The sequence below is a fragment of the Rhododendron vialii genome, chromosome 12a (assembly GCF_030253575.1).
Source record: "Rhododendron vialii isolate Sample 1 chromosome 12a, ASM3025357v1".
Classification (NCBI taxonomy): Eukaryota; Viridiplantae; Streptophyta; class Magnoliopsida; order Ericales; family Ericaceae; genus Rhododendron; species Rhododendron vialii.
Genome location: NC_080568.1, coordinates 24,389,729 through 24,460,842, shown reverse-complemented (window position 1 = coordinate 24,460,842; position 71,114 = coordinate 24,389,729). Strand labels below are relative to the sequence as shown.

Sequence of the window (71,114 nt, the reverse complement as noted above, 5' to 3'; positions counted from 1 at the left end):
GTGTTGTTCCTCTCTCTTTCTCATTCCTCCGAAAAAATGAAAGAGACGAGGGTTTGTAAAGCATGATAGATGGAAAAAAATCCACCAAACTCACAGATGCACCCATATCTTTGTTTTAAGGGGTCATTTGACAAAAAAAGCTAAATGACTTATTTTTTTTGTCCTTATTCAAATTTTTTTCGCATTTATTAGTTTTTTTGTCAATTTTTTGAGAATTATTGCTTCTTCATGACAAGAGAAATCTAAAAAATAAAAAATTACGATCAAAATCCTTTTTTTTTAACAAAGACAAAAAAAATTGGCTTATTTTAGTCTTTATTCAAAAAATTGGGTTTTAATCGTAAAATTTTACTTTTTAGATTCGTCTCGTCATGAAAAAGTAATAATCGACAAAAAAAATAACAAATGCAAAATTTTTTTTGAGCAAGGATTAAAAAAAAAGAAGCATTTGACTTATTTTGCCAAATGACCCCTAAACTTGACAATTCACTTTGGAGAGTCGTCTCTATGCACTTTTTCCCCCTCTATTTTGGACCTGTGAGGCTGTGGCCTTAAGTTTTTTTTTTATCCGGACACGATTCATATCATTTCAAAGAAGCCATACGGCATCTACAGATATCCATCCGAAAACAATGACAAAGGAAACACCAAAACCATCCAACTAAGAATGAAACAAGGAAGATAAATGTCTAAGACCAGGAACGACTTCACACCACCAATAAAGGTTGGGACACGTGGAGTATGAAATCCAGACATTCAATCTCCTAAGGATTGGCGAAAACCCGAGTCACATCTAGCAACACAACTCCGAAGGATATCAAAACAGCAGAGAAAGATCAATTGCCTTGGGTTACAGCCCAAAAAGCACGCCTGCCGACTTTGGGTGAGGATACGAGACGCCGTCTATCGAGGTCGCAAACGAGTTCTCACACCGAAGCAATGGAGGGAATCTCCGAGGCAAACCTACGCTATCACGACAGGCTCCGATCGAGAGGAAATCGAGAGCCAGAAATCCTTGTTGCCTAGTGGATCAGTTCTTCAATCACGGCGGCCGACAACTGACCTTACCCTGCTGCTAGAAAGGGAACCACCACACACCCAGGCTCCAAGGCCAATCGGCCATGTAACGCCCCGATTTTCGGAAATAAAATCGGAGGCATTAAATATTGATTTCTAAAAATTTATTAAATTAAAATTTAAAATCCAAAACGGATAATTCACCCTAAAGTTTCGTCTATTACAAATTATTGTAGAAATACTGAAAATAGTCTGTGTGATAATAAACTAAACAAAATAACAGAGCCATCTTCTAAGTTTGATACGGATCCCAAGCGTATTCTGGCTCGGCTACCACCTCTGGATTCTCTTCCGCATAAAACTGTTCGCCTTCGGGATTTTGTATCTCTTCTTGATTTTCTGCAAAATCTGGCACGGAAGCCAGGTAATCCGTACCTGAGTGAAAGAGTTCACCCCGTAGTATAATCCAACCCAACTACCCCTCTTACTTTACAGTTAGCAAGCAGCAGGATAATAGTAGTGCGAAAAAGTAAGACAGAGTTTGTTCCACATAAACCAGTTTATTACTATCCATTAACTTGACGTGTAATCTAAGATCTCCTCTGCGGGATTTTTCCTCCCCAACCGCTAGCTATGCCCTGTCCCATGAGCTCACTTTCTTTTGCTGTCGCGGATTGCACCTAAGTTATGTACCCAGTGTGTATCCCTCTCATTACAACAAAAAGAAGCTTATCATGCCCAAATCATAACTAGGGTTCGCCTATCTTATGCACCACTTCACAATCATCATAATCATCACTGGGCTTACTTAGCCAGTCTTAATTCATCATTGGACACCCACCAGTTTCAATTCATCAATCAACATTGGGCTTACTTTGCCAGTTTCAAATCATCACATCTCAAAATCCCGCCTGCAGGCAATCTAAAAATAAAACTTTCCAATTTATCCATTATCTAGCATCGTCTAGATGAGTTCTATTTCGCAAGACCACCCCATGTCTCTATGGTCCAATCTAGCATTCAAATCAAGTATCGGTGCAATATACAACAAATCAATAATAATTAAAACAATTAATAAACGATGTAATCACGCAATTTATTATGAACGGGCCGTTGCCCTTAGTCTTGTATGGTCACAATGTCAATAATAAAGTAAGAGTTTTAAAAGAAATTAAAAGAAAAATTTTATGGGCTCTTATTAATTAATTCTAAGATAATAAATTAATTAAAAATTAATTAAATACATTAATTAGATAAAAATAGCGGGATTATTTTAAATAAAGACGTTGAATAAGTGGCCAAAACTGAGGTAAATAGATAATAAATAATCTAATAAATAAAATATGTTGAGATTAGAAATTTTCATCTTTGGAATGTAAGAAGTCTAAATAAAATTACTCGGGCATTAATAATATGGTTTATAAGGTCGTAAAGTAATTTTGATTGGAAACACTATAGAAAATACAATAAATAATAAATTAATTAATTTAACAAGATATCATCTTTGAGATGCAGAGAGTCTATGAAAAATTAGTTTGGGTGTTAAAACGTTGTTTGGATTATCGTAAAGATTTTTCGTTTGTAAACTTTGATAGATAACTAATAAATAATTTAATAAATAGATAATTAAATAAAAAAATATGATCTTAACGAGTTATGATCTTTGAGGTGTGAAAAGTCTAAGAAAAATAGTCCGAGCATCAAAAATGGTGTTCGGAATGTCAAAAAGTCGATTCGAACTAAAACTGTACCCACCGCAAGGTCTGACCGGGTTGACCTTGCGGCCCGCAAGGTCAGAGACCTGGTTCTTGCGTCTGGAGCAACCCAAAGGTTGCGACCGCAAACTCCATGTCAGATTTCATTTTTTTGATTGTTTTGGCTCAGTTTCGATGCATGGGATCGTTCGGGGCATAGGGTCAAGCATATAAACACTTAATATACTTAGAGAAGTGGTTGGAAGGGATTATAATACCTTGGTTCGGGCCGAATTGATTTTAAAACGAAACTTGGAATTTCGAGGAAGACGACTTCGGTTTCTTCGATCGGGGAACTTTGGGATCAAATTGGCCGACGTTTGATGATGCTAGGAGTTGTAGGAAGGGATTGGAATGGTCGGATTGAGTTTCAATTGATTTTGGAATGCAAACCCACTTTTCTCTCTCTTTCTTTCTCTCTCTAGAACTCCATGGATTGGAGCTTCGTTCTCTCCGATTTTTCTCTCCTTTCTGGACTGGTGGGGCGTGGAAAATATTGTGGTATGACCTAGGGTCGGATTAATGAGGTATATATAGGAGAATTTTAAAAAAGTTGATAAAATTAAGTTTAATAAGGACTCTAACTCTTGGGCTTTGATATGGACGAAAATAAGGGTGAAGATATGATCAGGGAGAGGAAGTAGAAACTGAGTAGGAGAGGAAGAGATAGGAGGAGTTCATATGCATGCATGCTTGTAATTAAAAAGAAATTAAAACATGATAATTAGAATAGGATAATTATGCTTGTATATATATCCTATTAAGGAAAAGAATTAATTTTATTATTAATAACACTAATTAAATATTATTATTATTAATAAAATTTTCAGGTTGTTACAACCTATCTCCCTTAACAAAATTTCGTCCTCGAAATTAGAGTGTACCTTTAGGAGGAAACAGGTTTGGATAGTTGGCGCGCATAGTATCCGTTCGTTCCCAGGTTGATTCCTCAATTCCTCGATGTAGCCAAAGGATTCGGACGAGTTGAATGGTTTTGCCTCGAATGCACTTCTCACTATAGTCTTGGATCTCCACTGGCTGTTCCTCGAGAGTGACGTCCTCGTTGAGTTCGATGTTTTTCCAATTGATGATGTGGAAAGGATGTGTTATGTACTTTCGGAGCATTGACACGTGGAATACGTTGTGAACTCGGTCTAGTTGTGGTGGTAGTGACAGGCGGTACGCCACTTCTCCAATTTTCTCGAGGATTTCAAAAGGGCCAATGTATCGTGGTGACAGCTTTCCTTTCTTTCCAAATCGGATAACTCATTTTCGTGGTCTGATCTTTAAGAACACATGTTCTCCAACTTGGAAGGTCAATGGTCTGGTCCTCTTGTCAGCGTAGCTCTTTTGTCGACTCTACGCGGTTAGGAGCCGTTAGCGAATGGTTTGGATCTTTTCTGTCGTCTCTCGGACTAACTCTGGTCCTAGTAAGCTTGCTTCTCCCAATTCAACCCAACAAACTGGCAACCGACAAGGTCACCCATACAGAGCTTCGTATGGTGCCATGTCTATGCTGGATTGATAGCTGTTATTATAAGCGAACTCAACTAGGGGAAGGTGTCGTTCCCAACTTCCTTTAAAGTCCAAAACACAGGCGCGGAGCATGTCTTCTAAGATTTGGATTGTTCTTTCGGATTGTCCGTCCGTCTGTGGGTGAAATGCGGTGCTGAGACGAAGGTCGGTTCCTAAAGCTTTTTGCAAGCTACCCCAAAAGGTCGACGTGAATCGTGAATCTCGATCACTCACGATGGATACAGGTACACCATGTAATCGCACGATTTCTCGGATGTAGAGCGTGCTGAGGGAGTCCATCGAATCCGTCATCTTCATGGGTAAAAAGTGGGCGGATTTGGTTAAATGGTCAACTATCACCCAAATGGCAGTGTTTGATTGTGGAGACCTTGGCAATCCTCTTACAAAATCTATGGCAATATGTTCCCACTTCCATCCAGGTATAGGTAATGGTTGTAGGGTCCCACCGGGTTTTTGATGCTCCGTTTTTACTTGTTGGCAGGTGAGGCATGTTGAAACACACTTGGCCACGTCCTTCTTGATTTCAGCCCACCAGTACTGTCAGCGAAGGTCTTGGTACATCTTGGTGCTCCCTGGGTGGACGGCGAAATTGGAATGGTGAAATTCCTTAAATACTGCTTCCCGAAGGGTACTGATATCAGGTACAAAGATTCTTCCTTGGAAGTGAAGGCTTTTGACAGTGTGAATTTCCCACCCAGCTGCTGCCTTTTCAATTGAGAGTTGGTATCTGATGAAATCACATTCTTGTTCAAAGGTTTGGGCTAAGAGGATTTCTCGGTGTAAGGCTGGTGTGGCGACCATGGCGAAAAGACAAGCGGCGGTGCCTTTTGCGGTTGGCTGCAGCTTGAACCCGTTAAGGTCTTCCATCATCTTCCATTCTCTCATAGCTAAACTAGCCACGTGTCCTCGGTTCTTGCGACTCAGCGCATCAGCGACTACGTTTGCTTTTCCAAGATGGTAGGACATCGTGAAATTGAAATCCTCCAAATATTCCACCCATCTCTTTTGCCTCATGTTTAGCTCTTTTTGAGTAAACAAGTATTTCAAACTTTTGTGGTCCGTGAATACCTCGAACTGCTCTCCGTATAGATAATGTCGCCAAGACTTTAGGGGCGAATACCACTGCTGCCAGTTCCAAATCGTGAGTCGGATAATTCCTTTCATGCGGTCTCAACCGTCGGGATCCGTAAGCAACGACTTTTCCGTTGTGCATGAGTACAGCTCCCAATCCATCTTTGGATGCGTCGCAGTACACAGTATACCCCGCGTCTCGTTCGGGTACGATCAATATAGGAGCGTTAGTCAACCTCTTCTTAAGTTCTTGGAAGGATCTCTCAAATGCTTCGTTCCATTCAAACTTAACCCCTTTTTGGGTCAGTCGTGTCAATGGTTTTCCCAAGATGGAGAAATCCTGTATGAATCTTCTGTTGTAGCCGGCTAATCCCAAGAAACTTCTAATCTCGAACACCGTAGAAGGTCTTTTCCAGTCCATGACTGCTTCTACTTTGCTGTCGTCGACTAAGATTCTTTTCTCTGACACCACGTGTCCTAGGAATTTGACTTCTTTCATCCAGAATTCGCACTTGCTAGCCTTCGCATACAAATGGTTATCTCGAAGTACTTGGAGGACAATTCTCAAGTGGTCTTCGTGTTCTTTCTCCGTTGGAGAGTGTACAAAGATGTCATCGATGAACACTACCACAAATTTGTCCAGGTACGGCGTGAAAATTTGGTTCATCAGGCACATGAAAACAGCAGGAGCATTGGTTAGACCGAACGACATGACTATGAACTCGTAGTGTCCGTAACGCGTGCGGAATGCCGTCTTAAGTATGTCACAATCCCGAATTCGCAATTGGTGATATCCAGATCTTAGATCAATCTTCGAGAAACAAGTTGATCCTCTCAGTTGGTCGAACAAGTCGTCTATTCTCAGTAGAGGATATCTATTCTTGATGGTGACCTTGTTGAGTTGGCGGTAGTCGATACAAAGTCGGAGTGTTCCTTCTTTCTTTTTGACAAATAGCGCTGGATCTCCCCATGGTGAGGTACTAGGTCGGATAAAACCCTTTTCTAGGAGTTCCTGTAGCTGTGTCTTCAACTCTCGTAGCTCTGCTGGAGCCATTCGATACGGGGCCATCGAAATTGGAGCCGTGCCGGGTTGCAGCTCGATGGTGAAATCCAATTCCCTTGGTGGCGGTAATCCTGGTAATTCCTCTGGAAATATGTCCTCGTACTCGCAGACGCCGTGAGGGAGGCCCAACTCCATTCGATCCGTTTCCTCCAATTTGAGACTCGCTAACCATCCAGTGAGCTTCCTATGCCACTTTGTTTCGTGCGCGTGGGGTGCAGATGGGTCTTGTCTATCCCCTTTAAACTTGAAACACGTTCCATCTGGCGAATAAGCTGTCACCATCTTTTGATGGCAGTCTATGACAGCTCGGTGTGCAGTCAACCAGTCCATCCCGAGTATGACGTCAAAGTCCGTCATTTCGATTACTCGTAAGTCGCATGTTAACCGCAGGTTCGATACTTCTAGTTCGCACCCTTTACAGGTTAGTACTACCGAAATCCTACCCCCTAGTGGTGAGGTCACATGCATAATTGTCTTTAGAGGTTCAGTTTCTAATCCAAGTGTAGATACACATGTGTCAAATATGAATGAGTGCGAAGCTCCAGAATCAAATAGTGCTTGAACGCATGTAGTAAAAAGAGTGAGGGTACCTTGGATTACTGCAGGGTCCATCTCCTCTTCCGTCCCTTGCAGCGCAAACACCCTTCCAACATTGGGCTGGATTGGCCCGTTCGATCCTCTGTTCTGAGTTGGCGGTTGGTTCCACCCACCGCGAGGCTGGTTCTGTCCTCCGGGTTGGTTACTATTCCAAGCCGGTCTAGCTTGATTCTGATTCCCAATTCCTGCAGTCCTGACTTGATTTTGCGACGGCTGTCCCCCCTAGCTTCCAACTCCGATCAACTTGGGACAGTTGATCTGGATATGTCCTTCTTCATGGCAGAAATAACAGCGGCGGACTGGGTATTGGTTCTGGGGGAAAGAGGTTGCGGTTTGGTCCAGGATTAAGGTTTAGACCCCGGTTTAGTACTTGGATCTGGTTTGGATTAGGGTTAGGGTTTCGATTGAACCCTGGGTTGGGGTTCCTCCAAGCTAGGTTGGATTGTGATGGTTATGGGCGAGGGTAGTTTTGGTGGTAGAGTTAGGAGGTTGGGGCACTCCTGTTGTTAGGGCTGGTGCGGATAGGTCCTCCAACTGCAGGTATTGTCTTTTTCTGCTCACGTCTTGTCTTGAAATCCAAGTTTTCTCTTTCCATCTTAAGTGCGCATTGCACCACTTGTGAGTAGGTGGGAAGCGTCTGCGCCACTACCGCTCGGCGTGTCTCATTGAGTCCCCACTCAAATTTTCTCGCCTTGTCGTCATCAGTAGGTATGATTTTTGTGCCATAGCGAGACAGTTTTTCAAACCGTGCTGCGTACTGGGTCACAATCATTATGCCCTGCTCGAGGTTCATGAATTCCGAGGTCAGTGCTTGTTTGACAGGAGCTGGAAAGTACTTGTCAAGAAAAAAAATTTCGAACCCGTCCCAAGTCATTGCTGCCACATCATGGGTGTTCTTCATCAGGTCCCACCAATGCTGAGCTTCACTCTGCATCTGATAGGTAGCTAGGGAAATTCGATTGCTGGCCTCTTGAATGTCTAGGGTTTCAAGAATTTTCTTGATTTCTGCTAGCCAAGCCTCCGCAGCTGTAGGGTTAGGTTCTCCTTGAAAGTAGGGTGGGCGACGCTTGCAAAATTCATTCAATGCCTGACTCCTGGTCATTGGCCCTCGAGGTGCGTGCAGGGCTCCACGCGGGGTCTAATTATTTGCAGTCGCAACAGCAATGAATGCTTGCATGAGTTGGACTAGCTCAGTAGCTCTAATTTGGCCATTGGGTTGAGGGGCTCCATTTTGTCCATTGTTTTGCTCGTTATTCTGGTTGTTTCTTGTTTCCTCCATCTAGATACCGTTATGTTATAATTTAGTAAGGGGGGTTTTATTATAAGAACATATATATTTGTATAATTATTAAATACGTGGAAGCAAAACATCATAAGAAACTTTTCTTTTATTACCAAAACAAATCAAACACATCATTCATGTCAAAACACACTACTTAGATGTGTAGCTACCAAAAGTCGAGATAAATCCTACTACCACGATTGTTTTCCTAAAAAAAAAATGTCCAGAAAATTCCTACTACCACAATTGTTTTCCTAAAAAGAAGAAAAGGAAATGTACTGTGCGTGAAATAATTAGGAAATGCTAAAGAAAACGATCAATCGAAAAATACAGGAAAATATTCTGCCAAAAGACTCTGCTTTTCGACGGTGTCCTCTGTGAGCCCGTAGCAACGCTATGTTACTCGCCATAGTGGTTCCTGCTGTCTTTCGTTGGGGTTTGGGTTGTTATAAGGCTCCAGACGGATGGGTATCTCTGTATAGGTGACGTGATCGGTGAAGTCAGCATTCTCTGTAATGATACGATGTTCCTGCTCGGGACGGCGCCTTGCGACTCGTGAATAATGGATGCAGTCGGTGTAATGCTCCTGGAATCTTGGGGGTACGGCGATGAGATAGTATCCATTATAGCATGGGGTTAGGATCTTTATTGGCCTTAGGTAAGCGGACTGGGATCGGATCTTGAATGGGTAAGGGTATAGTGGCTCTAGCTGTATATAGACCCAAGTGTTTGGATCATAGTCGGAATGGTGTCCTACCAATGGAATCCCTGCACGTCGAGTCATCTTAGGACGAGGTGGAGGGTCGGCGTCTATGACTTCACACTCACTGTCGGATTCTTCTATTGGTTCGGGGGCTAGAGAAGGTAGAGGTTCCTTCATTTAAAGTCGTTGGCTTGTTAGCCACCACTGCAGTTCAGCATCCATGTCTCTTGGTGCGTCTATGGGTAAGAGCCAGCCATAGTCATCCATCTCTGGTTCTGCCAAAAATCCATCTTCACTTTCAGTGCTATTTCCTGCGTCTTCTTCCAATTCTGGCTCAGCATTGTCCATCTCTCTGTCCTGGTTTTGTTCTACCTCTGGTACTATTGGCTCCTCCTGCTCTGGTTGCCAGGGGCCCAAACGGTAATTGTGGTCTGATCCTAGAAATAGAGGCTCTTCTGGGTCTTCTTCCTCCTCAGGGGGTTCCTCGGGATCCTCTTCTTGCTCAGGGGGTTCCTCGGGATTCTCTCGCGGTCCCACTTGTACTCCGAGGATGTAGGTTAGTATGCCTCATATCTCGTGGTCTTCAATGGTGAAGCGGGAGACGGCGTCGGCGAGGGCTGAAATCCTTTGGTGAGCCTGTCTCATCTGATAGAGGGTAGGAAACATTCCTGCCAAGTAGTCATCTCCCATCAGAAAATCCAGGGTGGCTGTCATGAATGCCCTTAGGTTTTCTACTTCCGTAGCTAGCTGGGCCGCCTCATCCTCTTCCTGAGTATTAGGAGGGCTATGGCTCTGGTCTGGGGTCGGAATCGGGGGCTGGTTGTCCATATCTCTATAATATGAGTAATTGGGGTCGCTCTTGATGTCAAAGCCTGGTATGCTTTCTAGAATGTCACGAATTTCCCTCTCGAGATTAGCCCTTCTCCATGGGCTTGGATACTGAGCCGTGTATACCTCCCTCTGGTTTGGCGAATTCGCCCTCAGCTGCTGATACTGGCCGTACATAATTGGGAACTCGATAGGTACGTAAGGGTCTCGGAAAGAGAAGTCGAATCCTATGGTGTTTTCCAAGAAGTCCTGCAATCTGCTCCATTCATCGGCTAGTTGGTCTACAAACGTGGGGACCATCTATAAAAACAAGGAAAAATATATTTATCGTTAGGTTTCGGTACATTTAAAATAGTGTCATTTTAGACTTGTAGTGAAATACTCAATCTGATGTGATCTACCCAAACTACCCAAGGCCGAGGGTTTGAACCTAAGGCTCCGATACCAAGTTGTAACGCTCCGATTTTTGAAAATAAAATCGGAGGTATTAAATATTGATTTCTAAAAATTTATTAAACTGAAATTTAAAATCCAAAACGGATAATTCACCCTAAAGTTTCGTCTATTACAAATTATTGTAGAAATACTGAAAATAGTCTGTGTGACAATAAACTAAACAAAATAACAGAGTCATCTTCTAAGTTTGATACGGATCCCAAGAGTATTCTGGCTCGGCTCCCACCTCTGGGTTCTTTTCCGCATAAAACTGTTCGCCTTCGGAATTTTGTGTTTCTTCTTGATTTTCTGCAAAATCTGGCACGGAAGCCAGGCAATTCGTACCTGAGTGAAAGAGTTCACCCCATAGTATAATCCAACCCAACTACCCCTCTTACTTTACAGTTAGCAAGCAGCAGGATAATAGTAGTGCGAAAAAGTAAGACAGAGTTTGTTCCACATAAACCAGTTTATTACTATCCATTAACTTGACGTGTAATCTAAGATCTCCTCCGCGGGATCTTTCCTCCCCAACCGCTATCTATGCCATGTCCCATGAGCTCACTTTCTTTTGCTGTCGCGGATTGCACCTAAGTTATGTACCCAGTGTGTATCCCTCTCATTACAACAAAAAGAAGCTTATCATGCCCGAATCATAACTAGGGTTCGCCTATCTTATGCCCCACTTCACACTCATCACAATCATCATAATCATCACTGGGCTTACTTAGCCAGTCTCAATTCATAACTGGACACCCGCCAGTTTTAATTCATCAATCAACACTGGGCTTACTTTGCCAGTTTCAAATCATCACATCTCAAAATCCCGCCTGCAAACAATCTAAAAATAAAACTTTCTAATTTATCCATTATCTAGCATCGTCTAGATGAGTTCTATTTCGCAATACCACCCCATGTCTCTATGGTCCAATCTAGCATTCAAATCAAGTATCGGTGCAATATACAACAAATCAATAATAATTAAAATAATTAATAAATAATGTAATCACGCAACTTATTATGAACGGGCCGTAGCCCTTAATCTTGTATGGTCACAATGTCAATAATAAAGTATGAGTTTTAAAAGAAATTAAAAGAAAAATTTTCTGGGCTCTTATTAATTAATTCTAAGGTAATAGATTAATTAAAAACTAATTAAATACATTAATTAGATAAAAATATTAGAATATTTATCATGACCTTAATAAGAGTCCTAAAGGTCCTATGCAACCAGTTGAGTGTCAAAAATTGGGTTCGGAGGGCAGCGGAATTATTTTAATAAAGATGTTGAATAAGTGGCCAAAACTGAAGTAAATAGATAATAAATAATCTAATAAATAAAATATGTTGAGATTAACAAATTTTCATCTTTGGAATGTAAGTAGCCTAAATAAAATTACTCAGGCATTAATAATATAGGTTATAAGGTCATAAAGTAATTTTGATTGGAAACAATATGGAAAATACAATAAATAATAAATTAATTAATTTAACAAGATATCATCTTTGAGATACAGAGAGTCTAGAAAAAATTAGTTTGGGTGTTAAAACGTTGTTTGGATTGTCGTAAAGATTTTTTGTTTATAAACTTTGATAGATAATTAATAAATAATTTAATAAATAGATAATTAAATAAAAAATATGATTTTCACCAGTTATGATCTTTGAGGTGTGAAAAGTCTAAGAAAAATAGTTCGGGCATAAAAAATGGTGTTCGGGATGTCGAAAAGTCGATTCGAACAAAACTGTACCCACCGCAGGGTCTGACCGGGTTGACCTTGCGGCCTGCAAGGTCAGAGACCTGGTTCTTGCGTCTGGAGCAACCCGAAGGTTGCGGCCGCAAACTCGATGTCAGATTTCATTTTTTTGATTGTTTTGGCTCGCTTTCGATGCATGGGATCGTTCGAGGCATAGGATCAAGCATATAAACACTTAATATACTTAGAGAAGTGGTTAGAAGGGATTATAATACCTTGGTTCGGGCCGAATTGATTTTAAAACGAAACTTGAAATTTCGAGGAAGACGACTTCGGTTTCTTCGATCGGGGAACTTTGGGATCAAATTGGCCGACGTTTGGTGATGCTAGGAGTTGTAGGAAGGGATTGGAATGGTCAGATTGAGTTTGAATTGATTTTGGAACGCAAACCCACTTTTCTCTCTCTTTCTTTCTCTCTCTAGAACTCCATGGATTGGAGCTTCGTTCTTTCCGATTTTTCTCTCCTTTCTGGACTGGTGGGGCGTGGGAAATATTGTGGTATGACCTAGGGTCGGATTAATGAGGTATATCTAGGAGAATTTTTAAAATGTTGATAAAATTGAGTTTAATAAGGACTCTAACTCTTGGGCTTTGAGATGGACGAAAATAAGGGTGAAAATATGATCAGGGAGAGGAAGTAGAGACTGAGTAGGAGAGAGAGATGAGAGGAGTTTGTATGCATGCATGCTTGTAATTAAAAAGAAATTAAAACATGATAATTAGAATAGGATAATTATGCTTATATATATATATCCTATGAGTTAGGTTCCGGTGAGAGATCCCTCATTTTGACTCCCCTTCCCGGTTGAATTTTGATGATCCGAGCCGCTCAAAGTGATCAGAACGTGATTTTAAGGGTCCCCGTGAGAAATCAGCAAAAAAAATGACCGGGAAGGGCTTCATCCGAGCAGTTTTCATTGAACGGTTCAAAAAAAACTGCTCGGATGACGCCTTCCTGGTCATTTTTTTTGCTGATTTCTCGCGAGGACCCTTAAAATTACGTTCTGCACACATTGAACGGTTCGGATTTTCAAAATTTTATCGGGAAATGAAAGTCCCTCATTTTGTTAAAATGAGGGATCCCTCACTTGAAAATTCCTCTATATCCTATTAAGGAAAAGAATTAATTTTATTATTAATAACATTAATTAAATGATATTATCATTAATTAAATTTTCGGGTTGTTACAGGCCAACAAGGCGCCGCCACCACCGGAGGCCTGAAGCCGCAGTCAGCCCCTAACCATCTACCATCTACCCGAAGAGCCAAAACAACCGGAGTTATTTGCCCACCTCCACTGCCCTCCAGATCCGGGGAAACTCAGACTGGAAACTCTACCGAACTGGGGAAACTAGTCGGGGAAACTCAGGATAAGCCTAAAAATCGATAGAAAACAAAGAGAAAATGAAACCCCCTCCTAACCATCCTACTTCTTATTAGAGCTGTTGCCGAATACTACACACCACCAGATCCAAGCAGAGGAGGAGGATTTGGGTCGAAACAACGAAGCCTGTGGCCTTAAGTTTAAAATGACTTTTGGGAAAATGACAGTTCAGGATGTATTTTGATAATTAATACCCGCCAATGATATTTTCAGCATTAACAAATGTTCTCAGCATGTCCTTGGCGGGTATTAATTATCAAAACACGTCTTTGGCCGTCATTTTCTCATGACTTTTCGGGTTTAAATTGGGCCCCTAAGTATTGTTATGCAAAATAATGGTGGACTTAGGCTCCGTTTCGGAAACCTTCTTAAAAAATAAGTACTTATTTTGGAAATTCTTATTAAAAAATAAAAAGGGTCATTCCACAAAACCCAAATAAAAAATTCCTTTCACATTTTCAAACTCAAAAATAATGTAAATGAAAATAAATATTCAAATTTTTTTGCACCGTATTAAAGATCTCAATGAAATCTATCAAATAAGATCCATAGTGATAAGAAAATTATTTGCGTAAACACATAATTTTTTAGCTTGAAGTTGCCTTATACAAAAAATAAGACTGTTGCTATGAGAATGGGCGCCGGCGGAGGGAAATCGTACCGACGGCCGATCCTAGCCGTCCAAAAATTCTAAAAAAAAAATCCGAAAGGGCCTACGCGGGAATTAACGGCATCCGAGGTGTGTAGGGTGCTCGGATCGAGCACCCTACACACCTCGGATGCCGTTAATTCCCGCGAAGTCTCCCTCGGTTTTTTTTTTTATAGAATTTTTAGACGGCTTGGATCGGTCATCCGGTGGTCGGAGACGGCCCGGCGCGGCCGTCGGTACGATTTCCATCCCCGGCCGGTCGGTACCTATATAAATTCTTCCAAAATAAGTACCAACCTTCTTATTTTCCGAAACAAGGCTTCTTATTAGACAAAAAATAAGTTCTTATTTCGGTTCTGGAACGGGCCCTTATATATTGGGTAAAAATAATAATTAGGGTCCCTAAGTTTTACATATCTTTTGGGACCTAAAGCGACGGTCTCTTGGGCCTTAACTCAGGCAGCAGGATCTAATGACTAGTGATAACCCATTTTGTCTCTAAAATTACTAAATGTGTCATCTCAATGTCACCATTGTAATCCTCACATGCATCTCATGCATCAAAAGAAAACAAAAGATACTCTCCAGAATTCAAAAAGATATTTGTTGAGGTTTCCCGCAAATAAAAAGCAAACAGGAATCATCTCAGTGCAATAAATGACAAATATTTGTCACAACTAGAAATTTGACAAACTGAATCAAAATGTCAACAGTTGGATTTCCTAATATAGATGCGATAATTATGTGAATTTTATATTTATCTCCTACTGTGAATAATAAGGGGAGGTTATGGCTTGCCAATTTTCAATTTCGGACAATTTTGCCCCTTGATTTTGGGCAATTTACAGCTTTGCCGGGAGGCAATTTGGGACACATTAGCCCCCAATTGAAACTCCCCCTGTTGAACAGTGGGCTTGAGGGTATTCCTTGCCGTTGGTTGCGTTTCTGCTTGCCGCCTTGAGGTAACTGTTGCGATTAGGGTTTTTTCTTCCCGTTTTCTTTTTACCTGCTCTCCTTTGTAGTCCGTTTATTTGGGCTGGCTTCTTTATTACGCTGTTGGTGGGTACTGTGGGCTGACGGTGGGTTTTGCTGGATTGCTTCTGGTGTCTTCTCTTCTTTTCTGCGTGTTTCGTCGTCGTCTCGTCGGAGGTGAGTACTCGCCATCGTTTTACGTTTTCTATCCAGCCAAAACCCGCCATCGTTTCTAAACCTTTTTCCAAAGTTAGGGCTTGTTTTGGTTCTTCTATATTTAGTCCAGGAAACAAAAGTTAGGTTTTGTAATTTCATACAGAAACAGAATGGGGTTTGTCAACCAAAGCTTCAAGTCTTGTTACGAAAATCATTTTGTAAGCATATTCTGAAAAAATACAACCTTTTCATTGACTGGGTTCTTGTTAGAATTTGCATATGGGTTGAACAGATGTGTTCTCTGCTTCTACGATTTTCACAAGTGAGGTTAGAAAATTTCATTGCAAGAGGTAATGGCACTTCCTCAGTGAGATTGAGGTGGATCCCTCTAAAGGGAGGGTTTTTTTTTTTATGTGATGTTGGGTGGAAACAAGAACTATGGAACAACAATGGTGAAATTTCAAAAAAAGAAAAGAAAAAATGAACAACAATGGTGAAACGGAGGTGCAGTTGGTGTAATTAACGGTGTTGGCTTCGTTAGGGATACTATTCTCTAAACAGTGTCGTTTCATTTTGAGGGATGGATGTCTTTGTTATTAACCCTTGGATCTCTGGTTTATGTCTTTGTTGCTTTGCTTCGCGTCGTCGACTACGGTGTGGTTCTTTGGGAATGTTTGTGGTCTTGTGCGCTGGGTGCATTTGGGTTGTTGTTTGTGGTTGGGTTGTGTGCCTTACCGTTGGTTGGGTGCGTTTTAGTTGTGGTTTCTGGTTGTGCTGCTTGTTTTACCGTCTTGTAGTTGCTAGTATATATAAAGGCATGTTAGGGTTTGTGTGGTGAGTTCTGAGTTCCAAGTTCAGCCCGCAGTTTTGGGGTGTTTCCTTTTTTGTTTGCTATTTGGCTACTTTTACCAGTGTGCAGAGCGTTTTTTTGCCTTGTCTCTTTCTTTTTCCCGCTGATAGTAATTGGAAAATGATATTGGCACTCCAAAAATTGATGCTGGCACTCGAAAATTAGTGTAATTCCAAAGCACTTTCCTTAGTTTTTTGGAGTGCCTGCATCAATTTTTGGAGTGCCAATATCATTTTCCTAGTAATTTTACCTGTGCTCTCTTATGTTGTTTGTTTGTTTTCCAGGGTTTGGTTTTGCTGTGCGCGTCACAGTGACAAGTGACTGTTCCAGTTACTTTTTTTTTGCTCCCCGTGGTCTATGCTTTATGTTTAGCGCATATGTGGTGGGTGTCCTTTTGGGTCCTTCGTTTTGGGGTCTGATAAATTCGTGTTCGTTTTTGCTGTTCTTGTATTATGTTGTTTGTGCATTGTGTGTTTGTTGCTCGCTGAAACTTGAATTTATGCATGTTCGTGTAGTCTCCTTGTTTTGTTGGTTTTTTATTTTCGTCTATTGTTTTTATGTGCTGGTCTTCACAATCCTGTTGTATGTTTACGTACGTTTCTCGATTACTGAAACCCTAACTGATCCACTCAAATAAATTGGGGCTTCTCATGTTTTGGGTTTCTTATTTGCGAAGGTGTTGTATTAATTACACTGTTTGTGGTTTTTAGTAGCTTTTGCATGTCTTCACTTGATTTCTCTTTTTTATACGTGTTTATGATGTTTGAGTTTTCTTTATGGCATTTTATGTTCTAGTATTAGGTTAAACTGGTCTTCCATCTACAAAAAGGTGCGATTTCAATCAGAACATTGAAAATTAGAGTTAGGTTTCTCAATTCTCATTAGTTTACTACTTTTGTTTTAGGGATTCCATATTTACGAAGTCTATATTCACTGGTGGTTCATTTTTATGACTGGCTATTCAAGTACAAAGAGGGTGGTGCTTCTTAGATCAAGTATGAAAAACGTTATTTTCGATCTCGATGTTTTTTTTTTACATGAATGAAGAGTGTGAGTTATAATTTTCATGCTTCTGGTGCGAGTTATAATTTTCAAGGCAGAAACAGAAACAAGGAGCAACACCAAGAAAACTGACTGTCTAAGCAACTCTGATGCTAGATGAGTAGATTTAGCATGCTGCTATTCTACTTTCTTTGGTCAATGCTTTTTGAAAATTTGCTGGTCTATGTTCTATACCACAAATCATTTTTCTAAGAAACTTTTCAGTTTAATGTGGCCTAGCAAAACACAGTTTCAGTTTCAACTTTGTTCAATCTATGCTCTCATGCTTTATGTACTACATTAATGTAAATTATGTAAATTTTTCCATATCCATCCAGCAATGGGCATGTCTGAAACGTGCATAGCACGTAGCCTATGAATGGCTAAATTTTGGACTAATGTTTCGTCACAACTAATTTGGGTTCTTTGGATGACACTGCATTATGCATGCTTGTTACTTGTGTGGCTTTTCAGTGGTAGCCGGTGCTTAAATTGGGATAGTTTACTGGTTTTAGTGGAACATTATTAGCATATATGTTGAGCTACTAAAGTCATGGTTAGAAGTTTATAAGGCTTAAGTTTTGATTGGTAAGTATTGCACAAATGATCTCTTGACTAAGGACGTGGCAATAAATGAAAGAAGAAGTGGAGGATAGAGTTCTATTAAGCAGCTTGGGTGTCACATCTGCAAACCCGGAAAATATTGAACTCCATATATTAGCAAAGGTTGCTACTGTATACCATACTCATTTTTAAATTTCCCACTAATCACTTTTCGCCTTTTCATTGGGTAAGGTCTTGATTGCATTTCCTGCTGATGACAGTAGCCTTATTTCTTGTTGTTCAGTATGATTACATAGCCTTTAGATTGTGTTCAAGGCATTATCAGGATACCTTTATTTTAGTAGGTTACGGCAGATGGTCATAACTTAGATTTGACTAAATCTGCATTAAAACTAGGAAGTGTGTATGGTGTCAGCTAGCTTAGATGGCAAAGCTTCTTGGTGTGATTTGGATTCATTCTTGTTGTTTAGTCTATCACTATTGCCCCCAAAAATCCATAAACAGACAGGCTCACTCAGTTTTGTCAGAATTCGCTATCACAATAGGTTTATGTGATGGCAGAAGTCTTTGAGCAAGCCGTGTGTGTGTGTGTGTGTGTGTGTGTGTGTGAGAGAGAGAGAGAGAGAGAGAGAGAGAGAGAGAGAGAGATAGAGTACCTATAGCTATTTTCCAGAGGTGAGCTATTATTGATCGAAATCAAGACTAATATTAGGTCACCTAACATCTACAGACTAAAATATTTTATCAAATTTTGGAGGTAATGTGTGTATATGGTGATGTCTATTTAGACAAGGTTGATCCATTGCAACCTGAATTTTCGAAGAGAATGTATTCCCAAATGGATCCAAAATACTTTTCGGAGCATTTATCTGTTTTTGACTTGTGAAAGTTGTGTAGTTTCCTGATAGAAACTAAATTGTTTGGAGGTATCTATGTGGCACTGCACACACCAAAATGGTGCAATTTCTGAATGAACAAAGGAAAAAAAAAGATTTAAGAAAGTACATAAAGGAGAGAGCCTTTTTATGTATGAATAGGATTGGTCCAGTAATTTTGTAGAAAAGTGAGTAGTATTTTATTTACAGCTTTGATGGGAATTTCTCTTATATAACAATGTTGTTTTGATATTTTATTTTATCCTTCATGCAGAAGTTTCAGGGTTTTCTCCATGCTGCTGCAATGACATGTGAGACTTTGAACCTTGGTACTCTCTTCTTGATCCTTACTCATTTTGCTCTTGCATCCTCTGCCTCCCTTCTCTCTGTGTTTGTTGTGTATAACATTCTTTGCAAAAGCTTATTTTTCAGTCACCATACAATAGTTTCCCACACTTTCAGTTCATACTTTTTGAGCATACTTTTTGCTGTTAAGTTAACTCATGATCACACTTTCAGTTGAGCAGATTAGCTTTGTTTTTAAAATTCCCTTGAACTATTCAAGTCCTTAAAATTTCCATGGCCTCTTTTCATCGGTTCCTTTATTTTCATGATGTTACTCTGAGTTCTTCAACAACTATCAAAGGTATTCTGCTACTTACGTTTGTCATTATTGGTCTTATTTATTTTGTATGACCAATAATTGCATTTATTTTTCCCCCCAATTGCAGTGTCAGCTAAATCCATTGAACTTTGCTTGGATCTCAAGAGTAAAATTGAAAAACATGTCCGGGTGCATAGCCTTGTCCAGAGCCAAATCTTTCCTTGTAACCTCCCTCAGATAAGCTTCTTCCAGATTTGCAACCATTGGAGCGGCATGCGTTCACTCTTGTGTTGGATCTTAACGAGACTTTAGTTTACTCTGATTGGAAGGTATGCTTTTATTGTTGAAGGAACTGTGTGTACAATCAGCAAAAGAGTGAGTTCTTTTTTGAGGGAAATTAGGCAAATAAAAAAAATTTCATCTTTCATGGATGGACGTTGCTAAGATCATTTCATTTAGCAGCAATATTGCACCCATTGATTCCAACTATAACTTTTCCCCATTGTGCATTTTTTTTAAACGGGGTGGTTTTGTTTTTAGCTGAGGGTGTGGACAACACGCCGTTTTATCTTGAAAATGGATGGATTGTTTCTAAAGATGTTCAGTTAACATAAATCAAACAGACCATGGCATACATATTATGTGTTTTTTGAGAGTAGTTCACTTTTTATTCATAGATTTCTGGTCAATTTCTCCTTTCCGTCTGATTTCTGTATTATGTTGATTCTATTCTTAAAAGGCTTGTGTTGTGCAGAGTACATGTATCAAACTTATTACGATGCAATTGTACAATGTGGTTATGTCGAATATGAATTATTCTGGCTGGACTCAAAGCTGAATAGAGATCTTTGAAGAATTCTGCATGTGAGTGGACATGCAGCTAGAATCCAGCCTCCACCTGGAGAATTGTGTTCCTATCAAGCCGTGAAAACTTGAAGCAGATGAACAGAGATCTTATTCAATTTCAGGATTTCAGGTTGGGTAATACACCTGAGGCTTCCAGTCAAGGTAATTGGTCTTCTACTTAGTTATAGATTTTGTGATATTCAAATTTTGTGGGCTAATCCAACCAATCTTTCTTGCACAGTCCGTGCAGATATATGCCTTTATCTATCTGCTACATTGAAATTAACAATCAAATGTGTCTTTGTTCCGGGATCCAGTTATGTTAGGATCGTAACACACACGCACACGATTCACGAGTATAAAATAGTAAAGAAATCGACACAACAATATACGTGGTTTTCCAAAACCGGGTACATACACGGAAGCGAGAGAGCAGTCTTTCTTATTGATGATCACAGTACATAGGGTTTTACAATAGAAAATATTTATACCTCCTCTATTCCTGCCCTAAACCGGATTATGGCCTTAATACCCATAATACCCTTGCAAAGTATTCTTAGTTTGCTGCATGCTTTTGTATCTGCAAGATTGTATTAAGTTGCACTCAACTGAATTTACTTGTGTGAGATGGACATGTCTAAAATCCTCTTAAGTAAAAGATAGGTTGTTTGCTAGCATGCTACAGAGAAGTGTTTGTCGTAGAAATAAAAAATAAATGCTTGTAAACTACAGAAATTCTTCAATGCCTTTTAGCATAGAATACTTGTTGAATGTGATATAGTGGCATTCATATCCTGTCCCAATGCTAATCAGATGCATCATGAGATGAGAAAGGCACCAACATCACTACAAAGAATGACTACCTGATTCATTAAATCAACTTCTCACAGCTAACAACTTTGAACCACTGGCATATTTTTTAACCTTGTTGCCTCTGAGCTCGCTTCCATGCAAGGAAGTTCATACACCTCTCATTTGTGACCCTGCTTGCAAACTTCACACTATACCAAATCCAGAAGGTACATTGTATAAAAGTTAATTTTGCTTCATATTTCCCTTTAAAATCGCTTTTCCTACCCACTTTGAAATACAATGTTCTGAAATCCCAACTCAGCAGGTTGTGAAAGTAAGCCAGCTTTCATTTTATCCCCCATGTTGAAAGGAAAGGAGAAGGTTATTATGGTTACAATTTTTTTCCAACTATGCCCTATATTTCATTATACCAGCGGCACGTGGTTCCTTCTGGAGCAAATGACATGCACATTCAAACATGCTATTATTTGAACTTCAAATAGTGTAGTTGAAAAGCAAATAGAAACATTGAACCTCACTTTGAATTTTTGCAAATAAATTACAATTCCATATTAGACAATTAGAACTTTGATTTTAAGTGAGTAATGCAGATCAATCGTTAGTTACTTTCTTAGAACTAATTTCTTTATGCTAACTAGCAACAGATTGTACTGGTCAGATTTGTCAGGAAGGGTGAAAAGATTAGAAACTAGCTATGACTTGGTTCGAGGATGATTTTCAAGTTTTGGTTGAACTTTTGTTCTGATTTGGGATTTTTTCCCTCTTTGCAGATATGATCCTATTGCTAAGTGGTCGTTGATTTTATGTCCTGAATTAAGTAAATGCATTTGCTCCCCCTTCGTCAATTGTTATACTACATGTTCGTCTTCTTTTCCCTCAACAAAATGGTCGTGGTGTCTATTTTCTTTGTATCCTGTGTCTTTTTGAGGCTCTCTCTTCCACTCCTCTTTTGTAAGGGCTAAGAGATCTGGTTGTGCTGCTGTTAATCCATGAACCGTGCTCTTATCAACTCCAAATTTTGTGGAGGGCTAAGAAACTATTATGTGTCTTGCTGCTGTCAAGGGTGGAGCTTAAGTTGCTAGCCTTGCTCTTTCCTTCGTTTATGTCATTTGTCAATATCTGATGTTGAGGCTGATGTACAACTCATGCTGCATATGCTATGCTTGCATATCTGCTCCTCATTCAGCTCCTAATTCATCAAGGACTAGAGTGGTGTTGTTTGCTTTTTCCTCCTTGTCACCTCTCAACGTTTGGAAGGACTATGAAGTTATTTTTTGTGATCCCGATTCCAACTGCTAGATGCAAATTTCATAGCTCCAACCCTCTCACAAGCATGCTTTCACTCAATGGAAAAAAAAATGATGCTGCTGAAGTTTTCCCATTGATGTTATTTCATTCGTTGTGACTGTCAATTGCTTTTGCTGCACTCCTACATTCCCACCCTAACAATAAAAAATAGCAGCAATTTCTGCCCTAAAACAAAATGTCCCCTTCAACGGGTATGATTTTTGTGCCTTGCACGAGGCAACACCTAGTTACTTATAAAAGGCCGGCTTCCCCCTTGATTTGATTCATACTTTATAGTTGTTCTCCTTCTTTAATTTGAACCACGATTCCTCTCCATTTATCTGAGAAAAGTTCTGGTAGATATCCTCTCCTCAAAAATTCACCACCAGCGAAGTCCTACAGAATTCCAAGAAAGTATTGGCAAAACCTTCGGCATACCTTAAAGAGTATGAGAATGTCCACATTGGTACGTGGTGAGATGTCGTCCAAATGTCATACTTGGTTATGGTTTTGTCGAGCTGTTGGATATCAAAACTTGCACCGAGTAATATCACGAGATGGAGAAACCAATCTTTTCAAGTTGGTTGTCTCATTTCTCTCCTCAGTGGTGACATGAGTTCGAGTCCCATGGGGAACAGTTTTCTATGGATAGCCTCTAAACCCTCGTTGACTAACATATTAACACCCCGCTAACTCCCGCTGATGTATACTGTATGACAAAAAAAAAATATCGCGAGATGTGTCTTGAACTATGAAATGAACAAACGAGGAGAATCACACGAAAAAAGTACTATTCTATGACCCTGCTGGGGTACCGTCACATGGTATTTCAAATTCATTTTCCACTACACATATCTTTGAGACCGACGCTAGTGTGCATCATACACGGGACCAAAAAAGTATTAGACTATCTTTTTTATCACTAGCATTGTGTCCATTCAATACGTGGAGTCGAAAAAAACCAATGTAATTTTTTTATCCCGTGCATTGGACGGGCACAAACGCTAGTTTCTATCTATTTCAATTGTTTATTTAAGGTGTGGTGTAGTTGAATTTATTTTTCATCAATAAAAACTAAAAAGTGTGTTTTAGTATAAATTTGATGTAAAAAATAAACATATAAAGACGGCAAAATTTGTTCGTATAAATTACATTTAGTTAATACAACTATAGCCAAACAAATTTCAAAAGGTGTAAAATAATTGTAATAAAATTTGACACCATGGTTAGAGAGGATGGATTGATGACAAATTTAGAGATGAGAAAAATACCACATAAGCCTTTAAAAAGTTGAAGTACATTTTCAAATTTGCAACCATGAATCAGGCCCGTTCAGTTGCCAGAAAGGTACAGAAAATGATGGGAAAATCAACTCTCTCATAACTTTTGTAGTGTTTAGTTGGTAGGAAAGTAATGGGAAACTTGTTTTTAGTTTTCTTGCAAGATATACTTTTTTGCAAAAGTGATCCGGCCAAAAGTATAGGATTTTGCGTAACGGGAAAAGTTTTTTTCCATTGTAGGGCCAAAATAATTGGCGGGTAAGAATAAATGTGAATGACGCCAATACTAAAAAATACGAATTAGGTTCTTAGAAAGACACTTTAAGGTTTATGTGAGCAACAACAATTTTGACTACTATGGTGCTTTCTGAAATAATTGTTTTGAAAAAAAAATTGATAGTTTATTTTTTTTGAAAGTATTTATTTATCTTGTCATTGGTCTTCAATTTTGTTTTGTACTAAATAATTTTCAGTGAGTTTTTGCATCGGCAACTAATCAAGCACGATTGTTTAATATTTATTTATTTAGTTATTATCTACTTATTTTTTAAACTTCATTTGTACGGTTGATTATCAAAGAATGTCAATTTAAATGAGGGATTTGCATGACCATTCAAAATATAGCATATTGAATATGGAATTGCAAGTCGATTTTTTTATTTCATGTTAAGGCTTTGCATTAGATAAAAAATATTTTAATTTTTGAAATATGATAGCCTATTATTTAGCTCTCAAAGTTACTTTTATTTAAAATTAGCAACGAGAATAAAAATAAAGAAGTTTCTCATAAGTGTTTTTTCTAGGCAAATGAACCATTAAACTTTAATTTTCCTGCAAAAAAAAATTGTCAAATGAACACTCACACGAAATTAGATTCCTTTTTCTTTTATTTCACTTTACTTAACTTGTTATGAGAATAATTTTTCGGTACAACATTCCTGGCAACTGAACGGAGCCTTAAAGCGCGAGAATCAAAATCATGGAGTACCTTACGGAAACCTAAAATTTGACTCTAAGGGCCTGTTCGGGTGTATGGAAAAGAACGAGGAAGATGAAAGAGTGAACTTTCCTTAATTACCGAGAAAATTATGAGACTCTGCTTCAACACTTCCACTAATAAGCGCTTTCCTGAAGAAAAAATAATAATTATTGTAGTTTTTTGGCAAATATTATTGTTGAACGAACACACAAGGAAAATAATTTCTTTTACTTATTCTTTTTGATAGCTTTAATGCTTTGTTTGGATAAGAATTTGAAAAAAAAAATTCAACTCAAAAAACACTTATTGTTCTTATTTTCAATCATTACTCTCATTTATCTCTCATCTCTCCAATCATTATTCTCATTTCTCTCTCTATCTCTTGCCACTTATTACTCATATCTCCAATTATTATCCTAATTTATCTTTCCACTCATTACTCAAAAACTAAACTCAAAAATTTTCAAAACACCATCCAAACAAGGCATAAAGTCCATAAGCGGGTCAAGGGACGAATAGTCAGATCGACTAGCCAATCGGGTTATGTTTTCTGCGCAAGAATCCTAGGACCATATAACGCATCTCTGCACTACAGGGCTATAGTGCAGTATCTTAATCGTCTATTACATCAATCAATGGTCTGGATTCCACAAAGACTCTTTAAGGAAAGAGTTTAACTCTTCTCCAAGAATTTTTTTTCTTTAAATTCGGACCATTGAAAACACTTTTGGATGGATGGGACGCTGCCCTACAGCCTGTAGTGCACCCCTGCATTACTTGGTCTCCAATCCCATTACTAACAACTAATCTCCTGCCCTTACCGGTTTTTTTCTCCAAATTTGAGCCAATTTTTGGATAAAAACTCAAATTGGATAGGAGCATCTCCAATGGTAAAAATTGATTAATTTGAAAATATACGTTTTTGAATGGTAATTTTAAAATATCCAATGGCATATATGTAAATAAGAGAGAGGAGAGGATCAGCTTCGGCAAACTCCAGCAAAGCTCAGCAGCTCTGGCAAACTCCAATGAAGCTCTGACGACAATTCAAAAAGGTTTGGGTTGCTCCGACGAAATTTCCAGTGACAAATCAAAAGGTTTGAGTGGCTCCAACGAAGCTCCGGCTACAAATCGAAAGGATTTTCATTGCTCCGAGGAAGCTCCAGTGGATTTCCTGTGACAGATGAAAAGGGTTTGGATTGCTTGGGCGAAGGTCTCTCTCAAACTAGTCGTTTGGAAAAATGAATCTTGATTTAGGTTGTCTCTTATTTGGGAAAAACAAATGGCTAAAACCCAAAATGAATGGGATTTGGATAAAGAATTTGGAGATTGGATTTTGAGGTTTGTAGTCTTAAAATAGATAAGGATTGGAAATTGTCAAAACGAAGCCAACTTCCATTTTTAAGAAAGAGAAAATTTTAAAAAAGTTCCTGAACTTTCAAGAATTTTATAAAAAAAAACACTTGAATTTTAACTAATGACAAACAGATACCTGAACTTACAATTTCGTTAACAAAAAAAGCCCCCGCCGTGCAATTCTGTCAATTTGTAACGGATGGAGTTAACGGAATGCGTAAACCTTTAACCTTCCCCCTTTTTTTTTAACTTCTAAAAAGTACTTTTAACTCTTTCTTTTTTTAGTAGTAAATAAATAATCAATAAAGTTATTTTTTTCTTACTATTTATAAAAATTTACTTTAACCTCGTTTTTTACTATTTAATAAAATAACTTTAACCCTCCCTTTTTACTTTAACCCTCATTTTGTTTAGAAATTCAACCATATCCCACCAATCAACCCCACAATCAACCGCCAAAAGCTCTAGCCCCAATTTTGTAAATAGTTAAAAAAAACTGTGGTGAAAGTAAATTTAAAAAAATAGTAAGAAAAAAACTTTATTGCATATTTATTTATTACTAAAAAAGAAAGAGTTAAAAGTAATTTTTGAGGATAAAAAATAAAATGAAAGTTAAAAAAAGGGGAGTGATTTTCACATACCCCTTTTGATAGCTACACTCTCTTTTTTTTATATATAGTTTTGAAAGTGTATGGATTTTTTTTGCTAAAAGACAAAAAGGGAGTGGTTATCAAAAAAGAAAGTGTGAAAATCATCTCCCAAAAAAAGTAATATCAAAATTCTAAAATTGGGGCTAGGGTTTTTGTAACGCCCCGCTATTTTCTAAAAATAAACTCCAAAATACATTATATTTCAAACACTTCTAGGCCCCTATTTTCTCTATAAATAAATTACATCACCAAAAATAAACTTAAGCCGCCTTCTAAATAATCTTTTAGATGCTCCAAATTTATCAACTCTTCCAAGACCTCTCCAAATTAATCTTTATATACTCCGATTCAATTTCCACTAATCTAGCTCCATACCTGAAAAAGAAATTATCCGGGAAGTATACGATACAACAGAATAACAAAGCTCATAAGTGGAATCAATAAACGATAATCGACCACAAAGTCGAAGCAACAATCACAAGGGACCTCATTCCATGTCATCCTCAGTACATGATCAGTGACACTCCCCCAATACCTTCCTCACCGGGTCATCCTCGACCCATTCTGGCTATTGGATAGGCTATTGGTGCATGAGTTCACTCGATCCTTGTATTAAAAACAGTTCTATAGTACTCATTCAACAACATCATATTCGAAACCAATTATTCCACTTTCAATAATATTCCACAGGATTGAACAAAAGCCACGAGATAATCAAAAGGAATACAAAGATGCGAGTGAAGAAAGGATTCCGAAAGTAGGAAGCATATCGTATACTCCCCGGATTACCTCAAATAAATCGCCACCGTTCAACTTCATGATCACCTCTTGCTATCAAGACCCATATATCTTGGCCCTATGACTATCTATTGACCACATTCTATGTATATGATGCCAAATACTACAATTTATAAAGGGAAAGCTAATTGATACAACTAAATCCATTTACCCTCTCTTAATTTCTATCTACTACACTTGCGCAATCTCTCTCTCTCTCTCTCTCTCTCTCTCTCTATCTATTTTTGTGATGTTGTAGGTGGAGGGGAGACCTATTTATAGGAGGCTAATAAAATCTTAGTGTATCTTGAGCATATCAAAAGAAATCTACCATTATCTAATCAAATCTAATAATATCCAAATCAAATCTTATATAATCTAGTAAAATCCAAAACCAATCCTAATGAATCTAATCTAATCAAATCTTATATAATCATATATAATCTAACAATATCTAACAAAACCTTTATAATATCTAATAAAATCCAATCCAATCTTATCCTTATCATATCTAATAAAATCCTATATTATCTCATAAAATCTAAGAGTACAATCTAATCTAATCTTATCCTAGATTTTTAGGATTATGAAGTAGGGCTAGGGGAGAAAGTCTAGGTTTAAATCTATCACTTAACAAAATCAATTATAATTACAAAAAAAATACTTTAATAAAATATTTAATTTTATTCGGAAAAAAAAAAATTTGGCCCGAAATTCGGGTCATTACAGTTTTGATGGCTGGTTGTGGGGTCGAATTTTTGAAAAAAAAAAAGGGAGAGAGAGGGAGGGAAAGGTCAAATTTGAAAGTAAAAAAAAGGAGGGTTATTTCTTTAAATAGTAAAAAATGAGGTTAAAATAATTTTTGATAATTATTAAGAAAAAAAAGAATTTTGTTGTATATTTATTTATTACTTTAAAAAAGTTAAAAGTAATTTTTTGAAGTAAAAAGTAAAAAAAAAGGAAGGCTAACGCTTTCCGTTAGCTCCATCCGTTACAAATTGACGGAATTGGACGACAGGGACTTTTTTGTTAACGGAATGATAAGTTTATGTGTCTTTTTGTCATTAATTAAAGTTTAAGTGTTTTTTTGTAAGATTCTTAAAAGTTCAGGGTTTTTTTTGAAATTTTCCCCAAAAAAACCAAGCCAATCATAAACAGACTAGAAAGGCTACTGGTACAGCAGTCGCGTATAGATCAATTTTGTGTCCATCTCGGATCCCGTAAAGATGATCGGAGTCACTCATTTTGTTCAAAATACTTCGTTTAGGGTCCCTGTAAAAAATCACCTCAATCCGATATCTAGAAGGGTATTTACGAATCATCCAACTTTGCTTCAAAATTTAGGCTAAATTTTGAAGCAAAGTTGGATGATTCGTAAACACCCTTCTCGATATCGGATTGATGTGATTTTTAACAGGGACCCTAAATGAAGTATTTTGAACAAAATGAGTGACTCCGATCATCTTTATGGAATCCGAAATAGGCACAAAAGTGATCTGTACGCGGCTGCTGTACAGCAGCCGCTGTACCAGTAGCAGCGTCCTAAACAGACCCCTGACCGTGCAGTTTGACTTCAAGTCCAGTAACCTAACCCGATCTCAAACTCATTCGTTTGCTTTTCGTGTTCCTACACACTCTCTTCTCTCTCTTCAAAAAAATCCACTATGAGTCGGAAGAGAGACAAACCCTCCTCCTCCTCCCGCCCCGTCCCCTACTCTCTCCCAAAACGGCGCCGCCCTCTTCCTCCCGACCCCGCCGAAAACCTGCCGGCCGCCAAGTCCCCCGCCACTGTGGTGGTGAATGGCCTCTCTCCCGACTGCTCCCTGTTAGACATCAGGTCCCGATTCCAGATCTACGGCGACATATCTCGCTCCACCATGCTCCACGGCGGCGTCGCCCACATCACCTTCCGCTCCAAAGACTCCGCCGACGCTGCGGTCGCCGCCTCCCTTGACCCTTCCTTCGGCATCACCCTCAATTCTAAACAAGTACTCTCTCTCTCTCTCTCCCCATCGCCTTGTATAGTTGTATGTGGAAATTTTGGTTGGAAAGCTCAAACATGTTTTTCAATGTTTTTTTGTTAAGTTAATTTGAATTGCCCAATAAGATAATCATAACTGTGTCAAAAGTATTCAAAAATATCTGACGGAAACTCCTTTCCAAATGTCTAGCAGTCCATCATCTAACATAGAAACTAACAGTTCAAACCAAACGTAATCAACATCTAGAGAAATTAACCAACAATGTCCCAGTCTCAATTACACAGTTCTATTACGGGTGCCTTGATAGACTGCCAAGTTAATAAAACTGTGTAATTGAGACTAGGTTACTATTTAGAGGTTAATTTCTCTGCATGTTGATTACGTTTGTTTTGAACTGTTAGTTTCTATGTTGGATGATGGACTGCTAGACATTTGGATGGGGCCAAAGGCCCAAAGCACATGTTAACCAATGGAAAAGTGGAACTCTCAAATTAATATTACTAGTTCTGAGAATGCACGAGCTATGCAAGCTGAATAATTTCGTCTACAATATGATTGAATGGAATATCATGGCTTATGATGCACAAATTATTCTAATGAAACACCTAAAAAACAATGTAAGCAAATCCAGCTTAAATTTTAATCAAAGTGGGTTGAAAATCCTTAATGGTGGACAGATCTTCTGTGGTATTTGAAGCAAATCAGCTCACCACAATGATTGTACGATTTTCCATTATAATATGTTCGAACGCAAATTGACTCTCCAATCATACTAGCTGTAGGTCCTCATTTGTGCAAAAGAGTTGAATAGTCTTTAATTGTCTACACATTCGCATTTTCTGGAGTTGCTATTGCATCCCTATGAAGAATTAATGGAAATTTAAAGTAGTGGGCTGATCTATGGTGATGAGCAACCAATTCTGAGGGATGTTGATATGAATTTATCATTGTACAAATGCTGTTGGTTCATACAATTTGTTGTGAAGTCATATCTAAGTTCAAAATAGACGAGAAAAGATACAAAAGTTTAGATTCGCTTAGACATTTATTGGAACACATGGCCTACCTCTTCATTGCCTGAGCTTTTGCTTTAGGGGGAGAATCTGGTTCACTTCTTGTTTATGTATACTGTATCAAACATTGAATTTGAAGACACCCCATAGAAATAGACAGCGGTGACTCTGAAGTACTTGGAGTTCTTTTCATCTAATTAATCCTGCCATGCATAATATACCCGTTAGTCTCTGCCATCCATATTGATTATCACTAACCCAATTCAAATTCTGCAAGTTCCTCTAACATTTCAATCTGCCGTCTTCCATAGAAGAAAGAAACCTGGATTTTCATTTTTACCGTGTAATTCAATAGTTCCCAATCGTCATATTTTGATAGTTAACCTTAATTTCTTGAGTTGTGCCTTGAATTACAGTATGAAACTGCCTCCTAAGTCCTAATTCTCATCACATCCCTTACCTATGCCACTGCGATAATTTGTGATATGTCATTAACACTCCTCAAAAATCCTAAGCAAAATTGATTCATAGTTAAAATATCACCTAGTAAATCACATTAAATTTGTCAATTTGTCACCATGATCTTAAACAACTAATTCACAAATAATAACAATAATAAATGGGGACGAAGAAACCATGGAATCTTAAAGCCACTATTGGCAAGATCGCAAATCCCAGCGACCTCAAATGACTCCATGCATCTGTTACTTCCGCAAGATGCGTAGAAGTCATGAACACAAATGAATTCGTAGCAATCACACACAAGTATTAACTTGCTAAAGTGTATGAGATGGGATGTACAAACAAGTAATGCAATCAACTAGCAAATGTACTACCCAGAGTCCCAGTAGGTGTAGTGAAAACCCGGGTGCCTGAGAAATTCTATGGAAAAATAATTACCTATCATTGTCAAATAGTAACAAAGATAGACAATGGAAGAGAAGTGGAAGAAGAAATGTTTTATTCTTATTGGCAAAAGAAATATCTCAGTAGATATGAAGGAACAATGCAGAAAGAATTATACCTGAAAGGCCAAAAGACCCGAGCGAAAACAGATCAGTGCACGACCCCGCTCCCAGTTTGCTAATCACCATATTGAGATGACCTTTGAGTTTATATTTTATTTTTGCAGTGCTCAAACCAGCAACCTAACTTTGTCAATTACCAGATATGATGCATTAAATAAAGTCTTCATACTCGTACCGCATACTACTAGACTACTGAACTAGATACTTAAGAAGCCATTGTATGCAGAGGACCTTCTATCAAAGATGGGGTTTCCAAGTTGTGTTTTCTAAGTAATATGTAAGTAAGCATTGTAAAATGGTTAAAATTTCTACATTAGAAATTCATAAAAGTTTTGAAACTTCTATCAATGATGGGGTTTCCAAATTGTGGATTGTTGTTGCAGGTACAAGTAATGTTGGCAACAGATCCTATTTCACAGTGGAGAGAAGGAGTGTCACGCGAGGATAATCCCGATTCGTCGTCCTTTTCGTCGTCAAAACTTGTGAGAGCTGAGGTGCCTCTGAGAAGGCATGGGAGAGGTAATAAGCTAGAATCAGCTATTGTGAATCCCAGAAGTAACACTGGTGCTTCAGGATTAGATGTTCCTTTCAAGGGTAGAGAAATTGTTGCCTATGATGATATTCTCTAGATTTCAAGAACTGGTGATTGCAACGTTATGTGTGCTATAGATGTTGTCCTTAGTGTTTGGCTTACAGACGCGATAAAGGTTGGGACTTTGATAGAGATTAGTGAGAGTAAGTTATTTATGGAATTTTCTGGTTTATATGATGTTCAACATGCTTTAGCTTCTTCCATTGTACCTTTTGATTGGTTTTGTGAGTGTTGATATTGAGTAGGAGTAACACTGATCTTGTTGAGCTGAGTCCTTGTGTAATTGCACATTGTGTTTCAATTTATAATTCTTTATGTGGGATAGTGGTGCCATGGTAATGAAAGAATTTCCCAATTTTGTATTGGGATGCATTCGGTTCTAGGTTTATCTGGTTTGTGTAAATTGTGCGGATTTTGATTTGTTTTCGAATGGCTAATTATGATTTGTCGCAACCGTTAGTAACTGTTGCGCTGTTAGGTTCCTTCTTGATTGTGTTATGCAGGATGATGGTTCGCATTATGTTGTGTCCTAACAACTCTGGCTTGGACCTGCTATGAGTTACAAGTAGTTTTCCTTGCTTCACTACTTGTTATTGGCTTGAGTGAAGAAGGTGAATTGGCAGATCAATGTTTTCCACTGGTGTCTGAGTTATACTTGTTGTGCAACATCCATAAGCAAGTTCGTTCATCTCCAGTTTTTGTCGTGGAAGAACTTCTTTGCTAGGGCTGCTAGATCATCATATTGGATCCAAAGTGGACCCACAATGCCTCAAACTGGACAGAATTGAGCTGGACTGGAGCTCAAGTAAGGCGGGCGAACAGTAATGAAAGTAACTGATTCAAACATCATCTACTGCTAGTAAGGGTCCAAAACCAGTTGAAGGTTCAACCAGTTTCCTGTTCAGGTCATCAAGTTTAGTCGATTTCCAGTTTGCTGAATCGAATTCGAAATTGATGTTTAGCCTTACCAGATTTATCACATGTACTGTTGCATTGTGTCACTTGTATGTTCTCATGATGCATTTTCTGAGATTAGTGTTAACTGTAGTCTTTTTAGTTCAAGAGACCCCAGATTAGTTTTTTAAAAAAAGCAAAAGATTGAGAAGGATTTGTGGCATTAACCTAGTATAGGATGTATATATTTTCCCTTGTCTTTTTCATGGTACAAATTGGAGATTTAAACGCAGAACAATGGTGGAGCCAACGTAGCTGACTCTGCAAATCAATGGAGTACTATTTTGGCTTGCTGATTGCTGTTCTCTCGCGTTGTCAATGGTTCCGAACGGATTGAAGCGATAAAAACTAGCGATTTCCACAACAAGGACTAGCAATTGGGATCTCCAGTCGCAAACAATGAATCGTCTAGCCAACAAAAACATAATAAGCATCAAACGCCTCCTAAAAAAGAGGGGAAAAAGATTCCAGTATGGTATAACTTTTCAAAGAAAATGAGGAAAGAAAATCGGGAGAAAAAGAAAGAAAGTGATGAGTAAAGCAATTTTTCATCTGTTTTTTTTTATGAGAAGTGATTTTCCCACTCCCTTTTTTATTAACGCCACTCCCCTGCAAGTGTATTTTTACACTAAAAATACACTTGCAGGGGAGTGGCGTTAATAAAAAAGGGAGTGGCAAAATCAGCGGCCTTGTTTTTTCTGTACTTTTTATTCTTTCACATAAACTAGAAATCAACCAACAAAAGGGGAATACTCATTTCTAGGTTCTGCTGAAGAGCCCTCCGAACTAAGAGGAGCATGAAGACTTAAAGGGTGAGTTTGATCTAAATTAATTTTTTCTTAAATACCGTCTTATAATTTACATTCGGTGATCTTTTTTGGCAAAATTTTCAGAACCCATTCATCTCGGCGAGAATCATCAAAGGGGTATAATTTTATGGACTGAAATTACAAAAGAAAAAAAAATCATATTAGACTACACTAAAAATAACAAAGAAAGCTATTTTCAATTTTTTTTTTTTCATTTTATATGCCTCTCTAAGAAGTTTAACATAATTCAATAAAGATTCGCATGAACCGAAATATCGAAACATTAATTTAGACCCAAAAGAACCCTGAAGGTTTGTCCGAAACTACGAACAGAAAAGAGGAAGAAGAAAAAATAAATAAAGCAAACTTAAATTTCATTTTCATTCATTGTTTGGTTCGGTGAGAAAGAGAATAAAATAAAGTAGTTCTAAGAGCATTAGCAATAGAATAAGCAAATGTGAATAATCAAAACATACCACATCAGATTTTGATTATCCATTTAGAGGTTACTAAAGTTAGCAATGTCAAATCTGACATTGGTTATTTTTTGCCCATAATAAAAACCAATAGGCCCTCCAAACTTTTTCCCTTTATTTCACGCATATTTTTAAAAAAAGTGGTTTTTGAAGGGGAAAAAAAAAGTTTATGTTAGAAATAATTCCAAAAAAAAAAAGTTTTTCGAAACAAAAAACAGTTTTTCAAAAAACACACACTTTGTTCACTTAAAAACTGTAAATACAATTTTGAAAGAATTGTATTTACACAAATAGTTTTGAAAATTTAAAAACTATAAATACAGTTTTTTAAAAATAGATTTTGTGTAAAAAACAGTTTTTTTATAAAAGAGTTTTGAAATTTCAAAAATCGTTTTTTGAAAAAAACACTTTATTTACTTACAGTTTTTAAAAAAAAAAAGGTTTCTGAAAATAACAGATTTTTTTTTTGAAAGTTACAGTTTTTTAAAATTATTTTTTGAAAACATTGTTGAGAGAGAGATAGAGAAAATGGAAGAGAGAAGATTTTTATGTAATGTTGGTATACTTAATTGAGAGATAAAATTTGGTTATTGACAAAATATTGCTAGCTTTGATTATTGAAGAGCCAAAATTTGATGAGTTGTTAAGAGGTTGCTAGGTTTGGTTATTCCAATGTGAGCACTTTTTTGATCCAACATTGTTAACTTTAACAATTTTTTGTTTTGCTTATTCTACTTTGGATGCTCTAAGTTTTTCTTTTTTTTGCAAATTTTCCTCCCAATTTTGTCCACTTTATTTTTCTTTCTTTTCTCTCCTCTTAAAATTCCAAACGGAATCGAATCCTCTCCGATCCAAAATTTGAAATAGTTGTAGATTGGTAGTACTCATTCCGTCCTATTTTGGTTGTCTATTTTCGTTATTCGTGTCGTTCTTTAAACGCTTAGGTAGTGTTCGTTTGCTATTTTAGTTTTGTTTTTCAATTATTATCCTACTTCTTTCTCCAATCATTACCCTATTTTTTCAATTATTACTTTCTCATCTCTCTTTATCTCTCTCCAATTATTATCCTATTTTTCTCTCCACTCATTACCAAAACTAAATTAAACTAAACTGCCAATCAAACAAAGCCATCTCTCAATCTATAATGTTTTTCATAATTTTGAAAATTTTATATTATAGACATAATCGAGAAATATCAAACAAAATTCATATTGCATATTTTAGTAGATTCATATTAAAAGATATAAGCGATTGAAAACTGACACGAGTATAAAAAAAAAGGGACGGAGGGAGTAGTTTGGATATGCTACTCTTCGCTAGAAGAGTCAATTATTCGAGGAATGAGTTTTTGAGTAAATCCCAACTGCTAATTACAGCAATAGACGGTACTGATTACAGCAATAGGCGGTATAGATTGTGACACCGGTCCAAAACTTGCACAGGAGAAGAACCTCTTCCATTCCAAACCCATGTAAGTTACAGCCCGATGGTCTCTAGAAGAGAACCCGAAATTTTCACGATGGCAGAAAAAGAAAGACTCGTTGGAATTGAAGAAGAAGAAGAAGAAGTATGGAGCTGGGGAGCAGGAACCGATGGACAGCTAGGGACTGGAAAACTTCAAGACGAACACCTCCCTATTCAACTCCACATCGGTGCTGTTGGTGGTCCCGTATCTCTCCTCTCCTGCGGCGGCGCCCACGTCATTGCTCTCACTACCGGTACGAAACCTAACCTTCTCTCTCTCTGTGCAGGGGCGGCTCTAGAATTTTAGTTGTATCGGTGATAATATCGTACAGAAAATTTTCGTGACACGAAACTCTATGCAAAATTAAGTTTTTGTTTGTCAAAAGTTTATTGGGCTGATTTATGTTATTTTGTTGAGCTATACCGTCTACTTACCAACAAATTTTATCAGATTTCTGTTTACTTTTTTTTTTTCTTTCTTTCTTTTGTTTAGGCGGTCAGGGGTTGTGTGAGCTAGTTTACACACAACTCGACTAATCAAAGGCAGGTCATTCATGCGAGGACTAGGGGATTCACAAGAATTCTTTTTTGCGGCATGACGCCAAGAACAGAACCTGATCAATTGTGTGGGGACAAACCCACCAACTAACCGGAGTAACCCTTGAGGCTGATTTCTGTTTAGTTTTGATTCACGGAAATGACTCAATGCAGACAACATAGAAGAATAATTAAAGCATACGTTAAAAGATAGTAAATAATTTTGGCGCATTTTTTTAACTACGATTCGCTCGAATAGCTGTTCTTAGAGCCAGCCCTTTGGGTGTATGCATGTATAATAGCTGTTCTTAGTCTCAATTGTCTTGCATCTGATGGATGCAGATTAGTGATTGATTTCTGCTGGGACCGTGCATGAAGTTGCCTTTCAGTATTATAGAATACCATTTAGGAAAATCATTTTTTCCCCTCACTTACTGGGGTCATGTAGAGTGACAATTTGAACAGTAACGCTGGATTGGTTGAGTGTTGTGTTGCAGGGGGGAGAGTGGTGACCTGGGGAAGAGGAAATTGCGGTCAGCTGGGTCATGGGGATATGGTCAGCATTTTGCAACCGAAGCCTGTCGAGTTCTTTGAGGGCTTCGTTGTGACTCATGTTTCTGCCGGATGGAACCACTCTGGCTTTGTTACAGGTCTGTTCTAAAATATTCTCACTGTTGTCTATTGGTCCTTGAATTTGTTAAGCAAAAATAACAAATGCTATGAAGTAGAGACTACAATATTTTCAAGCTATCTATTTTTGTAGTTTCATTACCTATAAATTGGAAACTTTTCATTGAGTAGTTGGAAGTTTTTTTCTATTCTTGATCCTCAACAAGTTTAATGTCAAAGCACATGGTAAAAATCTGAGCGTGAGATACGTATGATCATAATCTCTAGTTTTCTGTACCCAAATTCCATCTTCCAACTTCCTTTTATTTTCCTTTTAGCTTTCCAAGGACTTGAACTTGATTGCTTGAACCCTTATTTTCTCCAGATGAACCAGTGTGTAATTTCCGTTTTGCAATTCTCAAAATTTTTTTTCCCATTGAGAGGGGTAGTGACTAAATGAACCATTTGGTAACTACCATTTTGTGACTCATCTCTTGGGACTTGTTTGTGTTATCTAGGCAATTACATTGATACAGAGCTGCTGGTATTTATGTAGGATATAGTTTTCCTCTATAGTATGCGTGGGATTAAGGGGTAAGAGCGGACCTGACTTAGTCGTTTGAGAACATGGCGGGCACTACAATGGCTCGAGAACACCAGATGTGGAGGAACAGACTTAGAGGGACTACGGCAGTGGTGAGCGGTCGATCAGACAGTAAAGTGTGCTCATTGTGCATCCAACTTATATTGAATGCTTGGAGGAATGGGAAGCCAGTTGGTTAACTTTCTCCCCATTGGTGGAACAGAATGAAGGTTGACAGGGTTTCTCTTTGAGCTTTACTATTATGACTTGGATTCTGTATTATGAGACTGTCAGAGGTCGTTTAGATGAGATGTGGAGCTTCGTATCATTGGCCATGTGGTTTCTATGATATGGGCTTTGAGGTGTCAGGCAGTGGTTGTGATATATCTTCTGAGATGTCAGGCAGTCAACGCCTCCTCTCTCTCTCTCTCTCTCTCTCAAGATGGAGCTATCCTCGTGGAGTATATGTCTTGACAAATCGTGTTTGCTCTAGCCTCCATACCACATGCCTCCTATGTTCCCTAGCAGGTACCTAGGCCCTGTTCTTGGCCTAGGATGGTGTTGCCTTGTTGGACTCGCCACAGGCATTGTGAGCTTGTAGAACTATGAATGTGTACGAGTTTAGGAGGACTTAATGGAGACTGCTCCTTGGAGGCGAGCTGCTTTTGGATATGAACGAGCTCAATTGGATGTGAGACGCTGTGGCGACCTCAGTTACTTGGAGATGAACCGTTACTGGGGATATGCCCTATAAACCCACTGGGGATGTGCTTGCATGCTCATTTTGTTCCTTCTGCTGGGATTTTTCAGATTGTTCTGTTATAATTCCTTAGACTAAAAGTGGCTATTTTAATTTGTTTTCATTGCCTTTCTTTCTCGGTGGTTATTACATGTTTCTCCCAGAGCATTAGTTTTTTTACCTTTCTAGTTCGCTCTTCATCGTCATTTGTATTTGCTGTTAGATAGATACCGGAAGGCTTTTTACATGCGGAGATGGCTCTTTTGGTCAACTTGGGCATGGTGATTACAAGTCAAATAGCTTTCCTGTAATGGTTTCATACTTTGCTTCAAGGCGTGTTGAGCAGATAGCATGCGGAATGCGCCATTCATTGGTCTTGTTGGAAGGTAAATATCAGATAACATGGTTATGATGATGTTAGTTAGCTGAGTTACTCTAGGTGGCAAATGATACTGCACGGTATCTGTTTTTATTAATTTTTTGGCCACTTTATCTTGGTGGGATATAGAATGCAAACACATGAACCGTGAACTGAGAGGTATTGTTGGGGTAGGAAACTGAGCAATAACCTTATTTTTAATTTTGCTGTTTGACAATTTCAAATATGCTAGCTTTGGTAATTGCAATACTGAAATCTAAGAGTAATCTACTGCAGGTCATTCTGGAGATAGAGTATACGGATTTGGATCTGGCAAGCGTGGTCAACTGGGCATTTCCGAGGATAAAGTTGGATCAATATGCCTTCCTCAAACTACCACAGGATTGGAAGATGCCAATATTTTGGGTATCAATGCAAATGGAGACCATAGTGCAGCATTATCTGGTGAGCCCCTCTAGTCTAGTAAAGACAAATGCCATATGGTATAATCTAGTGATTATACAGCTGTAGAAAGTATTACTATATTCACATGTTGTGGCGTACTTTCCCTAATTCAGTTCTTGTTTCCCTTTTTGTTTTTGTGTCTGGCAATATTAGCTGAAGGGTGTCTGTACACCTGGGGAAGAGGATTCAGCGGTGGTTCAGATGTTAACAATCCCCAGCGTTTGAGTTCATCTTTATCTTTTATCCAGGTGGCTCTTGGATGGAATCATGCTTTACTATTAACAAGTATGCAATACATTCTTCTTGATTTTCCTTTTTTCAGGGAAGTGGTTGACGTATTAATCTTCAGTGTCTTAAACAGGTGAGGGAGAAGTCTATATGCTTGGAGGCAAGCACCATGGGTGGCTCAGTGAATCTCAGAGGATGAACCCGGCGAAACATTTGTCTGGTAATACGCATTTTGATAAGTTGGACTCGATAGACAACACAATGTACTATTCAGGGTTTTTTAGTATGATAAATAAGACTATATTTATCAAGCATACATATTGCAATTACCATGTGCATATGAGGACACATGATGCCTGACCGTTGAGAAGGTTTACCAGGGTTATTGTCTTGGGAATCTGTATTCGAATAAATAATTTGAACTCGATTGTGTGATTAGAAATCAGACCCGTTAATTTGCTGATATTATGCTCCTCTAATCTTCATTGTTTGAGTTATTGCTTTTACAAGTGAAAACTGATCATTGTGTACAATACTTACCAAAAAAAAAAAAATCACAGTGTACAATTTTGTTGGCATTCATACTGCAAAAGGTTCAAAGGAAGTCGAGCTTGGTAAGATCCCTGGTCTCAATGGGATAAAAGTTCTTCAGATTGCGGCAGGAGCTGAACACTCGGCTCTAGTAACAGGTAGCATATTTGCCCTATATTACATCTGCCTATTTTCTGCTACATGCGTACTTATTTTTCTTTCAATCGCATGTGTGTGTAGAAAATGCATTAGTAATGACATGGGGTTGGGGTGAACATGGTCAGCTTGGCTTGGGGAGTACCGTTGATCAGACTAGTCCTCAGGTTGTTAAACTTGAACACAAACCTCCTACCATACACGGCAGAACTGAAGTTTTTTGTGGAAGTGGGTTCACATTTGCTGTTAGGCATCTCAAATGAATGACAGTCTTGTCTTCCTTTCTAACAAATATGTTGAAGGAACATGTCCTTGCTCTGTCCAGTGAGAGTACCAGAGGACCATAACAGGATGGGATTAAAAGGCGGCTCAATGCCCGCGGAGCCACAGCTGCAGCTGGTGAATGTCCTTTCAGACGACTGCTCTGATGCTGAGTGAAGCCATGGCATCTTGCTCAACCATTTTTAGCCGCATGGCCGATGTGGTTCAGTGACGCTTGGAAGCTGGCACAGGAACCGAGATCATTGGTTAAGAGTTTGCATCTTTCCCCCCTCCCCATATTGTAAAAGGAGAGACGCAAAAGGTAGTTCGTAACCTAAAATTTGCCAACTGTTGGGTACGCAATAATCTTGGTGGAGATATTTATGCAGTATCTTGAATGATTTTTAGAATATTTTCACATTCTATTTGATCTCAATGCTTGTATGTTCCATTTCAAAGAGAAAAGGTTGAATTATGTAGTACAACTATTTTTAATTTGATGACGAAGTTCTTTTTATTGCATACAAAGAAAAGGAAACTATTGCCACCTCGGAACGCTCTATGATTTGATTAACTATTGCGTCCTAGCCACGGAACCAAGAAAAAAAATTCTATTATGTTTAATGTTATTTATAATCACTGGTAAAGTCTTGTTATGTTATTTATTTTTTATTTTATTTTTGAAGATTACTGCCTTGCTTTGTTTCCTTTTTGAAAAAAAAAATTTCAACTCAAAATACTCATTACTCCTACTTCTAATCATTATTCTCCATTTATTATCTTTATCTCCAATAATTACTCTTATTTCTCTCTCTACTCATTATTCTTACTTCCAATCATTATTCTAATTTCTCTCCTCTTCACTCATAATCTCAAAAAAAATTTCAAAAATTCATCCAAACACACTAGCATTTGCTTAGTATGTAGACTATGTAGTGTAGTATAGTATTAGTATATAGATGTGCCGTGCGCATTGTCACAGACCTTCTTAGCTCTTACTTCCATATACTGTGAAAGACAGTATTGAGCGACCTCGCAATTAATTCGTTGGTACCCATCAATGGAAGGTCGAAAATGCAAATTCTTCAAATGTTCCAAAAATAAGAAAAAGGCCAGCAGGTCAAATAGGTAAAATTGAACCCATCTAACGTATAACCAATTTTATTATTAAAAAATTATTGAAAAGTCCACTATAGCATATTTGTAACCTACTAAATTCACTTCGAAATTTCATAACCCCTCTAGTCTACTAATTAGGTTTTGGTGAGGCCTTAAGTCCAATTCAATTAAAAAAGGAATTAGTTCAGGTCCAAAATACCCTTACCTTTAAAAACTGTTAATCTGACATATCCCACTCCTATAAAATCTCCCATATCCCACTCCTATAAAACCTCCCATATTCACGTTGTTTCCATATCCAGAAACGAGAGAGAGAGAGAGAGAGAGCGAGAGAGGGTCGACGACTATTCGTGATCAACTGACTGCCGTTCATGATCGATTCGTTTCCGATCGACTTCCGTATGTATCTTTTTTTACATTTTTCTATTTTTAATGCGATATTCGTGATCGACTGATTGTCGTTCGTGATCGACTTCCGTATTTATATTATTCTGTATTTTTCCTTTTTTAATCCGATATTGTTTAGTCTAATCCGGTTATCATCAGATTTGGAGGTTTTTGAATAAATACATAAGGTTATATGTGTACTTTTCCTAGGGTTAGAGATCTGAAGTTTTTTGAATAAATATATAAGGTTATATTTTCATCAATCACTTATTGATTTGGTCCGCGCCGCGGCCTCTCCGAATTGCTTCTGATATATTTGGAGTTTTTAGAATAAATATATAAGGTTACATGTGTATTTTTTCTAGGGCTAGACATATAAGGTTGGAACATGTTGTGTTTTTTGAAAAAAATATATAAGGTTATATGTGTTTTTCATGTCACACAAAAAATATATTTTTGTGTGTTTTTATTGTTATTTAATGTCATTTTTTTTAAACATTCTTAATTAGAGAGAGATATAATAATATATAACGTTATATTGTTATATATAACATTCTAGATTAGCAATATTTTATGTTATTTAATAAAGAGAACATATAACGTTATATATGACCTTTTGTACTGTGTAACGTTATATATGAGCTTCTGTCATATATAACGGTATATACTTCGTTGTTGATCACTTATTGAATTGGTCCACGTAGCAGCCTTTCCGACTTATACGTGAAAATATGTGATTTGAAGCTCGGTTAGCGATGTGGTTTGATTATAGATGATTTTTTCTACTGAGACATATATGTTATATGTGACAATTTGCTCTTAGTACCTAATTTTGTTCTGTAAAACTCCAAAACAAAGGAACTAATAACGTTATATATTTTCTTATTGAATTGGTCCGCGCAGCGGCCTCTCAAAAACACATATGGATATATCCATATATGATTATATATGGTTATATGAGAATATTTGTGACCATATGTACATATATATTGTTACCCAGACAGCAACCTAGGGGGGGGTGAATACGGTTGCTAATTAAAAATTACCAGTTAAAATCTACAAGGCAAATAACTAATTAGCAAATATATATAGAGAGAGTTAAGAAGTGCAAAATCAGTTTATAGTGGTTCGGTCTGAATTTGTCCACGGTCCAGCCTACTCCACTTTTCTCCAAGACAATCGCTTGAAGGTTCCACTAATAAAAATGGAATTACACCAGTAAGCCTTGCGGGTGCTTACAATTACCGACGCTCCTAGCTTTCCGGAGAAGCTAGACAACCGCAAGGATTTAAAGTACAAAATCCTTAAAAAAAAGAAACCACCCCTTCCAAAAACAAAAACCCCTGTTTTTGGAATTGCAGAACCAGTGTTTGATTTCTCAAACACTTGATCGCTCAAAAGATAATAGAATTTGTAGCTCACAATTACAACAATCCTCAAAGAGTAGATATAACAATTTTGCTCACAAATCTCTCAAAGTAATTAAAAAAAATGAAGTGTATGAGAAGATTGCTCTAAGTATTTTCTCTGATGAAGCTTTTTTTTTGTTGTTTTATTCTGGTGCAGAAGCCTTTCTTTTATAAGGAAGAAAATATGAACGTTGTGTTCTTTCCGTTGAGTCGAAATCTTTTTTCTACAACAATTGCTCTTCATTAAATGCACCTTATGAACGTTGAGCCGAAATCTTCGGAAAATTTTGATCTGCAACGATCTTGAGGCTTAGATGCACAACTCCAAAGTCAACAATGGTGAACTGAACCAAAACTGCCGAAATCTTCGAAAATTTTTGATCTGCAACGATCTTGAGGCTTAAATGCACAACTCCAAAGTCAACAATGGTGAACTGAACCAAAACTGCCGAAATCTTCGGAAAATTTTGATCTGCAACGATCTTGAGGCTTAAATGCACAACTCCAAAGTCAACAATGGTGAACTGAACCAAAACTGCAGAAACTACTGGTTGTCCACTTGTCTCTACTTTGCAAAAGAGAGTTTCTAAGTCTTCTAACTTTTTCTTTTATTTGACAAAATAGGATGCCTATAAATAGCCAAAACCAGTAAGGACCAAAGTCATAAAATAGGTGGGCCAAGATTTAATAAAGGGTTCCTTTATTTGTCATGCTAAAGACAAGTACGAGCCAGGGGACTTTCTTTTCCTAGAAAAGATTTGTACACAAATTGATCATTTATATTGGTTTGTTCAAGTCAATAGAGATTTTAATAACTGCAATTTTAACATTGCTTTTTAAGAAATCAATTATGCCAAAAATATAATCAAAATCAATTATTTCTAACAATCTCCCCCTTTTTGATGATGACACAAAATACAATTTTTAAAAGCAATGTTAAGTAAAAAAAAAAGCAAATGCTCCCCCTACATATATGCTCCCCTTAATATATGCACCAAAGCAGTTATCTATGATCAACGAGTAATAGCAATAATCAACAGATTATAGCAAGCAATTTTTAATCAACAGATCATAGCAAGCAATTTTTTTAAATTAGCCCACAACAGTTAAAAATATTAAAAATAGCAAGATCAAATAAAACTTCTCTTTTTCTCCCCCTGTGACATCATCAAAAAAAAAACCTCAAAAGAGAAAAACAATATGGCCATGGTTCCAGCACCATGCCTCTCTTGCCCTGTAGCACTCTATCTTCTTTCATCGAAAGCTTGGCGTCTTTGATTTTCGTATGCTCGAATAATGGCTGCTACAGCGGCAGCTACAATGCCAATCCAATACCACAGAGTATCCACATTTACATTCCACCCGAACCATGGTGGTATTCTCATTGTAAGTAACGCACACAGCAGAATGAAAATAAAGAGTTGCATCCAAATGGTTTGGATAAACAACCTGAACTCTGCTCGTTCGGCATCTCTTTCGTAAAACTCAAACGGTAACCCTTGCGGTAAGTTTGCCATTGCTCGATTTGGAAGGATAGAGATTTGGAGAGATTTAGGCCGAGAGAGAAGGAGAGATCGATAGATGAAGAGATAGAGATTGTGTTGTTGAATTTATAGAGTATGAGAGAAGTGTTGAGAAAGAAAAAAATTTGAAATTTGAAATTTGAAATTGAGGATAGGGGTTGCCGCGCCGAATAAGACAAAAATAGGGGAAGAAAATTGTGTTCGGGTGTTTATTGTTGTGTCCCCTTAATGTCGCATAGAATTGAGTGTAATATGTTCGGAGTGATTTATTAAACATTATGATGGTAAGTACTCCAAAAAAAATGATTAGACAAGTAATACTAAATTTAACTAAAAATCTAAAAAAAAAAATATTTAGAATGGATTAGACATCCCGAGTTCTCTTCTGATAAAACAAAATTGTTCTTCAATAAGGGGTTTTGTAAAAATATCCGTCAATTGCTTGTCGGTACTGACAAAATCAAGAACGATGTCCCCTTTTTGAACATGATCACGTATAAAATGATGTCTAATTTCAATATGTTTTGTTCGAGAATGTTGAATGGGATTTTTTGTTAAATTGATTGCACTTGTATTATCACATTTAATTGGAATATGATCATAATGTAGATTAAAATCCTCCATTTGCTGTTTGATCCATAATAATTGAGCACAACAACTACCAGCAGCTATATACTCAGCTTCGGCAGTCGATAAAGCAACTGAATTTTGCTTTTTACTAAACCAAGATACTAATGAGTTTCCAAGAAATTGACATGTACCACTAGTGCTCTTACGATCAGTTTTACTACCGGCATAATCAGCATCAGAAAAACCAATTAAGTCGAAAGAAGTATTTCTAGGAAAAAATAACCCCAAATTAGGAGTTCCTGCAAGATATCTAAAAATACGTTTTACAGCTACTAAATGTGACTCTTTTGGGTTAGATTGAAAACGAGCACATAAGCAAACACTAAATATGATGTCAGGTCTACTAGCAGTAAGATAAAGAAGTGAACCGATCATACCTCGATACATTTTAGTGTCTACTGATTTACCATTTTCATCTTTGTCGAGTTTAGTGGTTGGGCTCATTGGAGTCTTCATGATTTTGGAATCTTCCATGTTGAATCTTTTGAGAAGTTCTTTCGTATACTTTGCTTGATTTATAAAGATTTCATCTTTTGATTGCTTGATTTGGAGTCCAAGAAAAAAATTGAGTTCTCCCATCATACTCATTTCAAACTCCCCTTGCATACACTTAGCGAACTCTTTGCATAATTTTTCATTAGTAGCACCGAAAATAATATCATCAACATAAATTTGAATAATAAGCATATCATGATTTTCGATTTTTATGAAAAGAGTCGTATCTAATTTTCCTCTAGAAAAACCATTTTCTAGTAAGAAAGAATTAAGTCTATCATACCATGCACGTGGAGCTTGTTTTAGACCATACAAAGCTTTTGAAAGCTTATAAACATGATCAGGATATAAATGATTTTCAAAACCAGGTGGTTGTTTAACATAAACTTCTTCATTAATAAAGCCATTTAAAAATGCACTTTTCACATCCATTTGAAAAAGTTTAAAATCTTTGAAACATGCAAATGCAAGTAGCATCCGAATAGCTTCTAGTCTAGCAACAGGTGCAAATGTCTCGTCAAAATCAATGCCTTCTTCTTGATTATAGCCTTGTGCAACTAATCTAGCTTTATTTCTAATAATGTTTCCTGATTCATCCAATTTATTTCTAAAAACCCATTTAGTGCCAATGATGGTGTGATCGTGAGGTCTAGGCACTAAATTTCAAACTTTATTTCTCTCAAATTGACTCAGTTCTTCTTGCATAGCTAAAATCCAGTTTTCATCATTTTCAGCTTCAAAAAAAGTTTTAGGCTCAATTTGAGAGACAAAAGCTAAATTACCACAAATATTTTTAAGGGATGAGCGAGTAGATATACCTTTTGAAACATCTCCAAGAATCAAATCTTTTGGATGATTTTGCACAAATCTCCATTCTTTAGGTAGATCTTGATTGCTGATAGGATCTTGTGATTGATCAAGAGCCACATCATCTTTTGCTTTAGTGCTCTCTTGTTGTCTTTCACTATTTTCTTTGCTAATAGTTAAGTCTTGCACTTCTTTTATGATATCTATCTCATCATCATCAATAATAATCTTGGCAGTAGATGGATTAGATTCATCAAAAGAAACATGAACAGATTCTTCTACAAGTAAAGTGCGTTTGTTGTACACTCTATATGCTTTACTTGAAGTTGAATAACCAATAAAAATTCCTTCATCAGATTTCGAATCAAATTTTTCCAAATGATCTTTTCCATTGTTTAAGACAAAACATTTACAACCAAAAGCATGAAAGTAACCAATATTGGATTTTCTATCGTTCCATAGCTCATATGGTGTCTTTTTGAGGATAGGTCTAATCAAGACTCGATTTAGAACATAACAAGCAGTGTTAACGGCTTCTGCCCAAAAGTATTTAGGTAGAGAGTTTTCACACAGCATTGTTCTAGCCATTTCTTCAAGAGTTCTATTTTTCCTCTCAACTACCCCATTCTGTTGAGGTGTGCGAGGTGCAGAAAAGTTGTGATCTATACCATGATCATCACAATATTTTTCAAATAAAGAATTTTCAAGTTCTCTACCATGATCGGTTCGAATATTTGAAATAACAAATCCTTTTTCATTTTGAACTTTTCTACATAGTTTTGTAAAAGAAGGAAAAGCCTCATCCTTAGTAGTTAGGAACATAACCCATGTAAATCTAGAGAAATCATCCACAACAACAAGACAATAGTATTTGCCGCCAAGACTTGCTGTTCTAGTAGGGCCAAATAAATTCATGTGTAATAATTGTAATGGCCTTGCAGTTGAAATAACATTTTTAGATTTGAAAGAAACTTTTGTTTGTTTACCTTGTTGGCATGCATCACACAATCTATCTTTTTCAAATTTGATTTTTGGAAGACCAACAACTAATTCTTTTCTAGAAAGTTTTGAAATTGCATCCATGTGTGCATGTCCAAGGCGTCTATGCCATAACCAACTATTATCACTCATTGCAGAAAAACATTTTACACCTTATTTGCTCAAATCATTTAAGTTGACAATATAAACATTTTCAAGTCTTTGGCCAACAAATAATGTTTTGTGTTCTTTGATACTCTCAATGATGCAACTAGATTTTTCAAAAATAACTTTGTTACCCTTATCACATAATTGGCTAATGCTAATAAGATTGTGTTTAAGACCATCAACAAATAAGACATCTTCTATAACAGGAGAAGGAGATATACCGATATTACCTATACCGATGATTTTTCCTTTGCTATTGTCACCAAAAGTTACGAATCCTCCATCTTTTGGAGTTAGAGAATTGAAAGCCTTTTCATCTCCCGTCATATGCCTTGAGCATCCACTATCAAGGTACCATTTACCCTTAGTTGATATGGATTTGAGACATACCTACAATAACATATCAAAACTTGATTTTTGGTACCCATATCATCTTGGGTCCATGTTGGTTAGCTTGAATAGGGTATGTTTGGTTCTTTTGAACCCAAGTCTTGTTAACATGAACAGATGAAAGTCTCTTCATAGAGCATGAAGGTGAAATATGTCCTATTATACCACAATAATGACAAGTAATTTTAGGACGAATAGGTGAAGTGCTTTTATTAAAAAGATTTTTGTAAAGATTTTTATGTTCGTCGGGATTATAACCAATTCCAGCTTTATGAAAAGAACATCTTTGTTTTCCAAGAAGTAAGTCTAAGGCTTCTTTACCCATCGTTAATTTTTCAAGAGATTTAGTTAAATCATCAATTTGTTTATGCAAAAAATCAACATTTGAAGCTTTTCTCAAATTCTCATTTTCTTCTTCCAGAGCATTTCTCTCTATAATTAAATCTTTAATTTTTTTATCAAGAAGATCAGTGTTAGAACTATTTTTCAAATTTTCATTTTCTTCTTCTAAAGCATTTTTCTCGTCAATCAAATTATTCATTTCATTTGAAAGTTCTTTGGCGAGTTTCTTAAAAGCTTTATTCTTTGATTTTACTTTTTCAAAATCAACTTGCAAACTTCTAAAAGCTTTTTGTAATTCATCAAATGAAAGAGATGAGGAGTCATGATATACCTTATTTTCTTCTAGTGCCATTAAACAGAGGTTTGCCACTTCAGCTTCCTCGTCACTTTCTGAGCTGCTGTCCTCACTGTTGTCCCAAGCTGCTACCATTGCTTTCTTTTTGTCCTTTTTGCTGAACCTTTTGAACTGAGGACAATCAACTTTCATATGCCCTGGTTTTCTGCATTTGTAACAGATCATCTCATCACGTTTGCCATCATCTTCTTTGTTCTCATTCTTTTTGAGAAATTTCCTTCCTTTCCATCCATTCTTTTTCTTGAGAAATTTCTTGAAATTCTTTGTGATTAAGGCCATCTCTTCATCATCATCGCTTTCATTACTTGCTTCCTCGGTGTTCTTTGATTTACTGGTAGTACTTTTTAGAGCGATATCTTTCCTCTTTGTATCGACTTCCTCATTTAGCTTGCGATGTATCTCTTCTGTCATGAGAGTGCCCATAAGTTCATCCATAGTACATTTGGAGAAGTCCATGGTTTGCAAGATGATTGATGCCTTAGTATCCCAAGACTTTGTCATGGACCTGAGAATCTTTCTTGCCATTTCTGAGTTAGTATAAGATTTACCAAGAGATTTTAAACCATTAACGATATCAGTAAATCTAGTGAACATATCAGAAATAGATTCTTCAGGTTTCATTTTGAACAGTTCATAATTGTGTACTAGAATATCTATTTTTGATTCCTTTACTTGACTATTTCCTTCATGAGTAGCTATCAATTTATCCCAAATTTCTTTAGCAGTTTCACAGATAGAGATTCTATTATATTCAGCAGAATCTAGAGCACAATATAAAATATTCATAGCCTTGGAGTTTGATTCTATATTACGCATATCTGCATCATTCCATTCAGCCTCAGTCTTGACCACAGAGGTCTCTTCTACAGTTTTCATGGGGATGTTGGGTCCGATCGTGATAATTTTCCATAAACTATAATCTATGGACTGGATATAAATTCTCATCCTATTTTTCCAGTAGGCAAAGTTTGTTCCATTGAACAAAGGTGGTCTGTTGGTTGATAGACCCTCGATGTGTGAGGATGTGGTTGCCATAATCACTCTTAGACTGTAAAGTCTTTAGACAAGAGTCCAAGCTCTGATACCAATTGTTACCCAGACAGCAACCTGGGGGGGGGGGGGGGGGTGAATACGGTTGCTAATTAAAAATTACCAGTTAAAATCTACAAGGCAAATAACTAATTAGCAAATATATATAGAGAGAGTTAAGAAGTGCAAAACCAGTTTATAGTGGTTCGGTCTGAATTTGTCCACGGCCCAGCCTACTCCACTTCTCTCCAAGACAATCGCTTGAAGGTTCCACTAATAAAAATGGAATTACACCAGTAAGCCTTGCGGGTGCTTACAATTACCGACGCTCCTAGCTTTCCGGAGAAGCTAGACAACCGCAAGGATTTAAAGTACAAAATCCTTAAAAAAAAAAACCACCCCTTCCAAAAACAAAAACCCCTGTTTTTGGAATTACAGAACCAGTGTTTGATTTCTCAAACACTTGATCGCTCAAAAGATAATAGAATTTGTAGCTCACAATTACAACAATCCTCAAATAGTAGATATAACAATTTTGCTCACAAATCTCTCAAAGTAATTAAAAAAAATGAAGTGTATGAGAAGATTGCTCTAAGTATTTTCTCTGATGAAGCTTTTTTTTTGTTGTTTTATTCTGGTGCAGAAGCCTTTCTTTTATAAGGAAGAAAATATGAACGTTGTGTTCTTTCCGTTGAGTCGAAATCTTTTTTCTACAACAATTGCTCTTCATTAAATGCACCTTATGAACGTTGAGCCGAAATCTTCGGAAAATTTTGATCTGCAACGATCTTGAGGCTTAAATGCACAACTCCAAAGTCAACAATGGTGAACTGAACCAAAACTGCCGAAATCTTCGGAAAATTTTGATCTGCAACGATCTTGAGGCTTAAATGCACAACTCCAAAGTCAACAATGGTGAACTGAACCAAAACTGCCGAAATCTTCGGAAAATTTTGATCTGCAACGATCTTGAGGCTTAAATGCACAACTCCAAAGTCAACAATGGTGAACTGAACCAAAACTGCAGAAACTACTGGTTGTCCACTTGTCTCTACTTTGCAAAAGAGAGTTTCTAAGTCTTCTAACTTTTTCTTTTATTTGATAAAATAGGATGCCTATAAATAGCCAAAACCAGTAAGGACCAAAGTCATAAAATAGGTGGGCCAAGATTTAATAAAGGGTTCCTTTATTTGTCATGCTAAAGACAAGTACGAGCCAGGGGACTTTCCTTTCCTAGAAAAGATTTGTACACAAATTGATCATGTATATTGGTTTGTTCAAGTCAATAGAGATTTTAATAACTGCAATTTTAACATTGCTTTTTAAGAAATCAATTATGCCAAAAATATAATCAAAATCAATTATTTCTAACATATATATATATATATATATATATTGTATTGACATAAAAAAAATATTTCAATTTGCATAGAGAACATATAACGTTGTATATGAGATTTTGTCCTGTAAAACTCAAAAAAGAAAGAAAGAGGAACTAATAACGTTATATGTTCTCTTATTGAATAGGTCCGCGCAACGGCCTCTCAAAAGCACATATGGATATATCCATATATTATTAGAAGCAAATCGAAGAGGCCGCTGCGTGGACCAATTCAATAAGTGATGGACAACAAAGCATATAACGTTATATGTGAACTTCTGTCATGTGTAATATGTGTTTTTCCTAGGGCACATATAATATTATATATCATTTTTGAGATATATTAATGTTGTTTATGTTGTTTTGAATATGTATATATGTAGATATAGAGGTTATGGGAATGCTATTCGGAGGTAGAAAATCACAAATTTTGAAGGATTCGATGAAGGTTTTGATGAAGAAACTGTGAAAAAATGAAGCTCGATTCCCCTGTGGCCTCATCAACATTCAACTTGGGATTCAAGACGCGACTGAAAATAAGGATAATGGTGGCATAATATGTGAACATATAATGTTATTTTTTGAGATATATAATATTATTGGAAAGATATGATATTGTTTTGAGAACGTATAATTTTATATGTCATGTTTTGTGAGACTTAGAGCTACAGAAGCTCAGATATAATGTTATATATTCTATTTTTTGTGAGATTTAGAACTATAGAAGCTCATATATAATGTTATATATTCTGTTCTATTTTTTTGTGAAATTCAGAATTGCAGAAGCTCAAATATAATATTATATGTTCTATTTTTTATTTTTTATTTTTTATTTTTTTGGATATTTAGATATTCAAAAACTCACATATAATGTTATATGTTTTATATGGACCAGCATATAACGTTAAAATACTAAAAACAAGAAAAACAAAAAAGAAATGTTGAATGTTAGAAAATTTTTGCCACACATTTAATGTTGTATGTTAGGAAATTTTTATCACTCATATAACGTTAAAAAATCAATACAAGAAAAATAGGAAAAAATAAAAAGAGAAATTTGCCACATATATAACGTTAAATGTTAAGTGTAACGAGTTCAATAAAAAAATCTAGAAAAATGAAAAAATACGTTTTTTGTTATATGTGGCGTGATGGCAGTTGCGACGGCGGTGGCGGCGGCGGTAGTGGTGGCGGCGGCAGCGACTTAATTGCAATAAAAATGAAAAAATTGGAAAATATATATTTTCGTGTTAGCCAAACAAGGCCCTTGTTTCTTAGGTAGGATATTTTTGTCATTAAAATTAGTAGTGGACTTAGTAGGTTATGAAACTTAAAAGTGGACTAGATGAGTTTAGAAAGTGCTATAGTGGACTTATGAAAAATTCTCCCTTTTATTATTCAATTCATTCTGTTATTGGGGATTGGCTGTCACTTGTTCCGATTGTTTGATAACTTGAAAATTTACGTGAATGCGTTTTAGCTGATGCATGGTTTTGCATTAGGTAATTGGTTGAGGCTGATGCTGATGCTCTAATTACTAAAATGACTTTTATATTCGCTGAAATCTGATTAAGACTTATTTTATTATATCAAGAATTCAAATGTTAAAAAAGTTCGAATTACTCAAATGCCTCCGATACGTGTTGTGACTTGCGGAGGGGGTTTCTTTGGATCCTTCCCATGACAACTTGAAGTAGGAACTTGGCACAAAATGTCAAGACACCCCTTTTTCCTTTTCATCTCTTTTCTCCGGCGTGGGATCGAGGCAACGGATCTTAAGGAAAAGTCTTATAACATAACAATTCAAACACAACACCAAATACAGTCTGTCACATATTTGTGAGACCCTCGTATATGTAACACAATTGGGATCTTAATTAGGCTACATTTAATTGGACTTTATGTAAGAATTGTGATAATGGTGCAAGCGTTTGGTCTAGCGGTCAAGGGGCAACATTTGATTGGACTTCATGTAGGAGTTGTGATAATGGTGCAAACGTTTGGTCTGGTGGTCAAGGACTCAAGGGTTTCCTCTCTCCTATAGGCTTGTTCATTTTGGGTTTTGAAGGGGGTTTGAATGGAGAAAGATAGATAAAGAAAATGTATTGAATTTCGTGCGCAGGGGCTTTAAAGTCCCCAAACGAACAAGCCCTAGATTTGAAATTTCTTAAATGTCATTAATTTCTTTGGGACCAATCCATGTAGAGCTTCGCTCTAATTTTAATTGAGATCCCCACAAGTGAACGGTGAAATTTGTCCCATAAGATTAGTTGAGAAGTGTGAAAGCTGGTCAAGTTGGTCCGGATACCTGATTTATAAAAAAAAAAAAACACAACGAACAACACAAGAACACCAAAAAAACAAAAAAAAACTTGAAGCCATTAAACAAACCATAAGACACATTTTCACTTGTTTGGCTGCAGAAATACTGTAACATTTCCTTTCCCCCGTCTTCTTCCTTCACTACAACTGCTGCTGCCTGCTGCTCTATAAACGAAAAGACAAAAACCTAACCCTGAAAACCTTGACATCTCCCCAATGGCACTCATCGACCCCCACTCCTTCACCGACTCCTCCCACCCTCTAACCACCCACATCTCCCTCTCTCTCTACCTGGACTTCTCCTCCTCCACCATCCACGCCTCCGCTCTCCTCTCTCTCCCTCCCACCCCTCCTCCTCCTCACTCCCCCGCCGTCATCTCCCTCGACACCCGCTCTCTCTCCATCTCCTCCGTCACCGATCCCCTCACCAACTCCCCCCTCCCCTTCTCTCTCTCCTCCCCCTCCGATTCCATCAAGGGCCAATCCCTCACCGTCTCCCTCTCTAACAACACTTCCAACAAAATCCTCATCGCCTTCACCACCTCCCCCTCCTCCTCCGCCCTCCAATGGCTCTCCCCTCCTCAAACTCTAAGCAAATCCTTGCCCTTCGTCTACACCCAGTGCCAGTCCATCCACGCTCGCTCCATCTTCCCTTGCCAGGACACCCCGGCCGCCAGGGTTTGCTACTCCGCTAGGCTCAACGTGCCCCGCCAGCTGTCCGCCGTGATGGCGGCCCGGCACGTCGACCGGAGGCCGCCCACCGCGGGCGAGGCGGCCGCGGCGTGCGACGACGCCCTGTGGTGCGCGGAAGGGAGGGTGGTGGAGGAGTTTGTGATGGAACAGCCCGTGCCGCCCTACTTGTTCGCGTTTGCGGTCGGGGAGATTGGGTGGAGGGAGGTGGGGCCGAGGACTAGGGTCTACGCCGAGGCCGTGCCGGCGGTGCTGGACGCCGCCGCGAGGGAGTTTGCGGGTACGGAGGACATGATTGGGGTTGGGGAGAGTTTGTTTGGGGGGTATGAATGGGAGAGGTTTGATTTGCTGGTGTTGCCGCCGAGCTTTCCTTATGGCGGTATGGAGAATCCCAGGATGGTGTTCTTGACGCCAACGGTGATCAAGGGTGATGCTAGTGGGGCTCAGGTGGTGGCGCACGAGCTCGCTCATAGTTGGACTGGGAATTTGATTACTAACAAGACCAATGACCACTTTTGGTTGAATGAGGTATAAATGGATTTACTTGCTGCTATAGTCTTCAACTCTTTATTCTACTACATAGATGTGTGCGTGCTTTGCATGTGGGGTTCTTCCAATTAAAGAAATTTTACCAAGCGCGAAATGGACAATTTGTTCTTTGTTGGTCTTTGCACATGAACAATGCATAACTTAGGTGATGTTATCTAGTCATCCACTTAGATGTAGGGATAGAATAACGTAAACCTGTTTTTTTATTAAATTGGATTACCTTATTGGTTTCTTCGATCCCAATAATTGGGACTTTAAGGCTCGGTTTGTTTTGGTTTGGTATTACCATATTGTGTTTTTTTCCCTCCAGAGAATAGGATTCAAATCTTAGGATGAGTTTTTTGTATGGATGTCACCATATTGATCTTGACTATCTTTTAAAATTTTTGAGATAAAGTACAAGATCGATAACCTATTTTCTGCAAATAAAACACTCCAATATCTTTCTTTTGGTTCACCAGAAATTATACAAAACAGAAACACATAAAGAATGAACTTGGCTAGGGGCTGATCCCCTAGCAACTGCTACTCTCGCAACATCTGCGGCTAACTTGTCCAGAACCTTGGTCGGAGAGGAGTCATCTGTCATCGCGTCACCAGATGAGCCTCCTGTTCAATCCCTTTCTAGCTAAACATTCAGCTACTCAATTTCCTTCCCAAAGAGAATGGAGAATGGAGCTTTTAGGTTTGTTCAACTTACTTCTGCAATCCTCAATCGTGTTCCTGTATGAGGAATTTTTTGGAGGTCCTTCATTGATGAGAGTCACCGCAATCTGAGAATCTGATTCTAGATAAATGCCATGCATTTTATGTCCAAGAAGCCTTTGAAAATCCCCAAAAGCACCCTTTCGGATCACCCTTTGATTGTAGTCCTGAAAACTGGATGTCAACGTTATCAAAAACTTTTCTATTTCTGCTAATCCAAATGATGACCATTAAATCACAATCAACGTAATATTTTATGGACATCCCATGTTGTCCAGAATTTTTATTTTACTAAGAATAGTAATCCAATCTACAAATGCCAATTATACTCATCCAATACTGAAGATTAGGAAAAGGCGCCCATGTCGCAAGAGTATGTGAACAATTAGCAAACAAATGATCAATATCCTCAACCTCCATATTGCATCTAGGGCATGCACTATTATGAGACATAACTCTGATATTTCTATGGAGATTAGTCAATATCTTGAAGTGAAGGCAAGGGAGCTTCCAAAGCCAGACAGTTACATGTCAGAGGATCTTGCTCATTGGAGTTGATCAGATTATACACTGACCTGATGCTGAATTGTCCATTCCCATAATCAACAAGGAGTATCATTTTGTTGAGAAAATTGAGGTAAAAGAGAATATTAGCAACAAGGTCCTCGGCACCGCAGGGTGAAGAATACCATTAGAAGCCACATCCCAAACCTTCTCAGTAGTAATGTACTTACCAAGCTACTTTACAAGCCCATTTCAATTACTGGTGACTATTTGTTTTTGTCTTTGGATCATCCATTTTTTCTTCTTTGGAAATCGCATTTATTTTTGCTAGCATCAGTAAGTGTTTATTTGTTTATGATATTACCGTTTGAGAAGATTTTTACTTGTCTTGAGTATGGTGCTTTAAACGAAGTGATTGAGGGTGAGTTCGAGGGAATTGACTAATGAAGTGAAATAAATGGTGGACATATAAATGTTGATTACAAGTGCGGGCACGGTTTGCATGGGTTTTTTTTGTAACAGTCCTTGTCTTAACATAATAATTTACGGGACTTGTTATTAATTCCAGGGTTTTACGACATATGCGGAGAGGAGGATTGTTGAGGCTGTACAAGGGGAAGACATTGCGGCATTGAACATTGGAATTGGTTGGAGGGGTTTGGTGGAGGAAATGGATAGATTCAAGGACAAAATGGAATTCACGAAACTCAAAACAAATCAGGAAGGAGTTGATCCAGATGATGTATATTCTCAAGTTCCATATGAGAAAGGCTTCCAGTTTTTATGGCGCATTGAGCGGCAGGTATGTTGGTTTCATTACAGTTTGGACTTTGGAGGTTCCTTCGTGGTAAAAGCGTGATTGGATTTGTTTTTGGTTCATACTCAGATTGGAAGGTCTGCATTTGATGAATTCCTGAAGAAATATATTGCCACCTTCAAGTTCCAATCCATTGACACTGATATGTTTCTCAATTTCCTAAAAGCAAATGTACCTGGAATAGAGAATGAGATTGACTTGCAATTGTGGACTGAGGGTACTGGTATCCCGTCAGATGCCATGGAGCCAGTTTCCAATATATACTCGAAGATTGTATCCCTGTCAAACGAATTCAAGCTTGGTCGGATGCCAAGGGAGGATGAAGTTGCCGATTGGCAAGGACAGGAGTGGGAGCTTTACTTGGAGAGCTTGCCCAAGTCTGTCGAGGCTTCACAGGTTACATTTTCTGTCTCTTTTCTGCTATCTTTGACTTTACCATTGACGGTTGGACTATTGGGTTCCTTTTTTTCCCTTACCTGATCCCTGGACAGGTAGCGGGTTTCATGCGTATTATACTCATAAGATGCTTGTCTTTCAGAGTATGTACTTATCACAATGTTATTTTTTAGATCTCGTTGAACACTGCAAGAAACTAAAATTAGTAGGAGTAGTATTAACCTTGGTAGCGTTAGTTTAAATCCAAAGGGATCAAATAGAAAATGGTATTTACTGAATACGAATATTTAGATTTAACTCGAGTTCTTTAATTCTTCTAAAAAATTGAAGAGTTAGAGAAGCTTGTTTTTTTGTTTCCTAAAATTATTGGCATGAAAATAATCTTGGTTTTGGAAACCTGATTGGTTTGGGAAAATTGAGTTAGAGAAATGTGTTTTTTTGTTGAAAACAATCTTGATTTGGGAAACCTAATTGGTTCACTTTGTCTCACTGCTTTGGCAGTCAAGCCGAGTCGGGTGCATTGATTGTATTCAACCGCTTATTTTTGTTTGATAAAGAAAAATATTGGTAGATCTAATATAGGTTTAGGAGGGTATAGAATGTTAGCGATTTGTGTATACAGGTGCAGGATAATAGTCTTTGTAATTTTGCAATGTGGACTCTGGTTCCAATTTATCCGACATGTACTGGATAAGTAGGACTATGATCTACAAGATGGCACAGCATTTGGCTACCTTCTTTTCGGAAAGAAACTTGCATGTTTGGTTCACAGGTTATTGAATCCTCTACTCTCCAAACCAAATGCTGTTTTGATTTGTGGCCATGAACCCTCGTACAACGCCCAGAGAACTCAAAGTACACCATGCAACACCCTTATATATTGGTTCTGTCCTCCACTAGGAAATCTTGGAATAGTGCTATAGGGTTGTGTCTCCATGCATGGTTCATGTCCGCTGAAGAATCATCAAAGGCCATCTCGAGGATATCCACTAAACATGACCATGGCGTCTCTTACATTTCTTGGCCTTCTTCCTTCAATACTATATATATTTCATTGATGTTCAAGCCTGTACACATGAAAATATCTATCGGTTAACTGATTGCAAGAAGAGGTTTGCTAACGGTTGGATTTCCAGAGCCAAAGCCACTGTAAACATATCTTTTTAGGTGCATAATGGTTGGATTTAAGCTGGCATGGATTCGAATTCTTGTGGACTTCCTTTTCTTAATTCAAAATATCTATCGGTTAACTGATTGCAAGAAGAGGTTTGCTAATCTAGGTTTTCTGTTACATGTGTCTTATGATATGCAGCTCTCAGCCTTGGATGCACACTATAGGCTAGCAGAATCAAAAGATTATGAAGTCAAGGTAGCATTCCTCCAACTGGCCATTACAGCTCGTTGCAGAGATTACCACAGCGAGGTCGAGAAAACACTGAAGGAAGTTGGGAGGATGAAGTACCTTCGTCCACTCTATACTGCGCTCGTGCAAGGCATCGGAAAGGTGGAAGAGAAGATTTTTGCTAAAAGGGTTTTCTCAGAGGCTCGGGACAGTTATCACCCTATCGCCCAAGGCGTTGTTGAGTCCATCCTCTCCAAACACCTGTAAAATCTCGTACGTGGAATCCTCGAAACTAAAATAATTGAGTCATATCTACCTGACTAATGCGTCTAACTTTTGACTATTGTATGTGGCCCCGCTGGGTGCTGTGTTAACATGGATCAGTTATGTGAAATGGAAATCCTTTTTACTGGAAGGAGTGATACTTTTCTGCGTTGTGACACGAATGGTCTCTTTGATTAGCATTTTTTTTAGAGAAGAATTTCTTCTTCTTTTTTAGAGAATAATTTCATGACGAAATTACAATAAGGCACATCAATTGAGTACAATTATATCACAAGTTCCAACTTTTTCCACACGATTATACATAGATACAGCTGCGGAAAAAAAAAAAAACTGAAACAAATTGCTCAGAGCATCTAATGAGGGGAAATTCCAAAACAAAATAACTTTGGGATTCCAATCAACTACTTGGATGAGCTGCTTGTTTTGTGGTATATTATAATTCAAGCTGTCAATAATAATGCTGAAACAAATATGCAGGTAGTGAATTATAATGTTGTCCGCTTGCAACTGAGAAAGACGGGTATATCACGGTTTCCTTCGTCAATTGAGAGCATGAATTGAGAATCACGAGAGAAAATTGTTGTGTAAACGGAACTATGTGCGAGTAACTATAGCTAGGACATAGTTGGAACTTAACATATACAACCGACGAGAGTCTTCAACTAGTAGTCACATAAGGCACGGGAATGAAAGATTTTCAATTGATTGAATCTCTCACTAATCACCTCCATGTATACCTCGGGGAGAGGGGGAAAAATGAAAACCAAGACCGTAATACAACGACAACAATTGGATGTTACATGTAAAATGAATGTTGGTTATGATCAATCATCTCCTATGGTAAAAGAATCACGACGAAAAACACCACCCGCTACCCATCCATTTCAAAGCCTAGAAAAAGGAGAAAAAAAGAAAAGAAGCAGAAGCATATCATCATTCTCTGCCTCGTTAGGATCATCAAAATTATCCCCCTCAATGCCCCTGTAGCAAACTTATCTTGTCCCTGTTACGCGACAATATGAAGATTATTCTCGTATCCGTTGTTGCGTACAATAGGACGCAGTGGATCGGTCTTCCATACGCCATCAACTATAAACTTGATCTGCATAAATTGCCGGGAAAAAATTATATAGTCAAAATGCCTTAGATGACAAAAACACTCTCAGGTCATACTCAAGTTCATGAAAACTGACCTACCTCATATTTGCCTGGATACAGCTTCAGGCACACAGAAAAAATACCTGAACTTGATTTCTCCATCTTCCTCTGCAAGGCAAATCATATGTCAATAGAAAGAAAAAAAAACCCCAGAAACATCACACAGAAATTTCTCCGTGAAATTGGCATTTCTTTGTGATGCTGTGGCAGTCCAAGCTAGTCAAGATCTTCATAGCCGTTTTTCAGGTCTGGGATACTTGTTTTGGGGGAAAGATTAAGATGAAATTATAGGATTAAGTATAAGAAAACGTATGTCATCAATTAAATGTATTAGTGGGGATTAGTATATGTGCTTTTACACTAGATCAATTTTTGGTGTTCCATTGTCAGGGTGTTCAAAACTTAAACCAGATCATTCAACGGCTTCTACTGCACTGGTGCAAGTAATTGTCCATTGCATTTGGTTAAGCCTTCTTCGCTTGTTGACTAATCTACAACACATGCCGGTTGTTTTGATGTGAAAAACTCCACCTTGAAAATTAGTTTTCTATGTAAAATATCTCTAGTGAAAATTCCAGTTACCTACGTTTTTCCAAGTTTTGTTTTCTTCAAAAATTAGGATTGACAGGCTAGAGTAGCGCAGTCCAAGTAAATTTGTTGTACCAAGGACTATCCTTCAAAGCTGGTAGCTTTATCAACCCTTCGAAAGGCCTTAAGGCTCCGTTCAATTGTCAGAAATGTTGTGTAGGAAATTGGTTCTGAGGAAAAGTGAAGTGAGGTGAAGTAAAGGAAAATTCCTGTGTGTGTTCTATTGATAAGAAATCTGGCAGGAAAACAAGAACTCCTTCCTTTTGGCTAGACTTATTTTGCAGGAAAGTGTTTCCCAGTGGAAAAGTTGAAGCTTTGGATCCTACAACTTTCTTGGTAACTGAACATACAGAAAATTACAGGAAAGTTGATTTTCCTGTCCTTTCCCATCCTTCCGTGCAACTGAACGGGGCCTAAAGCATGCACACCAGAACTTTTAGTGCGGTCCTGATCTGAAAACCATGCGATAAAATGACTGAACCATTATCCTCGAACATAAAAATAACTAATTTATTGTCCATGCAAACAAACAGAGCATAATAGTGGCTGTGCTAAAGAGAATTGACTCCTCAGTAACCAACTAATTTAAGAACACTCTCCTTGTACATCTAGTAAGAGGATAACAAGTGTAAATGCAAAAGCATGTACCCAGCATACCTACATAATGTGTAGGTCTAGTGCCCAACTTGACTAAGGAGACAAGTAATGAATGATGTTAAGATGAGATTAAACCTGAGTGGTCCAGCCATCAAAAGATCCTGCTAACAGAACTTCAGAGGCTGGATTAGGCCAAACAACACAGGTAGTACGAACAAGTTGCAAAGCTCTACGACCACCGTCAATCCTCTTCTGCTTCTCTTCTATCTTCTTTTGTGCATCACTGCAAATTTGCTGGCGGATGAGACACGTGCCAATGGGGAAAAGAAACTTCCAAGGCACGTCACTAGATATACAGGAATTACACTTACATGATTGCAAGTGTCATCTTCCCTTCTAATACCGCCAACTTTGCACGTATTGACCGCAATCTGTCCTTGGCTTTCATGATCTCATTTTCCTGGAACTCCCAAGCATCAGAAATCTTATGCAAGTCATTGGAGGTTTCATGAACCTGAAGCACATAGGAGGAAAAAACAATAAAAATACAAATCAATGGTACCTTATCTGAAAAGGTTGAAAACCAACTGCTTCTTTGTGAACATGTGGAATAAAAAAATGCTGCAACACTATCTCCTTCCTCAAGATATCAACGGATTTGTACGCAACTTGTGTCTTCTTTCCCAAGGAACATACAAATTTTCAACAGATTTACGTTTTATTTCAAGAACAAAAGGCTAGTTACCGATCATAAGTTGCAGATAAGAATGGCAGATTATGCCGAAAATGTCAAACACTATAGTCAGACCATCAAAGCCATAAGTTATTCAAAACCCATAACCAATGAAAAGAAAACTTTAGCTAAAGCCTGAGAGTCCTGCTGGAGCTCTATGCATGGATCAGCCAACAGGGTGAAAACACCTTGTTCAAAATATGCCTCAAGGACAAAAACTGGAATCTTTAGTTCTCCACTCCCTTCCTTCCGTATTTTTAGTCCCTCTTGGATTCCGTGCCATTTTCAAACCCAAAAAAGGCATTTCAGGATTATTTTTAAAAAATTTACACTGTTCAATAGAATAAGGTAAAATTATAGGACCAAGGGAATACTACCTAACAAAAAACCAGTTAGTTGCATTGGATAGTCTCACTGACAAGAAAGAATTCCAAAACCACAAAGTAAATCTTCACGTCTACTGGGCAGTGGTAGAGCAAGAAATGTGGCTAGTGGGGTCACAATCTTGAAGTCATGTACGACATATTATTATTTTTGTAATAAAATATATTTTTTATCAGAGAATAAGTATGAAAACATAATACACATCAAGAAGATATAAAATTGACTTAAAACATTCTCGACAACTTTCCTATTTAAAAAAAGGATACATGAAACATGTAAGAGCATCCAACCGCTAGCTATTTTTGGCAAAATTTCTTACCATTTCCCAAAAATGGCAAATTGGGTGCCACACCCACAATGCCAAAATTTCTCTCAATTTGGCAAATGCCAATTCTTTTGTCATATATGGCAATATTTCCATTTTTGAGATTGAGAGAGAAATTGAAAGAAATAGCAAAAGACGGGTGCAACACCTTTGCCATTCTTTTGTCAAAATGACACTATTCATTGTCCAAAAATGAGAATGGCAATGGCAAAATAGCATTCATGGGTGTGGATGCTCTAAGGTATCAATTGATTCTCACTCAACAATTAAACAGTTTCTACACAATCTAGTAGAAATATTCACTTTGTATTTGGATGAAATGCTGGGGCAATTTCACACCTTCAGTAAAATTCTTGTGGCAATTTTACACTTTGATGGGGTCATTCACTAAGTAACAAATCCCTACTAATTTGAAAATTCAGTGGGATCGATTGACCCCACTTGCCCATATGGGCCTCCGCCCTTGCTTCTGGGTGAAAAAAGTTTAGGAGCAACTATAGGTTCGGAGAAAAATGCGTTGAACCCCCATCAGGATTCAAGAAGTTACACAGATTCGTGTGTACTTTCCCGTTTATTGGTACTTGAACATGTCATTCCCAAAAAATAATGTCAAACCAGACAAAGCCTATTTGCTAATTATAGTACACGAATGCACTAGCAATTTTGAAAGTGATTTCAACAAAAAAAAAATTGTTCACTAAGTTCTGGAACACATACCTCCACTGACCTATGGACCTGATGTGGACCCCATAATACAACATTTCAACAATTATTTTGAATGTTTTACATTTCTAGATTTTGGTCGCGCTGCTTAATTTTACGCCAAACATAAACAGATAGAAAAATGGGCAGGTTTGAACTATATGGACATTCTGAATACCTCTTTGGGAACATGTTCCACACTCTTGGTCCTCAAAACACAAAGTGCAGATGTAAGCTCAAGCTCCAGGTGGTGAACGCGAGTTCGTATCTCATTGTTGCTAATATCATTCGGTTTGTTCAAAGATTCAGCAGAGCACTCTGTCGTTGCAATAAATTCATCATCTGAAGCAACCTTTTCCTCCGGAATTTGATTGTCCATGAAAGAGATTTCTGCCGCTGCACATATTGTAAGAGCAATTGAGGAGTTGGATACGTAACATATCCTCGATTCCAAATCTGAAACTTTAAATTGCAACAGAGACTTAGGAATGGAAAACCTTCAAATTCCGAGTCCGAGAAGCCTGCCCTCTGAATGCTCCAAGCTTGCCACGATTCTGGCTTTTCTGAGCTCATTGAACCATCAAAATCTGCCACAGATCTGCTATGGTTAAGCTTGCTACCTGATCTGTTGATATCTATGCCATTATCACAACTGCCTGATGCGAGTCTGCTGCTTCTTCCAAGGTCAGCACTGTCTTTACAACATAACAAACACCACAAATAACATTGTAGAATCTATAGGCGTAACGAACAATGCTATACACACACATAAAAAAAAAGTTATCAAAGTCTAAATGGTACTTCCACATCCAGCAGCAACTTCTTTACTTCATAAATAGCTAGATAATTAGTACAAATGATCATCTGCTATTTGCTCCACGCTAAGTGGAATCCAACGTCATGAAAGAATCAAAATAACCATCTTACCCCCATATCTAGATGTTTCAATATGTGAATCACCTCCATCATCTTTACTCGATGCACGGTTAGAATACCCATTGCCACCAAACAACAAATTCCTCTGGTTTTCCAATCGAGTCAGTATACCCTCAATCCCACTTTCTTGCTCATCTCTCATTCCACTGCACAAAAAACGAAAAACAATAAGGCAAAAAGAACAAGACGAATCGATCCACACAATCAATAAAGAAAGCAAATCAATCACACAGCATGAGAACAAATGATATAAGCAGTACAACAGTGTGCCTAAGGAGAGGAAGAAACCCCACTAACCACAATAAAGATTCCAATGCTCAACTCTCACAACCTCCGTCAACTGTCTTACAGAACCCAGAATGGAACATACAAGACACCTCTCTATGAAACAAGTGAAAGATATTCCTAGTAAAGACTCTAAATCAGGCAGGTAAACGCAGACAGAGAAAAGAGTCGAGAAATCACAATCATACAATATCTATGTAGTTCCAATCCAAGACAAGTTCCTTTTTTTACTACTCCAAAAAGCTAGATTATTATTTCAACTGACTTTCTTTTGTTTTTTCCATCATGTTCCCTTCGAAGGCATTTACCCCTTATTGAATCGGGGCATCGAAACGATAACAGAAACATCAGTTCAATTAATCCATTTATTATTCAACAAGGGAAAATATTATCTAGACGAGCAAATTGAAGATAACCAAATGGGTACATACCATTTCCATTTTCTAAATCACAAACCCAAATGTAACGCAAAGAACATTACATAGAGGAGAGGGAAAAAAATAATAAAAGAGAAGCGAAGCGAAACTCACAATGATCTCCCAGAAGAGGACGGAGAGTGAGAAGAATCGGATGAAACGCGAGAGACCCTACAAGAATCATCAGAAACTCTAGCAGTTATATCAATAACTTCTTGAACCTTCTCTTGTTCTTCATTTTGATGATTTCCCAAATCCCAACCCATAGAAAGCCAACCACCTTCCTTGACAATTGCCTCTACCAAATCCATCCTGCCAGCATTAACTAACTCTTCCTTGGACGGAAACACCCCAGGCTTCTCTGATTTCTTCATGAACTCAAGAATCTCACTCTCCAATACCAAGTCCCCCTCGCTTTCCCAGGCCTTGTAGTAATAATATCTCTTGTTCTTGAAATTCTTCCGAAACCCTAGAGAAAAAGTATCCAAGAAAATTCCCTGGTGTCGTGGACGATGGGTTCTTGGGTTCACGATGAGGGTGGTCAGGGGTGAAGAAGCGGTTTTGGAATTATTACTATTCAAGCGTCCGGGCAGGAAAAGGAAGTGGTGTGGGGTCGTGATGAGCGACGACATTGTTCAGGCATATTTCGTCGAACACCTGGAGGTCGGGAGGTCAAGAAGGTGGATACAGCAAGTTTAATACAACAGAGAGAGATAGAGAGAGAGTTGTGAGTGAAGCAACGAACAATGCGTACCGGGAAGCGTGACGCAGATTCTCAATCACAAAGAGGAGAAGTAGTTAAAGAAAGACTACAGATAATAGATACTGAAGGTAGTGAAAGTAGTTAAAGAAAGACTACAGAGAGAAAGAGAGAGAGAGAGAGTTGTGAGTGTTGTTTTTTTCCTATTTTTGATCATTGCCGATTCATGGGTGTGTATTGGGGTTAAAGGGGCGTGTTTGGCGGATTGTGAAATGGTGGGGGGCTAAATTTGTTGGTTGGCCAACTTGGGAATATGTCCAATTCCTCCAAATGACAACATACCAGTTTTTATTTTGGTCTTTATTCGGAAAAAAAATGAGTTCCGATTGTAATTTTTTTTTATAAATTTTTTAGATCTCTCTTGTCTTGTCACGATGAAGCATTAATTCACAAATAATTAACAAATGTGAAAAAAAATTAAATAAGAAAAAGAAGAAGTCATTTTGCTGATTAGGCCAAAATAGGACTGCTCAGTTTTAAATCTTTCTTGGGCTTATTTTATTGATTGAAATCGTTCATGTTTTAGAATTCGTCAAGCGCATTAGTCACCATAATAACCATGTTGACCAAATATTGTGCGTTTTTGCGATAAACTATTTTTGCAGATTTTGAGATTCTAACTTTTCAAAATCAATTGGAGTGTTTGCCAAAATATTATAGCTAATAAATTTTTGAATTTTACAGATTCTGAAAAGCTAAAAAAGGAATAAGATTCTCAAAATCTCAAAACTGGGTTTTGTGTGGTTTTTGCTATTCTAGAATAGAAATTCACAAAAAGAAAGAAAGAATGAAATTCTAGTAATATCGTAGCAAGTGTTCTAAAACAAGGAATTAATCACCGATTAATCACCGATTAATCGATGGCGGGGCCTATCCGATTAGGTCCGACTAACGATTATTTGCCGATTACTATTTAATATGCACCGATTAATCGCTCAAAAGTGGCCGACCGTTCGACTAGCGCCTAGCGACTTTTAGAACATTGCTCGTAGCTACAACAAATAGGTTTCTCAACTTCTATTATCTGAAGTCCGAAATCTGCAGCATAATCTGAGTGAGTGTTTGTGAAAAATTATTTTGACAGATTTTTAGATTCTAGTTTCCAAAAATCAGTTTAGAATATTTGTCAAAAATTCTACAAAATTGATTTTTAGAAGCTACAGATTCTGAGAACCTGAAAAAGGAAAGAAATTCTCAAATTTTCAAAGCTAGGTTTGGGTAGCTTTTGGAATTCTGTAATAAAAATTTTAAAAAAAGGAATGAAATTCTCATAATTTCGCAGCTACAACAAACATGTTTCTCAATTTCGATCTCTTAAATTATGAAATCGAAAATCTGCAATAGAATCAGAAGTTAGAATCTAAAAATCAAATTCTATAGCTATCATAAACACACCCTGAAATTAAAATCTAAAATCTGTATCCACGGTTATTCGCAAACACGCCCATCAGCTGATATGTTTTTCAAACACAGTTTTGTTGGTAAAAAAGATTGTAACATTGACATGTGTTTTGAAAACACTTTAAATGATCTCTGATGAAAATGATTTTTGACGTGACAAAAGTATTCATAGCAAGTTTGAAGAAATAAACACTCGAAAATGGGTCTGAAAATACCATAAAACATAATCAATAGTGCCGTTGAGAATCCTGCCCTTTCAAATTTTGATGGGAAAAAATTATAAACCCATAAACGTTTGCACAAACAAATCTCACATCAGGACGATCAAAAAATCTCACGTCAGTATGTCTGCTCCACGCACCCTAATGGTACAATGTGTACGGAAGTCGGAACCCACACTTATGTGATTATATTTATGCATTTGTACAGAGACCTGTATTTTTTGGATATTCTTTAAAAGTCATATAAATGCTAGGAATTAAGGAAAATATGAATTTTGTTGAGTTTATAAGATTTGGGGTCAGTATGATAAGATTATTACTTGAGGGAGTGCAAATATGTTTTGTGTGTGTGCTAGTATATATAGAGATGTGTAGTTGTAGGGGATAGAAAAAAAAAAAAAAAAACCCATTTCACTCTCTCATCTCCCACGCCTCCTCTCCCTCCCTCTCTCTTGCTCCTTTGAGCTCAAAACCCACCAATCAACCTCCACCTCTTCATATTTTAACCTTCAATCCATCATTTACCTGCGATATGAGCCTTGGATCGGGTGGGTTCGTGCTAGAACTCATTCTTGGAGGATTTTGAGCTTGGATAGCTGGGGATTGTTTGTTTGATCGTGTGTTTGAAGCTTCTAGACTTGAGGTAGGGATTTCTTACTCATTCTATGTGTTTACGAGTTGATTTCATGCTTCAATCGAGTTTAGATCGTCAATCGTTGTGTCCTTGAAAAACTGTCAAAATCTGCAGAAAATCACCCAAAACCACGTGGGTATTGATCCCCATGCAAGGGGGATCGATCCCCCTTTTTCTTTCTCTGGTCCAGCAGCACCAAGGATCGATCCCTAGTCATGGGGGGATCAATCCCTCCCCTCTCTAGACAGCTTTGATGCTGGTTTGCTTGTTCTCAACCGTATTGAGCCCCGATCACTCCTAGTCGCTTTTGGACACCGCCCTGATCAGTACTCCTAGTCCCTTTTGGCGAACACCTCCTAACATATTTCAAGCATGCCTAATCGAATTCCTTTGGTTAATCTAAGTTATCATCGTCCCGTTGGTCTTCCGTCGTCAAAGAAAGAATAGTAACTTACTTGATTAAAACTTAATCAAAATGCATCGATCTTATGAGATTGATTGTACTTGGGAATGATTGTGGCATGATGTGATGAACAATATAGACATGACGTGGTGATAGGTGGGATGAAAAAATGTACCGTAGAGAGGTTATCGAATATCGTAGGCTATAAGGTATAACGTGGGGTGCTTAGTTGGTCGATAGGGGCTTGCCTAATGGTTCAGATGAGAATAGGATAACTCGTATTCTTGTGATTCGTCTCATTGATCTTTTCCAATTCCTTTGGCATTCGTTCTACAAGATTCTAGTTTAGAACCTAACGGGTGGTGCATCGTAGAGTCGTTTGTGGGTTCTGTACATGACGAAGGACGTTGTGATAGACTTAGAGGAAAAACATGGAACTTGTGTATTTGTCAATGTACATTATGACATGTTTACAAAGTTTGTATTGCCTTGTATGATGATGAATGAAAGAATATGAACTAAGGAATGTCGTTTGCTTGAATATAGATTAATGGTGCATGCGTGTGTGCTTGAATTGAGAATTTGAATAGGGGAGTCCCACAACGCAATAGGTGGTAATGCAGAGACTCAAGAAGGTTTCGCAACGTAAGGTGTGGTAATGCGGAGACCCAAGTGGAGAGAGTTCGTTGTAACGCAAGGTATTGTAATAGAGTTGAATGTCTCGCAATATGAAAGGTGTTATAGTCGATTTCAGAAGTACATGTTACTTGAGATCGTGATTGTTGAAAAAGGGATAAACAATTGATTCTATCACAGTTTTTGGAAAGAAAGGAATTTAGGTTTTAGAAAAAGAATTTTTATTAAAAATCCTTCGGTATTCCTGAGCGAATCAACGGTTTCGATATTTGGGCACAAATTAACGGATTCTGATATTCAAGCTCGAATCAACGGAGCTTGACCATAAAGGCCGAAAGTTTTCTTGAAATTATTTTGGTAATAAAAAGAGAATGTTTTTATGAAAAACAGGCTTGATGGCGAATGGTTTGAAATGAGGAAGTTATTCGCGGTACCCATTCAAGGAGTCATTAAACGGTTGAGAAATGGTCGTAGGTTATTTAGATTGATGTGAGTTTAATGCTGCATCTAGTTGATGTATGAATGGTTAGGGACATCTTTAAGACATCCAGAACCCCGTAGTCTTAGTCCGTCAGTTCATTGTGGTAACCCCTTTGTATCTCATGTTCGCTTGTTGAAACTCATTCACTCTTGGTTCATACTTCATCGCATTTTCGTATAGCTTTTCTGCCGAGATAGTGTAGCTCAACCTATCATTTTCAGATACAAAGCAAGGAAGTTGGCATGACATGCATATGTGCTTGTTGATAATGTTTTACGAAGGTATAAAAGAGGCGAATATTTGTATTTAATTAGAAAGAAGTATTTGGAAAGACATTTGTTACAACTGTAATATCAATTTCTTCGGACATTGGCGTTTTGATTACTTGGGGCCACTGAGCCAAAAATGTAATATTCGAATATTATTTGAGAACAGGGGAAGGGAAAATCTTTTGGATATTAATTGTATTACTACGAGAACTTTATTTATCAAAAGAGTATTCAATATGTATGTTAAAAATCGAGGGCATGACAATTTGTTTGTTCATAAAAATATTTGTAATTATAGAATGATTCTTTTGATAGGTGCGCACAGTGGCAACGGCAAGGCTTGGAGTGTGTGGTCGGGCTGTGGCGACTCCAGAAATATTATTTAATGAGGTTGAAAATTTTCTCAAGTTTGAATTATATTCAACCAATGTTTATAATCGTTAATTATAGGTCAATTCAATTTTTATAGTTTTCTTCAAAGAATTCCTTTCTAAATTAGTTTGAGACAAGCCAAAAAAAGAAGAAGCTAAATTGGTCTCAAATAAGTAAACAGATAGATGACATGATATCAATCTCAATAGCTTAGATATTCCTACAACATATCTTCTTTTAACCCAAAAAATTCTCTCAAACCTCAATTTTTCTCATACCCACTTTGAAAAACTAAATTTAGTCTCAGAAGCCTTGTTGTCAATTTAAAATCCAATTTGTCTTTACCCAAATAGTTCTAAGGCGATGATACTTTCTTGCTTCTTTCTAAAGTAATAAGATGCATGTGTATTGTTCCTTTTAAGGCCCCACGTTTGATACCTCTCATATATCATCAACTCTTAGAGAAAATGATGGCCAAAAATGTGTTTTGATAATTAATACCCGCCAAGGATATTTTTAGCATTAACAAATGTTCTCATATGTCCTTGGCAAGTATTAATTATCAAAACACGTCCTGGGCCGTCATTTTCCCCAACTCCTCTTATGAGTCAATCCATACAAGGCATTGCCCTGTCTTTAATCAGGATATATCAATGGATGGTGAAATTGAGTCCCTAAAAATCAGTCGATGTATGCGTAAACTAGCATGAATACACTGAGAGTAAGTTATTGGAAAAAAAGTGCAGCAGTGTATTGTTTTTACAGAAGAATTGCTTAATACTTTGCAGTTGGGAAACTAGGGTAGGGTCATAAACAATCTTTTATGGGTACAATCTTCGTCAATAGAGATTTATAGCATAGAAGCATTTTAATTTCTGCCCATGGGGTCATCCGACCCCACTAATTTTGCAATAGCGTCGTCAATGGGGTCAGGCGACCCCATAGAAATATGTTTTTTTGGCTATTATTATATTGAATTTTAAAAAAAAAAATAGTAAATGACCCCTCAAAATTTGATGGCGACATCACCCGGATAATTTTTCAATGTTTACAGCACCTGAAAGTTGCATACAAAATAAAAAGGGACGGGGTCCTCTTCGATAATTATTCCAAACAATCTAATATTTTTTCACAATGCTGGGATATACGTGAAGATATGTTTGTAAGACACACTTGTGAGGCAAGTCCAAGAACTGTCTGGGACAGTTATTGAAAATGATACACTCCCGATTAAAAAATAAAAGGCGACCCATTAGAATCGGGTGTGAAGTTGGCATTG

General features: G+C 37.6%; 4 protein-coding genes, 1 long non-coding RNA gene and 1 other non-coding gene across 10 annotated transcripts; 5 read left to right on the top strand and 1 right to left on the bottom strand.

The window, feature by feature from the left end:
- The first annotated feature begins 16,830 nt into the window (after window positions 1–16,830).
- Window positions 16,831–21,621, top strand: LOC131311755 (uncharacterized). The gene is made up of 3 exons (XR_009195562.1): window positions 16,831–17,821; window positions 19,266–20,146; window positions 21,568–21,621. It is a non-coding gene; the product is annotated as an uncharacterized LOC131311755 (long non-coding RNA).
- Window positions 21,622–28,719: 7,098 nt separating this feature from the next.
- Window positions 28,720–32,129, top strand: LOC131311754 (uncharacterized protein At1g27050). The gene is made up of 2 exons (XM_058339322.1): window positions 28,720–29,114; window positions 31,533–32,129. The coding sequence occupies exons 1-2, from the start codon at window positions 28,791–28,793 to the stop codon at window positions 31,776–31,778; spliced, it is 570 nt and encodes a 189-aa protein (XP_058195305.1). The 5' UTR covers window positions 28,720–28,790; the 3' UTR covers window positions 31,779–32,129.
- Window positions 29,963–30,038, top strand: LOC131312246 (small nucleolar RNA R21). The gene has a single exon (XR_009195813.1). It is a non-coding gene; the product is annotated as a small nucleolar RNA R21 (small nucleolar RNA).
- A 3,297-nt stretch (window positions 32,130–35,426) lies between the features above and the next one.
- LOC131311753 (ultraviolet-B receptor UVR8) lies at window positions 35,427–40,428 on the top strand. Of its 3 annotated transcripts, none has more exons than XM_058339320.1 (8): window positions 35,427–35,698; window positions 36,479–36,631; window positions 38,140–38,298; window positions 38,568–38,735; window positions 38,889–39,020; window positions 39,097–39,183; window positions 39,524–39,652; window positions 39,779–39,946. In XM_058339320.1, the coding sequence occupies exons 1-8, from the start codon at window positions 35,467–35,469 to the stop codon at window positions 39,799–39,801; spliced, it is 1,083 nt and encodes a 360-aa protein (XP_058195303.1). In that variant the 5' UTR covers window positions 35,427–35,466; the 3' UTR covers window positions 39,802–39,946. The 3 variants fall into 3 exon arrangements, with proteins under 3 accessions (XP_058195303.1, XP_058195304.1, XP_058195302.1); XM_058339321.1 differs by having other exon boundaries at window positions 35,428–35,698; window positions 39,554–39,652; XM_058339319.1 differs by having other exon boundaries at window positions 35,430–35,698; window positions 39,554–39,652; window positions 39,735–40,428.
- Window positions 40,429–53,342: 12,914 nt separating this feature from the next.
- LOC131311183 (leucine aminopeptidase) lies at window positions 53,343–58,664 on the top strand. Its single transcript, XM_058338527.1, has 4 exons — window positions 53,343–54,464; window positions 56,263–56,496; window positions 56,581–56,907; window positions 58,220–58,664. Exons 1-4 carry the CDS (start codon window positions 53,463–53,465, stop codon window positions 58,514–58,516), a joined length of 1,860 nt encoding a protein of 619 aa, XP_058194510.1. The 5' UTR covers window positions 53,343–53,462; the 3' UTR covers window positions 58,517–58,664.
- Window positions 58,665–59,208: 544 nt separating this feature from the next.
- Window positions 59,209–65,552, bottom strand: LOC131311521 (protein PTST homolog 2, chloroplastic). Of its 3 annotated transcripts, none has more exons than XM_058339017.1 (8): window positions 64,773–65,552; window positions 63,949–64,103; window positions 63,519–63,716; window positions 63,200–63,417; window positions 61,249–61,391; window positions 61,013–61,160; window positions 59,732–59,800; window positions 59,209–59,636 (listed from the first exon to the last, which is right to left on the bottom strand). In XM_058339017.1, the coding sequence occupies exons 1-8, from the start codon at window positions 65,288–65,290 to the stop codon at window positions 59,541–59,543; spliced, it is 1,545 nt and encodes a 514-aa protein (XP_058195000.1). In that variant the 5' UTR covers window positions 65,291–65,552; the 3' UTR covers window positions 59,209–59,540. The 3 variants fall into 3 exon arrangements, with proteins under 3 accessions (XP_058195000.1, XP_058195002.1, XP_058195001.1); XM_058339019.1 differs by having other exon boundaries at window positions 59,728–59,800; window positions 64,773–65,502; XM_058339018.1 differs by having other exon boundaries at window positions 63,200–63,411; window positions 64,773–65,502.
- Between the last annotated feature and the right edge of the window lie 5,562 nt (window positions 65,553–71,114).

Bases quoted from the DNA above. Each gene is read 5' to 3' on its own strand.
- LOC131311754 (XM_058339322.1), top strand. From the start codon at position 28,791: ATGAGTCGGAAGAGAGACAAACCCTCCTCCTCCTCCCGCCCCGTCCCC. The intron at 29,115-31,532 runs GTACTCTCTCTC...TTGTTGTTGCAG, and splicing joins TCACCCTCAATTCTAAACAA to GTACAAGTAATGTTGGCAAC.
- LOC131311183 (XM_058338527.1), top strand. From the start codon at position 53,463: ATGGCACTCATCGACCCCCACTCCTTCACCGACTCCTCCCACCCTCTA. The intron at 54,465-56,262 runs GTATAAATGGAT...TATTAATTCCAG, and splicing joins ACCACTTTTGGTTGAATGAG to GGTTTTACGACATATGCGGA. The intron at 56,497-56,580 runs GTATGTTGGTTT...GTTCATACTCAG, and splicing joins TATGGCGCATTGAGCGGCAG to ATTGGAAGGTCTGCATTTGA.
- LOC131311521 (XM_058339017.1), bottom strand. From the start codon at position 65,290: ATGTCGTCGCTCATCACGACCCCACACCACTTCCTTTTCCTGCCCGGA. The intron at 63,717-63,948 runs GTAAGATGGTTA...TATGTTGTAAAG, and splicing joins TGAAACATCTAGATATGGGG to ACAGTGCTGACCTTGGAAGA. The intron at 61,392-63,199 runs GTATTCAGAATG...TATGTGCTTCAG, and splicing joins TGGAACATGTTCCCAAAGAG to GTTCATGAAACCTCCAATGA.
- LOC131311753 (XM_058339319.1), top strand. From the start codon at position 35,467: ATGGTCTCTAGAAGAGAACCCGAAATTTTCACGATGGCAGAAAAAGAA. The intron at 36,632-38,139 runs GTCTGTTCTAAA...GCTGTTAGATAG, and splicing joins CCACTCTGGCTTTGTTACAG to ATACCGGAAGGCTTTTTACA. The intron at 38,736-38,888 runs GTGAGCCCCTCT...TGGCAATATTAG, and splicing joins CCATAGTGCAGCATTATCTG to CTGAAGGGTGTCTGTACACC.